We start from the raw sequence: 72,089 nt of genomic DNA, 5'->3' as shown, positions 1-72,089 counted from the left end.
ATATGGTCAAGGTGACAAACATCACAGTAACTGACAAAATTGAAACTCAATTGGTTTGAAGGAGAAAAACGGTTGCACTCATTAATTTATTTCTGGCATTTATACAGCCGTCGAATTATGAACTTTATTCTAATAATTCCCTTTCCTTGAGGGATTTGAAGTCATTGAAATTCGCACACCATTCCAAGCTACAATGAAAGAATACACAAGATGCAGCCCTTGAAGAAAGTGGACTTCATACCTAATATGGACCCAACATCAAGATCTCAGCCATAGCCATAGCTTGTCCCATTGGACTAATTCAATGGGTACTACGTGCCAAATTTCTTCAATAACACAGCATAGAGGCGTAGCTCATTTAAGGCAAGGAACAGAGTTTGGAAGAAACAAAGTTTTCATTGAGTGGAAGTTTCGCAAGTGAGTGGGCCTTAGTTTTCCCAGGGCCAACTTGGAAGACTTTGAGCCTTCTATTATTGCCTTTTCTCCTACACTTCTGGGAAAGGATCCAAAACCTGGCTTTTTTATTTATCATCATTTATCTTATGTCAATGTTACACGTAGACACAGAACAAGTGGGTGGGGGCATGTACTATGTACTACTTCAATGAAATTCAACCCAGCTCATGTTTCCGAATTCTGATTTGCTACAACACATTAAAAACAACCAAGGTTCAATTCAAGAGAAACCATTTGGTTTCATTTCTCATCATCATCATCATCATCAGAGTTAGAATCAACAGGTGACAAAATGAACATATAAAAAGGTAGCAAAGTCATACCGTACTGAATAATGAGTAAATACATTATTACTATATGCATATATCTTCTGTACAGTAAAATTTAGAATCAAAGCCAAAAATAAAATCAGACCCTCTAAGATCTGATATCAGACTGTAAACGTTGCATCTATCCTCCTATCCTATCAATTCAAAACCCAAAATTTAAAGAAGAAAACAAAAAATGGAGAAACTTGTGCAAAAAGGACATTCTTGTTGAGCTCAATTCTGAGGTGTGGAATCCAGCACCGAGTTATGCCTCTTTGAAGGGCCTGAAGGTGGTATCGGCACCCCTTTGGGGAAGAAGTTGAAAACAAGGCCTCTGTATTGAAAACGCGGTTGTTGCTTTGGCCGGAGAAGTTCTGAGCTTTTATTCAGCCTCATAGTTGCCCCGGTCCTTATTGCAGTGCAGGAACCAACAAGAAGCAAGTAAACAAGGAGGGAAGCCAGAAAAAAGGCTTTGCATGGAAGATGAAAGGTTTTAGAATGATGAGAAGTGGCCATGGAAGTGGAAGGATCGGAATAAGGGAGTTTTGCTTCAGCAGGATTTTAGGTTGTTATGAAGGAAGAGGTTTAAGGAATGTGTCGAATTTATTGCAGAGAATTTTTGACTGTGGAGAAACTAAGGAAGTGGTTTTATATATGGTGGCTTGCATGGGGAGCAATGAAAAATGGGGGTTTGTGATGAAGGGTAGGAAATATGAACAAGTAAAGTGAGATGCACGCAATAGAGACTATTGAAATTTTGAGGTCAACGTTTGTTAAAAAATATTGAATATTTGGGTACAAGTATTTGGCGCCGGCTATGCTTGGACTTGGGGCACCAAGTTTATCACTTTAAAGTGTATGAAAATGTCTTATTTCTAGGTCAATAACAACGATCGATTTCCCAGGAAAACATACCAAAACGTGTGATCGTGAAAAATTGAAAACATGAGCACATGTTTGAAACCCCGACAATTAAAAAACGATTAATTGTCACCGTCAAGTTTCCCCTCATTTCTACGAAGTTTGGGCAAATTAATCGTACAAAAATACAGAATTAGAATTACAACTCTGATATGGCATGTAATGCAGACAGAAAATCCTAGATCTTGAATTCTTCCACCTTTCTAATTTCTTAAGGAATCTTAAATCATGTTTCACGCGCACGAAGTTTTGATTCAAACACGTATGTATGGCAAACGTGGCATTGTAAAAATGTAATGGTCTCAGCTTTTGTAATGTCTTTGAATGAATGATGATTTCACATAAATCACCACTATAAGTCATGAATGAAGTAAATATAATAATATATTGATTATACGATGCTTATAAATTCAACGCTACAAACAATTTGAAATGAAGTTAGTAAGATTTTATTTTTGGCATGACACAGTTTTGATGGGTATGTATGCAGGATTGATTTATAGAGAAACAAAAATTGCTGGAGCGCGTGGACCTCAACATTATGTTTGGCAAACCTTACATTTTTGGCAACAAAGAAGAGAGACTCTTTGGTGAAAACTGAATAGCATTAATTATTGGCATCTTTGTTGAGAAGCCATTTAATAATTCTTACTAAGTGCTAGCTGTCCATGAGATGCTAATTTTTTAGTTCTTATGACATCATTAATTGGGGTGTTTATTTGGAAAATAAAAATATGCCTGGGGTTTCTTCCTTCCACTGAAAAACAAATCTTTTGCGTGCAATGATTTTGTAAGAAAACAACCATTTTTTGGGTCCACTTATCCTTCTGGTACCTTCAACGTATCGACACTAACACTAAAGTAAATTAACTTTTTCTCTTCTTCATCTTTTTTAGCCTTATCTAAAGAAATTATCCAATGGTTATTACTAATAGCAAGCATCCTCAATCTCTAAACAATACTTTAAACTTTTCTGATTGTTTACTGCCAGAACAATAATACGAGCAGAATGTTTTCACTGAAAAGTAATTACATATTCATAGGTCATTTATTGGATTATCATTATCCATAGCTTATAACAAACAATGTGGTCGATTTGAAACATGATTAAACGTGTTAAGATGAAACATGAAAATAAGGACAATGGACAAAAGTGACAGTGTGTATAGATAACGCATTTTAAAATACGTGTGGCAGCGGCTTGATGGCATGTGCAATTTGTAGAGAAAAATTTATGTTGTTGAACGTGCTCGTTTACTGATTAAACTATGAACATGGTGCATATAAATGAGATATAGTCTCACTGAATAAGTTAATTTAGGAAGGTTTTAATGTTTGGATTATAACAGAATGAATTAATCGGATATAAAAACATATTTGAACTGGCGAATAAACTGAAATGATATAATTATAAATACATGTAAATGAAAAGATAAAGATAGTGAATGTGGAATGATGATGATGACGTGAAATTGTGAAATGAAGGATGGATTGAAAGTGGGAAAGGGGTTAAAGAGAGGAAGTAACGGAAAGGGAAAAATATTAGAAGAAGAAAGTGTGAGCGACAAAGAGCAATGGGCAAAAGAAAAGAAAAAGCGGAGATTATGGAAATGTGTTTGGTTGAATATTGGATTGTTGTCTCTGAGAGAGAAGTCTTGGTTAGAAATGGGGAGTAGCTATCTGCTCAGACTTTACGGCTTCAAAACAATTTTGTTCGTGTCATAACGTCACAGATTCCCTTTTACAAAAACTATACATAACATCAAAAACACATCTGTATTTTTATTATATTCAAATAATATAATTTTTAAAAAATAAATAATTGAGAATAGTTTCAGAAAACTATCTGATGATTATTTTTAAGAAGATAAGTTTTGTAATTGATTTTAATTAAGTTTGTGTTTGGATTGAAAAATGAATTTGACGAGCATCAATGAGTGAATTTAAGAAAAAAATAGGTGAGAACGAAACTGTTTAGATTAAAGAATTTAAAAAAAAAAGTTAATATAAGTTGGTGAATGATGTAATAAGTTTAATAAATAAAAAAATATTTTAATTGAAAGATTATTATTAATTATATTTATTATAAATATTTGTTATTTTATAATAAAAAACAAATTTTATTAAGCATAAATTAATCATATTTATTAAAATAAGTTCGTGCTCAATGTAAATTCGTTGGTTTCAAATACTATATAAAAGCGGTTATGAAAATTTTAAATAAAATTTATTTTAATTTATTAAATAATACATTTATTAAAATAAGTTCGTGCTCAATGTAAATTCGTTGGTTTCAAACACTACATAAGAGAGGTTATGAAAATTTTAAATAAAATTTATTTTAATTTATTAAATAATATATTTATTTAGTGTAAAATAACCCTAACATGAATGAGGATAATTCATTTATATATATATATATATATATATATATATATATATATATATATATATATATATATATTCTGACTTCGATCCAAGTTTGTTTGGATACATCGTTAGAAATAATGATTGCGTTCTTGAGGTATTGTCCGTTTTGTAGTGTTGGGGTTTCATCATAGTTTTGTCCTTAAAAAGCACCTCAAATGGTGGGAAGAGGAAGAAGTATTTAAATTACGTTTGATCTCGACTCTTAAGTGATGTGTGGTTATTGGGTGTACTGGAACAATATATATAGCTAATTTTTTGTGTAATTCAAGTTATTTGTTTCACAAGAAAAAGTTATGTTTATAATTTTTAAATTTATATTTAGGATAGATGAACAATCTTATTGATCTTATTGAATTGTTTAAGTATGAGTTTAAATTTTATATCGAATAAAAATAAAAAAATTAAATACTATATAAAAAAGAAAATCATCTAAAATGAAAAGATCCATAAAATCTTTTCAGCTCAATATTTCAAGAGAACTTACCATTTCATCATATTGTATTAATAAAAATACCAATAAACTATAAATACTATAAGAAAATATTAAATTAATAATGAAATTTTATTGAGATGAAATTTTTTTTTAATAAAACAAAATGTATCAACGAATTTTAAAATGTTAATTACTCATGAAAATATTTGTAAATAAAATTGATCAGTAAAATATAACTTTTATTATCAACAGAAATATTTGTTGATAATGAACCTATTTTTAAAATTTATTGATAAAATTAAATTTTTATTATTGACAAATATTTATCAATAAATTTCGTCAATAAAATAAACATTATAATTTTTCGCTTTAAACTTTGATAATTTTATGATAAAATTTATCAATAATTTAATTTTTTTTCTAATGTATGTTTCTTTTTAATTCACCGATAAAGAAAAAGAATATGAACATTAACAAGAAAAAGAATAAAATCTCAAATTATGATATTTACTTATAAATTTTACAAACAACTAAAATTCATCGATAATATTTATATATAAATAATTGCTAACAATTAATTTTTATCCATCGGTAGATTTTTTCGACAAACATTTTACATGGATTTTTTTGGCTATTGATAATTTATCAATCAAGTTTTTATATCTGTCAGCAAACATTTTGCAAACGAAATTTTTATTGTAAATAATTTTTATTTATTAATGTATTTTTGTTTGCAGGGCAATATCTTTAAAGAAAATGTGATAAAATGAATAAAATTCATTATATGTTTATGAAAAACACATAGAAAATATGATTAAATTTATAGAAAATGCTGAGTGTCGTAAGAACACGGTTTAAGCTATAATTAATGATAATTGCTTTCAGTTTATGTTAAAATATTTGTTTAAGGTACTATTAATATTCATGATTTCACTACATTTATATTAAAATATGGAATAATCAACTCCACTAAAACTAATATAAATTCATATAACATATTTTCTAAAGAAAAAGTACCATTTTAAATTCATAAAATCTAAATTTCATATTTTAATTGTTTTTCTTTTTGTAAAATTTTTATATGTTTAACATTTCATTACTTGACAATTGATATACTTTGCTTAACTTTTTTTTATGTTTGCTTGTTACTTTATATTTTAAGTTTTTTATGTTTAATTATATTTTAATTTTTAACAACATTAAAATGAAAGACAAACAATTAAAAAAAATAGAAACAATACAAAAATATTAAAATTATTTAATTATTTAATTATTTTTGAACCTTTACTTGTATGTACATTAAATAAAAGATTAATTAAAGTTATATAATACTTATAGACATTTTTGTTATCTAAATAAAATAAAACTGAAATTAGAATTCATTTAAGATTTTTAGAATACATGTTAGTAAAACCCTAAATTTATCTATGCTCTTATATGAGTTAACTCAAGATTGATTCATCCTTTAATAAATAGTAATTATTATTATTATTATTTAATATGTCTAAATAAAGGACCGGAAATGTACATATAAAATGCACTTAGACATTTAATTAGTTTAAAAGGAAACATTTCAGCTGGATTTGAAGGTTATTTAGAGCCATGAAGTATTGTAACTATAGAGAAACAAAATGTACTCTAAGTGAGAAGTAAATGTGGCTTTCAAGATTCAAGTTGTAACTTCTAAGATATTTTTAAATTGAGCTGAGATACTTTAAACCTAATTTATAGTGTAACTTAACTAATACTGAAATTAACATACTTAATACACTTCAAATTCTTGACCAGTTGGTTGTGTTCAAACAACATCATGTATATTCATGTTTCAAACATACTTAATACACTTCAAATTCTTGGCCAGTTGATTGTGTTCAAAGAATACTTAAGTCAACTTGTTTTTGCAAAGCTTTCCTTCTTCAATTATATATTAATAACAAGCAATCTAAAAAGATAGGAGTTAAGAAAGATTTATACAAATGAAGTTTTCATGAACTCTTCTATCTGAGATTAGCTTCCCCTGTACTTTCAGGTGTTTCTCATGCACTGAACACATGTTTCTATTAACATCAGTAAGTTATAAAGGCAAAAACATGTTTACTAACTCTGTCTTGAATAAATTAAAATCAAACAATATAGGTGAGAGAGATTTTTATGAAGAAATTAGTTAGTTGACGGAAAGAAGAAACTTGAAGTAAATGCATCAAATCGACTTGATATTTTTTTTTTAAACAAGATTACAATGAGTATCTAAATGATGTGTGTATTTCTGAGAAATAAGTATGTATTAAAATTAAAAAATGAATTATAATTATAAGACTAATAATAAAGAAATATATTAATTAACATATTGCTTAATAAGTCTCAATACTTAGTGGATTTTGTTTAGAAATGTTAGAAACTTATACTCTTAATTGTGTTATGAGATAGCAATTTCTCATAATTTAATCTCATATTTTTTGTGCAAATTTCAAGTAATAAAATTGAGAAAAATTTGCTCATGTGAGAATTATACATGAAGGAGATGTTATTTAAGTGATATAACATATTATAACATTAACATTTATAATATTTTAATAAATCTAATTAGTAATTTGATTCATATTTTTAAGTTTATATTTTTTTGGTTTTTATATTTCTTTATTAATTGAGTCTAGATATTACAATAAAATAAATTTCATTCATTTTTATTAAATTATTATTAACACCGTTTAAAATGTTACGCTTTTACTTAAAACGTCTCTATTTTTTTTTCTATCTCTATCTTCTTCCACCTCCTACCACTTCCTTCAATATTCCTAAATGAAATAATTGTTTTATGATTCGATTTATATTTTTTATTGACTTTTTTTAAATATAAAACTGTAAGAAATCATATAATGTGATTATAAAAATCATTCTATGCATAATCTTGCCTTTATTATAAATTATAATATTATACTTGATAAACATTAATATAATTAAACCCTAATTATTTTTTAAAATCTAGATTTATTTACTTATTTAATAAGTTACTGATTAATTTCAAATATATATTATTATATTTAAATGCAGAAAGCTTTTTGTTTATATCTTGATTTTCATGCGAACTCTCAAGTAAACTGGTTAATGGATGAAAATGTAAATTAAAAGAAATTAAAGTAAAATTAGATTTTAATGAATTAGGGATTCTTTGTACCATATTTAAAATTTTCTTATTGGATTTATTTGTTTCTGAATAGCATGTCTAAAGTGATAAGAAAGACAAAGGGGAAATAAACAACCCATGGCACCATGACTTCTTAGTTATCACTTTACATCTTCAAACCTCTACAAACGTTGAAATTTTAAAATTAAGGATAGACATACAAAAACAGGTAATGATTTTTTTTTTATGCTACATATAATTTTAATATATTAGAACTATTAATTATAAAACTAATACATAAAGTAAATTACAAGATATAACAAATATAATTTATTATTTACAATAAATATGAAATACATGTCTGAACAATATAAATCATAATTAAATTTTTTATTTGAATAAATTAAAAGTACCACTATGAATGTCCCTCTACCTTTGTACGTCATCAGACACATTACTCTCACATCTAAACTAAATGTCCAATGGCCACCCACATTGAAAATAGACTGGGGGCCCAATTGTGGCCCATTCATATATGCAATTACGAGTTCGAGTACAATTAGTAAACTCAAACTCAAATTTATAATATTATATATATATATATATATATATATATATATATATATATATATATATATATATATATATATTATAATTATATATATATATATTATAATTTTAAGTAGTGAACACAGAAATAGAAATTTAAAATGGAATTAGGTTTAAATTTATTAAGGATATAACTTTTATCTTAAGTATTTCAGTAAAGATTATATCATCAAAATAATTGTCAAGTTTATAAACACACGGGACAACATTATTAAACATAATTATTTTGTTCAATGAAATAGAAAATATTATTATTTTTTCTTTTACAAGTATTTCTTAAATAGACATTAATCTCACTCTACCCATGATAATATTTTTATAGTTTACCCGTAGAACTTTTCATTCCACGATTATTATTATTATTTATTTCTAAAATGTAAATTCTTGTTTTTTTTTAATAATTTTAAATGATAAAGAAAAGAAAAAACATATCTCACTTTTATTCATAATCCAAAAATAGAACATATATTTATTTTGATACACAAACATGTCCTTCAAGGATGTATTGTTTTTTAAAAACATGAATCTTAGGTAGTATTCCATTTTCTTTTTGTTTTTATTAAATAAAATAGATAAAAATTATTATCTGAAAATATTTAAAGTTAAGCAATCTACTTTTTATAAAATAAAAAGGAGAAAATTTAGTTTCCGAAAAAAAAAAGGAGCATTTAGAAATATTTTACGTAAAAAATACAAGTTGATTTTTGAAGGAAAACTATTCCCCAAAAATAATTTACGAAATTTCCTGTGTAAAAATAAGAAATCGTTGTCAATGTCTACATAATTTATTGCACTCGCAGTCATAATATTTATGTGATTTATTTTGTAAATAAAATTTCTCAATGAAAGCTCTTAGCATTTGTGAATTATTTTTTGAAATCTTTCTTATGATTATAGATTTGCATATAATAATATTTGAATAAATGGCAAAAAAATAATTAAATAATGTATCTTGTGAATTTTCTTACAAATTATTTTTTCATAGGAGAACAAAATAAAATATTGGTTTAATTTATTATATTTAAAAATGCTTACTAAACTCTAACATGATTTAAGAATTTATGCAAACAAAACTATTAATCATTATTTTTATTCACCTGATTATGAATGATTAATAATTAATTTAGAAGTTCTTAATATTAGCTAAAATTTTAAAACGATAAATGAAAATAACTCTAAACACTCATTTTCTATATTTTGTATCAACGTAAAGTGTTTTATTCATTTAATTTCTAATGATTTTATAAGGTTATTGATTAATATTTGAAATTTGGTACCAATATTATTACAACTAACAAATACTTACTACAAATAACATCCCTAAAATATTTTGTTGTATCTAAATAAACCAAAACAAAATACGGGTGAATTCGTTTTTAATAAATAATATTAATTAATATAAACATTATAATTTAACGGACATGGAAAAAAACGTGATGCAAGTTTAAAGAATATGAAAAAAAGACGTAATGGATGAAAAAAATTATATTTCATTGAATTTAGTTGTTTGTTTATGTGAGGTAAGTCACAGAATGAAGTTTGGGTGGATGAAAGAAATAGCTTTTGAAGGAGAAGGGATGCAAAATCACAATCTGTATCATAGCGAATTGATTCATGCACAGGCCGAATCCATTCATGAATACAAAAAGTTGTTACAAATTGATTCATTCAGCAATGCCGAATCGATTGGCTACAACTTTCATTCTTTGTTTATATTATGCTTGGGTACAATCCATACAACCTGCATCTTTTTTATATTATGCGAACGTAATTTTACAAAAATACTAAAAACAAAACTTAATAATACTTCCCATTATAATAATGACAACTTTCTCCAGTGAATAATAATAATAATAATAATAATAATAATAATAATAATAATATAATATAATATAATATTAATAAAAATATAATAATAGTAAAAACAGTGACATTAATAATAAATTATAATTTTCTAAATTTCAAATAACAATTTTAATTTTATTTTAACATTATTTCTCTTATTTACATTTAAATTTATATTACATTTATCATTTATCATGAAGAATAAAATTAGAATCATATAATTTAATCTATTAAAAATAAAAATTAAATAAATTTTACTAATCACATCATACATAAATTTTTTACTAACATCTACTCAAATCAAAATATTTTTCTTTTAATTCAAACAACTTAATCTTTACTTATAAATCAATTATAATTTATTCTTCAAATTCACATCTGAATTCAAACATAACATAAGTGATAAAATAGGCTCCACTTTATAAATTGGTGCCAATAATTTATAAAATAGATAAAATAAAATAATAATAATGTAAATTAAATTGGATTAGTTTTTACCTATTTACGTGTGATTTAAACATGTTTAAGTTGAATAAATTCATTTAAGAAATAATAATTATAATTTTAAAAAGTTTATAAATATAGTTTATAAAACAAATTAATATATTTAAAAATTGAAATTAATGTTATTAATGTGATTTATCTTAAGATAATAAAAACTTGTTTAATTTATAATTATTTTAAAAAAAATATTTTTAACTCATACTAAAATGATTAGTTTGGACTATAATTGAGATGTATGTGGTTTATTTATTTATATATATATATATATATATATATATATATATATATATATATATATATATATATATATGCGGAGCCACATAGGAGCGGACGGTCTCCAACTTTTTTAAATTTTTTTTAAGTTTTATGTATTTAAAATTTTTTAAATTATATATTTTTAATTTTTTAAAATTATGTGTATATTTTAAATTAGATAATAATATACTGAAAATTAATAAAAAACAAATTAGGTATTTTTTTTATAAAGTAAATCATTTAATTTTAATAAATAGTACAATATAAAATTAAATATAATAAAGAAAAAAATTGTTAAGATCATTTTCATTTTTTTTGACATTATTTTTTATGTTTTTTCACGTGTTGTATTCATTTCTTATTTTTACCTAATTTCTTTTGTTACTAAAAAAAAGTTAAATAGAAACTCATTATTTTTGTCATCATCTTTTTCATATCTTCTCTTATTCTTAAAGGATAAAAATTTTCTCTTGTCTCACTAGTACAATACTTGTTTAATATTTAGCCCTATTTTTTTTTTTATCTCATTACCCTGTATATTCATTTTTTTATGAAAAGAGAAGAACAAATAATGTATTATGTGATTTTTTATAGATGATTTTTAAGTGTAACTTGATTATTATAATTATTTTTAGTAATTATGTCTTTCAATTTTTGATTAAATTATAATAAATTATTTTTTTAGTCTTAAACTTGTTTTATAGACAGGTATATTGATAAAGAGAATTAAAGAATAAATTTATTTTTTTAAAATTGATAAAAAAGAAGTGAAGATGAGAACAAAATCTTGTGATGACTTTTGAATTGATGTATGCATATTAGTAAAATGGAATATCAATATTTTGCAGATAATATAGTTATTTACATTGAAAAAGAAATAGTTAAAAAATGTAGTTATAATTCAATTATTTGATAAGTTCAAAAATATGAAAAAACGAACGATGACAATATTATTTAGATATATGTATTTTCTGTTATAATTATTACTATATTAAATTATGTATTAATTTTTCTTGAGTTAGTGACAAAAATCTTAAATATATAAATTGAGTATATTATTTTGACTTCTCAAAAATTTTGGCCAAGATCCACCAATATATATATATATATATATATATATATATATATATATATATATATATATATATTAATATTATGCAGTTACGTGTTTATAGTAACTTTTTAAATTCAATAAAAAGTATTTTATATAACATATGAATCCATTCAAACATCATGGTTGGAACTCTAATAATAATTAAGAATTAAAGTTTAAGTTACCAATGCACTAAATAATGATGATAGAATATGTTGGTGGTCTTGAACCAAATAAAAGACGGAAAAAATCATGCGAAACTGGTTGGAAATGAACTTGGTTTTTGAATTAAAATGTATTTAATAATTATTAGTAAGAGAGTACAGCTGTATCATCGTTAAAATGGAACTTTAAATTTAGTTAAACTTAACAAAATTAATTTATAAGATAAATTTTACACCCATTTATATATTATAAAATTATTTTACATTTATATTTTCAATAATCGTGCGATCCTTTTCAATAAAATTAGTCAATATTATATATCTAAAATATTATTAAGGAAAATTTCGATCCATAAAAAAATTGTTTGAGAGGTTGCATATAGAGTTGTGCCTGTGGTGTTGAATAGAGAAGAAGAACAGAGGCTGTTGGTTACATAGTGACTTAGAAGATGAGAAAGTGAGAATGATGGGAATAAATTAATGGGGCTGCGCCATGGCATGGGTGTGTTGTGTCGTGGCATGGTGAACATGGTGAACATGGTGACTATTGAAGTGGGAGCATTACTTAACCTATGTACCCTGCACATGCCTTTTCATACTTATCTACCTAACATTGCTCAAAACAAAGAAAAGGATTTCCAATATGAACTAGATTTATTAATAATACTGCAAAAGTCAATCTGCAATCACTGTTCCATTGATAAAAGCTCATCATTCTTGTTTTTTGAATTTCCTTTTCTCAAAGTACAACTTTGTACAGTGTGATTGGGGTGTGGGGACTCATACAAGATTTAGTTACTCTTGTAAGAAGAAAAAAGTTAACAAGAATGTATTTTGATCTTTGGGGTGTGTTTAGTTGGAAAAATTTTATAGGTAATTGTTTTCATAAAATTTTGTAATATTTTTATGAAAAAATATTATTTAAACAAATGATTCTAAAAGAAATTAAAAGTAAATTGGAACCCTTATATTTAATATAAATTACTAAATAAATAATATATTAAAAAACTTGTAAATTCATTAATGTAAAATTTTAAATTGAAAATCATCTCATTCATCTTTTAACTAAAAAAGTTTATAACATAAATTTATAAGGTTTTATCGGTTAAATTGAATAAAATATATTAAGATATATTTTATTATAGGCCTCATGGTGAGTTAATTTGTCTCATACAAAATGAAATAAAAATGTTAATCCAATTCGATTTACTTTTGATGAGTTATAAATTTTATAATCAATTTTAGTGAGTTGATTTATTTAAATATGTTTTTACTTTCATTTTATTTTTTAGTTTATTTTACAGGATAATTAGAATGCATTAACTATGGTTATTATAAAAATAAATAGTATTTGAAAATTAAATAAATAATTTAAACATTCAAATATTACTGAATAATATTTCGGTGTTTAGAAAGATAAATTTGTTATCCTACACAAAAAATTTAGTTTTGCTGTGCTCTAAACCAAACGCTTAGTGTCTTCCTTTACTGAATAACTAATTGTACTATAAAATCCTTGATACTACTTGTCTTAATGAAATTGTAAGGTAAGGTTTGAATAATTTAATTTTCATATACTATTTTTTCTTAGTTTATTTTGCAACCAGAATGCATTACCTTTGGTTATTATAAAAATAGTATTTGAAAATTAAATAAATAATTTAAACATTCAAATACTACCGAATAATATTTCGATGTTTAGAAAGATAAATTTGTTATTCTACATAAAAAATAATTATAATAAAATATAAAAAATTAGTAAGTTGAGTTTAATCTAACTTAGACTATTATTGTATCAAAACAAACAACACAAGAAAAAAAAAGCTAATATATTCAAAAGAAGATGAAAAATGTAATTGGATGAAATAAAATAACATACAAGAATATTAAATAAATATTTTACTACAAAAACAAATTTAGACAAAGAGGACATAAAACAATTCAAACAAAAATTTAAAGTTTTCTTAAGTTCTAGACCAGTTGCTCAATGCCTCCCCTTATGAATAATTGATTGTATGGTAAAATCCTTGATACTACTTGTTTTTATGAATTTGTATGGTAAGGTTTGCATCCCACTTATATATTATGAAATTGTCTTATCTTTAATCGATGTGGGGCTTCCAACACACCCCGTCACGCCCCAAGGTATATACATCTCGTGCGTAGGACTAGAAACTAATGGATGGTCTGTTAGCGGTTCAATAACGGGTAAAACATAATGTCCAAAAAATCTCATTTGGGTAGGTTTTTTAAAAAATTGGCTCTGATATCATGTTAAATATACATAAGCCATGAGAAGAAGAAATATGCAGAAGAGGTGTTTGATGAAAAACATGAAAGCTCTCTTTGAGTTATTTTTCATCAAACACATATTGTGCATATTTCTCCTTCTAATAACTTATGCATATCTAACACAGCTAAAGAAAACTGCATGCACTAAAAAAGATAGAGTTGTTCTACCAAACAAGGAAAATTTGAACTTACTATGACACGAGACTAATTGTATGATAGAATTCTTGAAACTAATTACTTTTATTATTTTGGATGTTTGGAAAAAAAAAGAAGGAAGGAAATCATTTTATTAAGAAGGAAGGTGATTGAGAATTGAAAATTAAATAAATTTCTGTAAGATTTTTGTAAAAAACCTCTGTTTTTTAAGAATAAGACTCCTTTTGAAACCTTTTAATTTTTTTTATAATATAAAATATGTTGTTAATAAAAAAGGTTCTCACATAAACTTAACAATTTCATATATAAATTGTGAAAAATAAAAAATGTTGGTTTGATTTGCGATATTTTTGTTATCAACCTTCTTCATGTCTCGTTGTCATTTCACTCGGCTGATATTTGTACGAAAGCATTATCTCCATCAGTTTTTCAAAGTTTTTGTACCAATGTGGAATAAAAAATATACATTCCCACTTTGAAGGGACTCATAACTAATATTCTGCTTTGCTTTTACTACTAGATTAGTTTTTATTGTTACTTTCATAACCTTTTATTTACCACTTAGTTCCTCAGTCCATTATACCACTTATATATATTTCTTTTCTTAGTAATAATAATAATAATAAGAATTGGCACGAGCATAATGGAACAGGCTTTCTGTTATTTTTGCGTTTATAACATATATAAAACGTTATTGATGATGGGAAGGAAGAAAAGAAGGGTGAAAAGAATGGTAACTGTAGGGAACAGGATTTTGGGATGGGAAGAAGAAAGATTAGGAACATTCAATTCTCTTGGTCACTGACAGATACACATGGTGTAATGCCCTTAGAACAATTTGCAAAACAATTTCGAAGAACAATAACATAACCAATTTTCTCTTTTCTTTTGTATAGAGACACAACAGAGGGGTCCATTAAAAGCAGTGTACGAACATTGCATAGATTGTTTGTTACACACACATCCCTACAGACTACAACCTAGTACGGCCCTATTAACCTAACTACTACTGCCTAACCTCTCATCCTTTCACACCTCACTTTCAAAACTATTCAACTCATAACTCCCCTCTCCTCTTCTCTGTTTCCTGCACCAATCCACTACCTTCAATATTAACACCCTAAAATAAAATCACATTCAAATTCTCCTCTCTCTCTCTCTCTCTCTCTCTCTTTTTTTTCTCTTTCTAAACACCAGCATATCCTCTTCCGGCAAAAGTACAACATCCGACAAAATATTGTAAAAATATCAAAAGTTTAGTTTCTTAAATAAAATATTAAATATATTTAGAATTCATTTTGATATAAACTTAAATTAAATAAATTAAATAAATATAATTTTTTTGAAATTATTTTTTTTGGATTTATTAAAATTGTTCCAAACATTTAACTATAAGATGTGAAATTAACGTAAACAATTCAAATATTATTCAAAAATATATTTGATACGATAACAAAATTTAACAAGTTTTAAAAAGATTATATCTATTTATTTATAAAATTTGGGACCAAACTAACTATTTAAAAAATTATAATAAAATAAATTGTAACTTGTGTATAAATTTCAGAAAATGGAAACATGTTTTACCGAAAAAATATCAAAAATACTCTCATTTTCATTTTACCTAAGATTTGTTTTATAAAAAGAATGATAATTCGAGTCCATAATTCTTTTCGTATAATTTTATTTTTTTAATATATATACTATCCTTAAATTGTTTTCACGCAAATTTGATCGGTTGATTTTTAATTACATATAGTTTTGTTTAATATGTATTTTAGTTAACTATAATTTTCGACGTGATATAATGAAGTTTAGAAAATGATGTAACGAAATAGAGAAAACTAGATGATATGTTTGACTTTTGTTTTTAGAAGAGGGCAGACGACAACGGTTGCTGTGAGAACCAATAAATATATAAAGATTATCTTTTAAAAAAGTTTACTAAAAAGTAAAAATCTATTAAAAGGACTTCTTTAAAAAAGTCAAACATCTTTCTATTTATTTCCTTCATAATCTTTTTTTTTTCTTTTATGTTCCGCTTGAATCCAACATTTCTCCATCTTTTGAAGATTGGAGCAGTAAAAACAAGATTTTTGTAACAAATCGTACAATATATTCATAGTAATCTATACATATTTTGTCTCTTTTGCTAGAAATTAATTTTGATTTTCAATGCATACAAAATTTCAGGGTTTGCATGTGATTGTGATTTTTCTGTGTTCTAGATAAATTGTCATCTCTTGGTTGTCATGAAATTACAATATAATTTTAGTAGGATTTTGTTATATATAGAACAAGCTTAAGTAGATATAATCTCTTTTTATTTGAGTTTGTTTATTTTAAAAATTAACTTACCTTTACAATTTTGTGTCTTTCTGTTTTTTTTTTCTTATGTGATGATCTTATATATTTTATATACTCGAGCAGAAATAGAAGTTGATGGAGATAATAACTTTTGAGCCAAGATAAGGAAATAGAGAATTAGTATAAAAGTATTTTGGATAAAGGGTTTATCATGTTGAAAATTTATACTTAATTCCATAGTTAGAAATTGAAATACTTATGATTTTATTTTGAATTTTGAATGTATTTTAAAAGAAAACTCTATCTAGTTATGAACTATAATGTGAATCGGATTACTTTCAATTACTATTAATAACCTTTTTATAACAATTACTTGTTAACTTATAAATGTTTATGAAAAAATGGGATGTTACGGTTGCAATATTAAATACAAAAAGTTTCTAAAATTGAATAAATTTGCAGGAAATATAAATTAAGGGGTCGGAAAAAAAATTAACACTAAAATGATAGACATTTAAAAATTAAGAGACAAAATTTGTTAAAATTATAAAATATAAGCACCAAAATCTCAATAAAAAAAGTAGATAATGTATATATAACATTACAAAAGTGTATTTGTTGTGAAAAAAATTATTCTTTATTTGTTAACCGTTAATTTAAAAAATATATTTTGTAACTAGTCACAAAACCAAATACACGTTTAAAATGAAAGAGAAGTGATATTTTTTACATCTTAATGTTAATTTCTTAAAATATCAATATCGTGTATGTGGATAGGACATGGTAATATTTAATTTTAATTGAATAGACAATAAAATATTTTGTTATATATAAATTATTCTATAATTAAATTCATAATGAATCTTCTATTCGTTTCAAGATAATAGCTGTTTATGATTTTAACTTACCCATTGAGAAATATTTAATTAATACATATTTATTACAAATATTCTCACATTTCTACTGTTTTTATTTCTTTTTAATATAAGTAATACTTATTAATTTAATTGCTAGAAATATTCCTGAAATTTGAAGTGCGAAATTGCAAATTGAAAATGTTCCTAAAATTTTAAGTGAAAAAAAAAATTAGCTACTGTCCAAGAAAAGTCCTTAAAACTGAGCAGGAGGGAAAATGAGTAACATTGCAAATGATTCTTCTTGTCTCCGTGAAGTTGAAAGCCAAACTTCTCCATTTGGTACTAGAGATGACGACAATCCTCTGCTGAAAGCTACCCCATTTTTGGAGCACAGTGAATTTGTTATGCAGCTATAGTTTAGCGTGCACAAATGGATTCAAATTTAGATAAAATGAATGACCAGGCAACAAAACACTCTACAGTTAAAGTGATTTCAGATTATTGCCTAGTACTTAATTAGTGAGGTCCATATTATGTATAAAAGTTTCCAATGGTACAATTGTACAGAATTCTCGGTGAAAAGTTGTGCTGAAAATTGAGAAAGAGAATTCTTGGTACCTCGAAACATTAAAGAAAAAAAAAACCTTTGCATTGCAAGGACAAAAGGAAACTAGGAAGTGCATGTAACAAGTAAGCTGAGGTATCATGTTTCAATAACTAACTTGTTGGCCAAAATATAATAAGTTGACAAGACCATGTTAGAACAAAACATAAAAAACATACAAGTTGTTGTTGTAACACCTAAAAGGTTGGTGAATTGTTGTAGACTAGAGAGCTATATAAGAATTAGAACTAAACCCATCATGAATATTTCTTCCATCAAAGTCCACCAGAGGCCATTACTAGCACAGCTAGAAAACCCCTTAGAGGCTATGAAATGGAAAGTCTGGTTGCTATCCCCATTCGTAAGCTGAGTTTTTGAATTAGATTCTAACAAATTGACCTCTCTCTGGCATGGCTTTACCCCATATGGAACATGGTTTGTTGAAGTTACTCCAACTTGGTAGCAAAGGTTGGGGTTTCTCCACGCCCCAAAACGTCTTCCCATTTTTTCCAAAAACTCTTTAGAGAACTTAATCTCTCCTGTCATATTGTTTCCACTTAGGTAAAGTGCATTCAGACAAGGAAGAGTTTCCAGCTTTGGTGACAGATTGCCACTCAACTTGTTCTCACTAAGTCCCAAAAATCTTAGCCTCTTCAATTCTGAGATAGACTCAGGAATTTCCCCTGTCAACCCCGTGTTAGAGAGTTCCAAAATTGCCAAGTTCTTCAGCTTTTCCCACTCTAGGGCCCTCATGTCTCCACCTAATGGATTATTGGACACAACCAATTCCTCCAATGACTGCATCTCTTGCAAAGACAAGCTCAATCCACCGCTCAATTTGTTATTCCTAAGGTCCATAAGGGTCACATTCTTAAGATTACCAAACTCCTTTAGAAGACTCCCTTCAAGCTGATTGTGGCTCACATCAAGCTTCAATGCTGAAGTTAAGCTTCCCAGTGTGGAAGGCAAAGACCCCGTTAACGAATTACTACTTAAATCAAAGATTAATAACTCATTCATCCCATCAAAAACATCTGGGATCCTCCCATTAAGGTGGTTTTCAGCAAGAACAAGTTTCTTCAACTTCACCAGATTGCCAATGCTTGATGGTATTTCACCTGTTACACCGTTTTCTAGTAGTACCAGTGATCGGAGGTTCTTGAGGACACCAAAACCTGAGGGAATGTTTCCAATGAGACCGGTATTTGATCTAAACTCTAGTGATTCTAAGCTGCTGGCAAGTTTTTCCCAGTTTCCCGCGGGAATGGTAGCTGGAAAGCTATTTTTTGATTGGAAGCAATTGAAGAAGGATAGAGATTTTAGGTGCTTGAGCTCAAACAACTGTGGCCTAAACTCCAAATCTTGAGCACAACTCAGGGAATTGTCATGGACGGGTCCAATGTTCAAGACAGTAACATACCAAAACCCATTAAACAGATCACAAGAGACCCCCTGCAGAAGAAAACAACACATACATCACAATTAAGCAAATGAATGGCTGAATGTACAATTGAACTTTTTCCTGAAAAAAAAGAGAGGGAGGAGAACTTCTGAAAAACAATTGATACACTAGGGATGAAACGGTAGAATTCACCAGAAAGTAAAAAGCTTCAGCGTTCATTAATGAAGCTGAGTGCAAAGTCATATTTATATGGACTCAAACAATTAACAAAAATCTTCAATGAGTGAAAAATAAGGGTGTTTGGTTTGTGTTAAGAGTTTCACTGTTGATTATGAAAAAGTCTGTGCAAGTCATTAACCAAACAGGAACCATACCCTTGTAGCTATACTATTCCTTCTGACACTAATCAAGAAACGGTGGCCTAACAAAAACAAATTTTCACTACCCAAAACTTATCTCGAGCACAGTACAAAGTAGTTGCTAGTTGCTAGACAACATGTATTGTAGTACTACCGACGATGGCACAGCTAGGTGTCTGGTTAAAGGTACCTGAATTGGAGTCCAACCACAAGGATCCGGATAGAGATCCGAGCCATTCCAGGAATCACCAACAAAGCCTTGAATGGTGGAGTATAGAGCTTCTTGCTCTGCTTTCTCCATTGGAGCAATATCAAGGTCTTCTTGTCCACGGCATCTTGCACTCAGAGAGAGGATGAAAGTGAGAAATATGGCACGGGCAACAACAGTCTTGATGCTCTTCATGATGTTGAGTCAAAATAGGATTACCAAGCACGAAAGAAATTCAAAATTCAAGAGCATGTTATGGTTGATGGGTTACATGTGCATTTATCATTTTAGAGATGGAGGAAGAGGAAGTTGAAGAAAGTGAGAAGAGAAGCAAAGAAGGGTGAAAGTTAAAACAGAATGAAGTGGGTATTTAGAGGAGTACCCGAACACGGGACCTTACAGAAAATTACTGTTGTTTTGGAAGAACACGGGTTGTAGTATGAAGAAAGAAAGAACAAGATCCTGAATTTATGCTCAGACTTGGTAGGATAGTGGGAATGGAGGAAACAGAAAAGCTGAGCAAGAAGCCTGACCTCTTCCTTCTTGTGGTGTTTATAGAAAAAACTAAGGAAGTATATATATAAATAATTTTTAAGAGAGAACACAATATCTTATCACAGTTTTCGAAGCTCAAAGTCATAATAACGATGGCATTAATATGATCAGAGCAGAAGCAACTGAGAAGCCTATAAAACGGAAGCAAAAAAAAAGTTAAAAAACAGTGTTTCCTTTTTATGCAGCTACGCTATGGAAATTGCACACCCTATATGATTGTCTTATTCATTACCATTATTAGACGAGAAATAAGTATGATGGAAATTATGTGTGTTAGTAGTGAGAACTTTGATAGGCTTTAAAAAGTGTAATTGGTGGTTGAAGGCAATAAAGGGATAGGGTTGAGGGATTAGTTGAAGAGTAGAAAGAGCGTTTGGTAGCAGGGGACCATGTCCATGCAAAAGGAAGAGGTGCATGTAAAAACATGCAATACAAATAAGGTTTTTATCCGCTGTTGCCTCGTTGTCTAGTGTTTTTTGCTGGTGTATTTTTGACACCTCCATGGAAACTAAAAGGACAACAGAGACCTCACTAGCTACCTTTTCATATTCCGATACACCACTTAATCACATTGCTACATGTAACAGTTGGACCATACTTGTACCTTCACTATTTTTTTTTTCTTTCCTCAAAATTTGTACCTACCTATATAAGTTTATTTTCAATTCCACACACTCAAATGTCCACAGTAAATACTTGCTAAACAAAACTAATAGTGGACATAGTTTTAAATGCTTGCTAATTAAAGCCAAAGAAAATCTCCTTTTCTGAACTTCTTCGATCAATCCTTCAATGAATCCATTCATTGCTTACACTTTAACAAAATAAACTTTATCTAGACTGGCTTCGTGTCTATTAATATTATTACTGCGGAATTTATGGTTTGCACAGTAATTATCATGAACTATAGTAGTAAGATGCCCGGCCGGAACTAATAATTTCTTCTTCCTTGTTCCCAATTTAATATTAACTTTGTCAAACATTTATGTCATTATTTCTCCCAATTTTCAATTCCTAATTTTGGAAAAAAGTTTATATAAAAATAGGCAATGTGGCCTTTCGTATTTTACTGTCTTTGTTTTTGCAATTTCTGAATGGAATAAATATATATTAAGAAAATAAGAGTTAGTAATATAAGTAGGGATGTAAAAAATATTCATACCCGCGGATATTCGTGGATAAAACCCGCAATGGGTAAAAAATGGATATTAAAAATGGATACCCGCTACCTGTGGATACCGGTATTTTTTATACCCGCATGTTAACGGGACTGGTACGGGTATCATAATATCCATACCCGCTAAACTTTAATTCACAAAAATATCCTCATATATCTTTAATCAATAAAAATCATTTTGACCTAATTTTTTCTAAGTTGCACATCTTGTCTTGTCTTCTGTCTTTATTCTTCCAGCTTCAAGTATTGGTACGTTGTCTTCTTCCAAGTACATCCCTTGACATTCTTCTCTTTCCCTTCTTTGAAATTAGACATATACATCAAACCCTATATAGACAGTGACATTTATGGTATGCTTGTTGTCAAATGATAGAATCAAAATAAGAATACTTGGCACGTGGCAGTTGAGGTCTATTATTTGATTATATTTCAGGAATCAAGGAGAAGGTGGACTTGTTGATCAAAGTACTAATTAAAGAATTTTCATTGTGTTGAACGTCATTTTATATTTATTTTTATAATTATTTAGACTTCTATGAACTTGAGTTTGTTTGAACTTTATTTAAAATTTATAACATTGATGTATTTTATTTTATTTTATTTAAATTTATGATTAAATATTTGTTTTTTAAATAATTTTGTAAATACCCGCGGGTACCCGTGAATATCCGTGGATATGAAAAAATAGGTGGATACCCACATAATGGATACCCGACGAATATAAATACGGATACGAAGCGAATATTTATTCAGCGGGTAGGGTAAGGAGGAGCTATTACCTGTACTCTACCCACGCGTTGACAACCTTAAATATAAGTGTTGATGAAGAACAGTTGGAGGCAACAATTATTTATAAGTAAAGAAATTTGCTACCAAATTAACCGGTTTATTATCTAAAGGTATATTTTTTAATATATTTGTTAGTGTGGCAAGAGTTTTATTATGATTGGAACATTTAGAAAATGGTTCCCACCAGAGTAGAAACATCTATGGACTTTAATATTACTGCTTTTGAGAATATTTATTTTAATTTTCAATTCAAAATTTTAAAATAATAGAATTGTGATTTTTTTTAACACATTGTTTACGTTTTTTACATTATGAACGTTTAAACTAGAAAATAGAAGAAAAAATGAGTCATCCAACTCTGATGAAAGTAAGATTGAGTACCCATCTATGTTCATCCATGAAGAGGGGAAGAAGAATGAAAATGTTTTGAAAAGTTAAATTAAAAATGAAGAGAGAGAGAGAGGAAATTGCCTCTTTTCCATGTTATTTAATTAATTAATTTATTCTTTAGTCAAAGAAAACACAAATGTAGTTATGATTTGAAGAGGAAGTTGTGATGATATTGCATTCAGAAATGAAATTTGATGAGAATGGAAAGAAGATGAAAGAGAAGATCGAAAAGAAAAGAAAAAAGAAAGTGTTGGGAATTTAGGAAGAAGGACCAGACTAAAGTAGGGGATGGGGATGATGAAATGATAAAAAGGTTAAAGCAAATGTAGCCAAAGGCAGCACAAGTTTGTTACCTTTCTTTGAGAAACTAATGTAGCTTCATAGGTCACTTTCTTCCCCACAATTCATGTCGCTGTCCTTTTATAACTAACCACTCTCTCTTCACAATAAATTACTATACAATTATCTTCACATACAATAACACCTCAACTTTCTTAATACCACTTCTAGTTTAATCTTTATTTTTTCTTTTACATATTATTGCATATTTCAATTTTATAAACACAGTTTTATTAGTATTAATGAGTTGATTTTAATTTTTTTATGCAGAACAACTTAAAAAAAATTAATATTATAAATTGAAATAAAATATACAACAAAAATAATTATAAAAAATAAATATTTACAATAAAGTTGAATTTGTAAAAGATAAATAAATATTTAATTTGATTAATACTCATTAGATTAACTTTTTAAATGAAATAATCTGTTCAAATCAGAGATTTAACACTGTTTAAAAATAAATAAAATCATTAAAAAATTAACAGAAGTTTAATTATTTAAAAAAATTTAATTTATAATTACAAAAATAATATACTTTTGTTCAGAAACATAAATTTTATTTATATGATAAAACTTATATAGTTATATGTTTTATAGTATACCAAAATTTTATACTCCCGGATTTCTTGTTGAAAATTTAGTAGTGTTTATTTGTTGTGTATTTAAAATATACTAATGAATTCTATGTTTAATGTATATTAAAAATTCTTTAAATGTATTAATATCAATATATTTTCAAAGTTCAGTAGATGACACTAAACGATTAGCACAAAAAATTAATAGATTATTTGCAATGTGTAAACCTTGGATCAGTTAAACCACTCAACTAATTTAAGCATTCATAATTAGTACATGATATATGTATTACAATATTCTTCATAAATTTATTTAAGAAAATTTCTAAAACATAAAACACCCAAAAAATAGAGGAAATATGTAAAATACAAAAAATTATATACATAAATGTCTATACAACCAACTAATGAGTCATTCATCACTAAAGACTCTCTCTTGCATTATCTCGTGCTCTTGTGCAAATATGTAGATACACGATTATAACATATAGAAACATAATTACATATCAGAGTAAGCTAGTATATTTAAAAGATTTAAGAATTCATAAATATTTCAAAGTATTAACATATACATTAAATCTTAATCAATACATATGTTGTTCGCAATTAACTAAACCAATTATAAATTTTTCTACTTTAGGAAGAGTTGTGCTTTGAATTAGACTCAGAGACTTTGTACCTATCAAATGAATCCTGATATATTTTAGTTTTTAATATTTAGGTTCTACCCAACTTCATAATAAGATCTATGTCCATTCCATATAATAGAGTTAGCTCATTATGACTTGTCAAAAATGTTTATTCCTGCTATAGGAACATCCATCAACTCTCATTACCTAAATATTTTCCTTTATGTAAGTTATAATACTTGATAAAATCTAAAATAATCTCTTAATTTAATTCTCATTCAATACACTCTAAGGCTTTGTTCACTTGGATGGATGGGTTCGAGGGAGAGGGAGAGGGAGTGGAAGGGTTTAAGTGGATTTTAGAGTGAAATGTGTATTGTTTTTTTTAAGGGATTTAGAGGTGATTGTGAGTAAAGGTTGAAGTAAAGTTTGAGAGAGTTTGTGAATGATTTTATTGATGTGAAAAATTAAGAAAAAAAATTAAATATATATAAAAGATAGATTACCATATTGTCCTTTGTGTAATAAGTAATATAAATTAGTATTTGTATGAATTATAATTTTTTTTACTACTACAATTGAAAGAAATAAATTATAAAAATTAATAAAATAATTTAATTTTTTCATAGTATTGTAAAAAATGTTACGTACACAAGAGATCGGATCCACGAGTAAGGGATAGAATCTCACTCTCCAAGTCGACCAGATCCATTACAAACAAGAGGGGATTAGATCTACCAAGTTGGGATTGGTTCTAACCATACATGGGATTGATCCACTCTACTATGAAATTTCCCAGATTTGTTCCAAACAATCATGGGATTGGATCCAACGAACCATGGATCGATTCTTGAATGAAATAGCACAGTACCGTGAAAGTCATGAACAACACACGGATAAATTGTGACTCAAAATAAAATTGTCTTTGTTGTACTGATCCCTTCAAATCTGTTATACTCCTATGAAATTTTAAAATGCACGCATCCTACAAATCGTTGCAATCCCTCACCTTTAAGTCATTTGAAATGAACGTCACAATAATCTACTGATCCATCTTTTGATTTCTTTTCAAACAGAAAATCTGTTCAAACGAACAACCCTCAGTTCAAAATGAGAGAAATACTTTTTCTCTAAAAAAAAAACATTCTACTCAATCAAATCACATCACATCCCATTACATCATATATCTAATCAAAATACCACCATCACATTAATTATATACGAAGCATTTCATCTCATTCATTCATATATCACACATCCCTTCCTCGTATAAACACATTTTAAAGCATTTCACCATTCACCACTAGCAATAATAGGCACAACCAGAAACATAAACACACAATTCAACTTCTCATATTCAGTATTGCATCACCACTCTTCCATTTAACGATCACACCAATTTAAAATATCTAGTTTCTCTTACTTGACTATAAGCAAGTACATTCAAATTCCTCCACCTCTAGATACCCATATTATTTGGAAAAAAAAAGAGGGAAAACTCAAATCCAGATCTAATCACACCGTAATAATTTTAATTGAACAGAAATTTATCAATAGTTCTTAAATAACGCATATAAACACTAAACATCACTCATGTAGCAAAATTAACAGCACTCATATAACAAAATTACCGAAAGACCATCAAGAGAGAAAAAGATAGGTTTACGTCGTCAAACAAGTTGATTAGATAGAAAGGTAGATAGAAAGGTAGACTTTATCGTTAAGTGTCTTACACTCCAATCTTTAAATAAGTATACAAATGTGTAAAAAAATTTACAAGAAAATTAGAGGAGGAAAAAAGGTTCACTTTCTAAAGATATAATATTTTTATAAAATAAAACTTAATTTAATTGATATTTATTTATACTTAAACTTTTTAATTAATCAAATATTTGGATGTCTCTTATAAAAACTATTTCTTATATAGAGAATTTTCTATGGCAAACTTATCTGCTAGTTCTCTTAAATAAACTTAGTGCTTTATTTTTCCATTCTAATTTGATTTAATTATGTGAATTATATTATATTCTATTTAATATATCAAATTAAAATAAGAATTAAGTTTATTAATAAAAAATATATAAATCTTAAGTTATGGGAATCCAATCTAACTCAAATTAACTAAACTTTACAATAACTATATATTATAACGTACATACATTTGTAAAATAATTTTATTAAAATGACAGTTTTATATTTTATCATGAGACTATTATTTATGCATCTATGCATTATTAAGATTGTTAAAATAAATTAAAATTTATGGGTCCATCTAACCTACCACAGGTTGAGTTAGGAGCGTCTAGACCAAACAACAAATGAATTTGATAATAAGTCAATATCTCAGACTTCACCTCTTTACTACTCAACTCACTCAAGTTGAACTCAAATGAACCTTTCTACTAAAATTACACTACAAACCTTGTAGTCTATAGGGTCCAAGAGAAAACTGCTAAGCACACCCCACCAGTAGCCCTATAACATAGCAAGAAATTACCTTGTTTAACCTAAGTTACCCCACCTACAAAAGTTGCACATTAATCGAGTAATTATTAGCATAAACGTGCTTCAATAGACAATGGCTTTATTGAAGCGAAAGCAACATGCATCGTTTTAGTAGGCAAGTTTTTTGGTCCAAATCTGCTATAATAATTAAAATTAGACTCCAATGCTACACTGCTACACGCTCCTTTTTTTCAACTTAGAAAGTGTACGTTTCTTATGAACTAACTATTATGATAGTCTTTTTAGGCAGCATTTAAATTTCTTTACTTTTATAAGAAATTCCTAAACTTATTGACAGAAATATTATCATAACATTAAATGCGTTTTGAAAAAAAAGTTGAGCCTTTGCATACTTTTAAACTTTTTCCACATTAATAACGTGTTTCACTCTATGTCTCTGTTATCACCTGCGCCAAAAATGTGTGATACAGACACCCAATTTTACTGGATAGGTATGCTGAAAAATTAAAAATTATTAAGAATCTCATTGGGATGTTATTTAAAATTATTAATGTAAACTTATAGTCCAAATAATTCCATCAAATTAATCATGATCTAAATAACTTGTATCCAATTAATCTAATAAATTAAATAGTTATATACTAATTTATACATAGAAAAAAAATTGGGAGACCAGATCCGCCTATGCATATAAGAGAATCGAAATCCCATGGTTGAATATTGATCAAACTCTGGTGACAAGAAAAGCAGCTTAATCTAAATTTTATTAGATATATGAATGTATTTTTTAATAAAACATAGAACTCTTATAAACATGTATTATTTTTCCATCTCTTTAATTATATAAAGTATAGTACATGTGATTTAACATTTTGAAATATGTTGTATTATTTTGGTTGTTGAATATAAGAAGTAAAATAAAGGTGATTGGACCTCTACCAACTCCACTTCCACCAAGCATATGCTTTTGCAACCATGGAGCTTGTGGATATTCCATCGTACTGTGTAGAAAGTAAAACAAATATATATATAATTTTTAGTTTTTCAATTCATACACACACCCCACACACCTAGTCATTGTATTTGTTAGAGTGAGTTTGAATTTCAGTTGAAATATATAAATTATTTTTTTTCATTTTTTATTAAATACTACATTAGTATGTGTCTCCTTCGTCAACACATACATCTCCATTATAGAAACATCTCTGTCATAACAGTAATGCTCATCTAACTCTGTTAATGTCCAAAGAAATGTTAATGTGACTATTAAAAGGATTTAAGATGAATTAACAAAATCTTATACGTTTCTCTTAATTATCAAATATATTTATATTTTTTAAAATATTAACATTAATTATATTTAAAGTTTTATTTAATCTTTTACAACAATAAATTTCAATTTTGACTTATGTGTCAAATATTAAATGTTTTAATTTTTTACTTTCTCTCACTTTCGATTTTTAAAAAATTAGAAAATTGAGTTGGAATTTGATTTGCAAAGAATCAAATTTGAATAGAATGGACCAAAATATATATAGTTGAGAATTAAGATTTCTCGAATAGATAATGTTCAACCAATAAAAACTTAGTTTTGATAGGTTGTTTTATCCCTATTATTGTTTCAAGTTTTGTTTTTCTCATTTTCTTGAAATGGATAGTCAAACGTAGATTTTTCCATTGTAAGGATGAGTTTTGAAAGCATACTTAGATTGATGGGGTGATTTAGGTAAGTTGATAGTTTTTTCTGTGAAATATGATGGTTATTTTGAAAGTATAGATTTTATGAAAGGTGATGATTTGGTCATTAATTCAAAAAATAATTAGTCACTCTAGTGACTAATTTAGATACTAATTTACAAATTAAAAATCATTGATAACCAAAATAATATCAAAAAATTATAATTGGTTCTAAATTGGTAACTAAAATAGTTTTTATTATGAATTTGTCACTAAAATTACACATGTCAAAGTGAGTCAACCCCGGGTTGGCTCACCACGAGCTGAGTTGAAAATGAGTGAACCCAATCTGGCTCACTTTGTGGTGAGTCAAAAATTTTGTAACCTGGCTTAACTCATCACGGGTTGGTGAGTTAAGTGGATTAACTCATCAACCCACATAAAAAATATATTTATGTATTTATTTTTAAGTATTCATATATTTAAATAATGTTTTAACCAATCCATGAGATGACAATTACAGTAAAACCAAGAACCAATGTCTTCATCATATTCACCACCAATATATGATGAATTATTTCCAAGAAAGTGTCCATATAGTACAAGAAAACATGGCTAATATTACATATCTTTTGTCATGCTATTCAACAAAATATAAATAAAAAAACTACACACTTTTGTCATGTTAACTTAGAAAAATTTGTTTATAAGACAATTTGATTGAGTAGTTTACTATAAAGATTATAGTTAAAGATTAAAGTATCAGCGTATATAATTTAGACAATCAAATTAATTAAACATTCAAACTATTCAAATATTATTGAGCAACATTTTAGCATTTAAAGATATGAGATTGTGAACCTATATAATTAGGGACAGTAAAAAATTATTAAAAAGAATTGTAAAAAATTGTTGGTGGGTTAAGTGGGTCAACCCACCCTCAACCTGACTCGAACCCGTTTAACCCGTGGGTTGAGTGAGTCGGGTTGAGTTCAACCCACTTTTAAAAAATAACTTAATTTTTCTCAACTCAACCCGGTTCGAACCCGTGATGAGCTGAATTGGCTCACGAGTTGAAACTCATATCGACATCTCTAACTAACATTAATTACCTAAGTTTTGGCTACCAAAAAAAAATTAGTCTCTAAATTAGTTTTTAATTAGAAATTTAATTTCTAAATTGATTTATAAACATATTATAGGTCATAAAATTGGTCATTTGATAGTTTTTTTTTTTTTTGGAATCTTTTGTGACATTTTGACACCATAATGAAAATATTAGTCTTATAATGAAAATGTTTATCATTATTTTTGTTAGTCTTATAAGAAAATGGCTCATATTTAGCTATAATTATGTGTGGTTGAATATGAGTTTATTTATATTTATATGCATGATTCCAATATGTATATAATGAAGGAAACATGGTGATGGTGATGTTTATATATATATATATATATATATATATATATATATATATATACTTTAAAATGATCATTATTGTATAATTGCATATTACTTTTATTATCATATTTCGTACGAGAGAATGATCTTTTAGAAGATGGTCAATTTAAAAATATTTACATTTTATTAATATATTTTTTATAGAGTATTTTTATGATATATTTTTCCAACTAGTATGATAGAACAATGTTGACGGAACATTACAAATCTAACTTCGTTTAACTTAATGAACTGAACTGATCCAAACTAGTGAAAATAACAACAAAAGTTTCCATTAAACACTTTTTATTTCTTACTATAAAAAATTTAGAAATCTAAGGGATGATATATATATATATATATATATATATATATATATATATATATATATATATATATATATATATATATATATATATATATATATATATATATATATATATATATATATATATATATATATATATATAATTACAGAGTTTTTTTACTGTGTTATCCTATTAGAAAAACATTTATCTATTGTAGAGATCATACAACCAAAATTTAACAAAATTCAGCTGACTTCCCATTTAATAATTAAAGTACTTTTATATAGTGTCCATAAAGCTATATTAGGTCCAAAGTTTTTGTTTATAATCAAACATCATATTATAATGGATTTGCATTATGTTATTTAGTCCTCCATATCCATTTACTACTATACCTTTGTGCTGCATCTGATCTTATTGATATTTCTAGGTTGCCTCTAAATATGTTAAGAGTTGTATGAGACAAAAATTTTCACTAATTTCTTGCACAGACAGAACAAGCACCAGACTAAAAGCCTGACATGGTTAAGTTGTCTTGAGAGGGGACAAAACACCTAACTCACATTTCTTGCTTCCTGATAGGCATTCTTGGTCCCTACCCAATCCCTTATTTGTGATTGTGGTTATATTTATAAGTAACAGAATGAATGCACTTAATTGGACAATAAATCTAGTGTGAATAAAAAAATTAAAGTTACCAACTTTATACTTCGTCAAAGCTCAAACATTTAATTGTGTCAAAGTAAATATTTCTTCTACATCTACTTTTCCTTGTCTAAACACAATTTTGGTCCTATGATCCCATATGTTCCTTATAATTGAAACTCATACACCCTTCCATAACTTATTTCCTTTACTATTAAGGGTGAGGATCAATAAATCAAATTGTTATAAATGAGCTTTAAGTTAATTATGATACACCGTTCTTACTTCCACATACCTGTTACACATATTTCAAATCTTTTTTGTTATATTGTAAGTGAAAATAAATGTATATTAGTCTCTTCTTCTAACCCAGAGAGTATACCGAAAACATCATTTAATTGTACTATTACGAGAAGAAGAGGTTGGTCGCTATTAAAGGTCCTATATTCCATTTGTTTTTGGTATTTGAAAGTGGTACACTAGTGCTTTCTCACCTTAGGAGATTCTTTAGCCTACATTTTTAAACTAGATGGGTACGTAACAATAGAAAAACTAAACTAAATGAAATAACCTTTTTTTTTAAAGTTTGATAAGATAACGTGAATGACAATAAGTAAGAAATGAAATAAAAGTTTAAATTATTTCATCAAGGAAAGATAACTAAAGATAAAGAAGTAAATAGAATAAATAAAAATATTATAAACTAATTAGACATTTTTTAATTGGTTTTTGACGTTTATTGTTTAGATTTAAATAAATTAAGTGAAAATTTGTTTATAAATATTTGTCCCTTACAAAGAATTGTTTGATCAAATGGTGTAAATGTATTGTGATTTTGAAATGACAAGGAAGCAACTGTCCCTCATCTAGCTAAAAATATTCAATAATATTAATGGAAGAAAGAGGATAAACCCCACAACCTACTTCTTTTTAGCCTTTTCTATTACAAAAATTTAAAAAGAGCCTAATCTGATTAATTCATGTTTTTGTTAAAGTAGTGTTTGTTTTGGGCTAAAGTTCTATGTTCCTGTTTTATTTCCCTATTGTTCCAAAAAAAAAAAAAAAAAAACTTGGGCATTGTTACATTGGTGTGCCAATCCTAATACAGATCGCCCTAGAATAGACCCACCTTGCCACAAATAAGACAAATTGAAAGTCCTTGATCTAAATATACCGTGGGTCCTCCCAACAAATATAAAAATGTTTTTGTTTTTATATAATTCTGTCAAACACCTTTTACTCTTAAGCCTAATCATGCACTTAGAAAGAGGTTCCATCTTTAAATTACTTACAATTATTGATGACTGTATTTGAGTTTGATTACGACCATTTTGGTGCTTCAGAGTCTCCACTATAGTTAATTTAAATTACTCAAAAATCTATTTATTTATATCTCGTCTTTATTATCTGTGTATACTCTTTTAATTTATTCTTGAAATATTTTAAAATCTATTCTCTTAACTTTTCTTTTACCAATAATAATGTATTTTTTTCTTTCTTTCATAATTATTTTTAGTAAGATAATGAAAAAAATTAATGGTATAATTTCTTAACATTTTATATTCTGTAATGTATATTTCAATTGAAGGATATAATATAAATGTGGCTACTTAGTTATCCAATTTAAAATAAAATCGTGTATATATATATATATATATATATATATATATATATATTAAAGATTGGAATCTTGTTCAGTGAATAAGTAACATTAATCCACTAAAGTCAGCTTCGACGGTGAAGTATAACAAAGATTTTAGAATCTTATGTTATTTTTAAGTTTATAAAGTGAAAGTCTGTGGTATGAGTCGTAGTTAAGTTTCTTGCTGTGTTGTATTCTTGTTGGTAGTTGAACAAATGTCAAACGGAATCAGATGTACAGTTGAATATTACAACATTATATTCAAGTCATACAAATGACTTTTATAACATTATGATATAATATAATTTTATTTAGTTCCAGTTTATAAAACTATTTTTATTAATTTCATTTTCTAAATTATTATTATTATTATTATTATCACCTAGTTTGTAATCAGTTGCAGATATATTTTACTTAAATGTTAGAAACGGAATAAAGCTTAAAAGGAACAAAATAAAAAGAATGATTCTTTGAAAACAAGAAGTTAAAAAGGAACAAGACTGGTAGAGGCAAATGTGAAAAATTTAAAGGGGGAAACTGGAACGAGCAACAACGGGCGAAAACGGCTACAGCAAATGAAAGTGAAGAGGGGCAAGAGTCAAACCAATTTCTCGTATTTTCCTTTTTCATCTCATTCATATATAAATTACCAGAGCCATGTAATAGGATTAGGAATAACCTTAAAACGAGGAGGGAAAAAACCTTAGGAGAAGCTTGTTCATGTTATAGTTTTACGCTGACAACTTCTTTTCAGCAAATCTTGTTTCTCTGCTTGCGTTTAAGTGTAACTTCATAACGTTCTTGTGACCGGATCTTGGTTACTTATTAGACCCACCCATTGTGTGCCCGGATTGCCCACTAGCTATTGTTCGTTGCGTGTCTCTTTGTATCAAAATAGTGCAAGGAATTCTATTTGGTAAGCTTGTGCCAAGGTGAAAGATTGGAAATTGCGTTTCTAAATCTGGTTTTTGCTTTTCTTTTGTTCCGGGATTTCTCTTTGCTATATTCTGTTCTGCCCCAGTTGTGGATTCTGAGTCATTGGTTTTCACTTTCAAAGCTCCAATGATTTGAACTTTTTGTTATGAAAATTGGGGGAAATGGGTATAGTTAGGACATTGATGCCGCCTCTAGATTCATGATAGTCAGGTTAGGGGTGATAGTTGCTGCTTCCATTGCAGCCCTCACAGTTAAGCAGCTGAATGTCAATAACTCAAGATCAGGTACTTGTGCTTATTCACCACTTATTATTGTTATTATTTTTTCATAGATTTTGATCAATTCACTTCTCAACATGCAAAATGATCTCATCTAGCTTCATGTTGATGACTGTTCCGGTAAATAAAGCTGACCCTCTTTGTTGAACTTAATTCTCTCATTGTGGAGCAGAACATGGTGAAGCGAGATTTAGAAAAAGTCAAGATGAGGGTACAGAACAGGAGCAGGTTACTCATTCTACTGATGGTCTCACCACGAAGATTGTGAGTATATTGGACTGAAGTTATTGAATTCAATTTTGTTTATGGTGGTCGTGAGGATTTCTTTTGTTTGCTTTCTTGTCTTCATGTGAATGGAAAAGAATTGGAATGTTTAATTACTTTTGTGACATTATTTGACGTTGTTGCAGAGGCAAGAAGAAGATCAAAAGGAGGTTATGTTAATTAGCAGCGTAACCAATCGAACCGATGACTTTGAAGATGATATTTCTCCTGAACTTGAAAGCCTTCTATCTGGAGAGATTGATTTTCCATTACTTGCTGATAGGACTGATGAGGAGAGGAAAGACAAAGTTTATGAAACTGACATGGCTAACAATGCCAGTGAATTAGAACGGTTGAGGAATCTAGTGAGGGAATTGGAAGAGAGGGAAGTGAAACTTGAAGGTGAATTGCTGGAGTACTATGGTTTGAAGGAGCAGGAAGCGGACTTTGTGGAGTTGCAAAGGCAGTTGAATATTAAGACTGTAGAAATAGATATGCTTAAAATGACCATTAATTCCTTGCAAGAAGAGAGGAAGAAGCTTCAAGAAGAGCTCACACATGGAGCTTCTGCCAAGAGAGAACTTGAGGCAGCAAGAAGCAAAATCAAGGAACTGCGAAGGCAGATACAGCTTGAGGCTAACCAGGCAAAAACCCAGTTGTTATTGCTTAAACAAAAAGTTTCCAGTCTAGTGATGAAGGAAGAAGAGGTTGTCAAGAAAGATGCTGAAATTGGAAAGAAATTGAAAGCTCTGAATGACTTGGAGGTTGAAGTTGTGGAGCTTAAGAGAGAAAATAAAGAACTTCAACACGAGAAGCGAGAAGTGACAGTTAAACTCAATGCTGCTGAATCTAGAATTACAGAACTCTCCAATGAGGTCAGATTCATACAGTAAACTTTGTCCTTCTGTGACTTAAACAGATGCATGAAACCAATATTTAAGAATTACTCATAGTTGGACAAGTGTATGATAAGTTTTCAGCTACCTAATATTATATTTTTTAATCAATAATTTAACATCAATAAGTCCTCGTTGTTTACCTTGTCAGCCAACTGAATACTTGCCACACAAGTAAGAAATGATGGTTGAAAGTAATGAGAACCTCAATGATTGAGAGTAATCAAGCATTAACTAAATGAAGTTTATATAAATATAAAAGAAACTGAATCTGAAGTTTTTTTCTTTATTTTTAGTTGACACCCGTATGTTCTTTCTGGTGTGATCTATTGTATGTTTATTGATTAATGGGGGAATGTAACATTTAGAAGCAATTTCTTTTGAAGATGTATATGGATATCAATTATTTGAGAAAAAATGTTGAAAATGATTGCGTAGTTCCTTCATGATAGTGGTAAATTAGTATTAGATTTATAAACTTTACTCGCAATGAGTATAATTTCATTTTGAGATGCTTTGCCCTGAACTGCAGAATGAAATGCTTTCCAAGGTAAAAGAGGAGGTAAGTAGCCTGAGGCATATGAATGAAGACTTGCTAAAGCAAGTAGAAGGACTCCAAATTAATAGGTTCAGTGAAGTTGAAGAGCTTGTATATCTTCGTTGGGTAAATGCATGCTTAAGGTATGAGCTGAAGAATTACCAGGCACCTCCTGGAAAATTATCAACCCGTGATCTAAACACAAGTCTCAGCCCAAAATCACAGGAGAAGGCTAAGCAGTTAATGTTAGAATATGCAGGATCAGAGCATGGACAAGGGGATACAGATATTGATAGCTACTTCTCTCATACCTCTTCACCAGGCAGTGAAGATTTTGACAATGCTTCTTCCATTGACAGCTTTATGAGTAAACATAGTAGTGTTAGCAAGAAAACTAGTTTAATCCAAAAGTTGAAGAAATGGGGCAAAAGCAAAGATGATTCAAGTGCTCTTTCATCACCAGCCAGATATCTTTCTGGTGGCTCTCTAAGCAGGATGAATATGAGTAATAGACCTAGGAATTCCCTGGAATCCTTGATGCAAAGGAATGCTGGTGATTCTGTAGCCATCACTACCTTTGGGCAGAATGATCAGGAACCTTCTAATTCTCCTGAAACTCTGGCTCTTCCTAGCATAAGAAGAGTTTCATCCTGTGAATCCTTAAATTCTGTTGCATCTTCATTCCAATTGATGTCTAAGACAGTTGCTGGGTATCTGGATGGAAAATATCCTGCATATAAAGACCGCCATAAATTGGCCTTAGAAAGGGAAAAACAAATTAAGGAAAAGGCTGAGAAAGTGAGAGTGCAAAAGTTTGGTGGCAATTCAAATTTGAATATGTCCAAGGCTGAAAGAGAGAGGACAATGTCTTTTCCATCAAAACTCGCTCAATTAAAGGAGAAGACACATGTTTGTGGTAGTTCAAACGATCATCCTGACTATGCTAAGAATGTTGATAGTCAAACCATTAGCAAGATGAACCTTGTCCACATTGAGAAAAGGGCACCTAGGGTGCCTCAGCCACCTCCTAAACCATCTGATGGTGCACCAATTTGTACAAATTCAAATTCTTCAAATGCAGTATCATGCCCTCCGTCTGAATCTCTTCCTCCTCCACCACCACCAGCACCACCAGGTGGACCACTTCCCACTCCACTAGGAAACCTATCAAGAGGAGCATTAGCTTCTGATAATGTTCACCGTTTTCCTGAGCTAGTTGAATTTTATCAGACACTGATGAAACGAGAGGAAAAGAATGAAACTTCATCATTATTTTCTTCTACAACTTATGCATCTGATGCTAGGAGCAACATGATTGGGGAGATTGAGAACAGATCATCATTCCTCTTAGCTGTACATTACAAATTCACCCCGGCTTTGTTATTTTTTCATATTGTCATTTCTATAATTAAAAATTTTAGAACCTTATTTTTAATGGATATGGACCTAGGTGAAAGCCGATGTGGAAACACAGGGTGACTTTGTCTTGTCCTTGGCAAATGAAGTTCGTGCAGCATCCTTCAATAAGATTGAAGATCTAGTGGCTTTTGTGAACTGGTTAGATGGAGAGCTTTCCTTCTTGGTAAGTGCTTGTGTCATTTCTAGCTATCATTAACAAGCTTCCAGAAACTAATTCATATAAACTGCAGACTGTGAGAAAGTATGGAAGTTGATTCTTTTTGCTGTTTTCCCCCATAAATTGCATTCGTCCTTTGCAATTTCACATCCAATGTGCATTTTATTCATCTCAATATATTCCTTTTTACAAGGTCGATGAACGAGCTGTTCTCAAGCATTTTGATTGGCCCGAAGGGAAAACTGATGTGCTGAGGGAGGCAGCTTTTGAATATATGGATCTGATGAAATTGGAAAAGCAAGTCTCCACCTTCACTGATGATCCCAAACACCCATGTGAAGTTGCTTTGCAGAAAATGTACTCGTTGCTTGAAAAGTAAGCGTCATCGTTCATGTTATAGTTAGAATGACTCTTATCCGAGTAGAATGTAAACTATTTTCTTATGTCTGATTAAATGCTGGAGATTCAGACATTTCAAGTCACAAATGTAGAATGTGATAAACATGTTTGTTATAATGTTTCTTGGTGTACATGTTCCTTGCTATTCTCTATAGATATAGAATGAAGCTTATTTATTAATTGATCTATTTCCATCTTTCTCTATTTTTGCTTCTAGAGTGGAGCAAAGCGTATATGCACTCTTACGAACAAGAGATATGGCTATTTCGCGGTTCAAAGAGTTTGGAATACCAGTAACTTGGCTATTAGATACGGGAGTTATGGGAAAGGTATGCTTCTAAATTACAGAATCAGTTTGCGTTCCTGTTAAAAATAAAGAACTTGTTCCCGAAGGTAAAATGATCTAGTTACTAGTAGTAAGAATATTTCAACTAACCAAAATAGAGATAAATACAAACTTAAAAATATAATAACAAATGCATGGCCTTTGTTTGCTGTTGATGCCTGCTTCTGTTTGAAGCTATTAAAAGGTCACTTAGTAGTTGCTACTGGTAATTCTCTCACTGCAGATCAAGCTTTCCTCTGTGCAACTGGCAAACAAGTATATGAAACGTGTTGCATCTGAACTTGATATATTATCTGGACCCGACAAGGAACCAAACAGAGAGTTTTTAATTGTGCAAGGAGTACGTTTTGCGTTTCGTGTTCATCAGGTAATTTTAAGGCTCTTGGTTTTGTTTTCACTTCTACATCTCTCATGAACATAAACTGATTTTGCATAGATAAACTAGGAAGCTGAAGTGTAACAAAGTTTACTTACCTGCTTCCAACTCCATTATTTTGGCTGCTAGAGCTTTTCCTTTAAAACCTGAGAAAAAAGTCTATATATATATTGCATCAGCTAATGAAATATGGAACTGTCAAAATTTGTAATGGGACAAGTTGGGCCCTTAAACAGTTGGCCCAAGAAATAGGCTATGCATTTTTTTCCTTTTACAAACAAAAAACAAATGGACTAAAATTTGGTAACTCGATAGGTCAAGATTTTTCTTGCTGCAACCTCAAATAAATAAAGTGCAACTCTTTTTAGTTTGCAGGAGGTTTCGATACAGAGAGCATGAAGGCTTTTGAAGAACTAAGAAGCCGCATCCATGCTCCAGCAGGTGAAGATAGTAGTAACCAGAAACATAAATAGATGATCAACAAAAGATTTTTTTGTTTTTTTCACAGATGTAGTTGGTTCTGTAATGTATGTTACCTCGTCAGCTGTATATGTCATTCTTCTGCCTCAATTTTCATTCAATGTAGTAAATGCTAATTTCACTCGGCAAAAAGCTAACTAAATCAACTAGTAAATATTTGTGTAATAATTTTAATTTAAATAAACAAAATTCAATTTATAAGTATAAATAAATTACATGTGATTAAATTGATATATTTTGAGATATACTAATTGAAAAATATACCCATTCTGCCCTTGTTCAACAGTAATATTTGTATCTAAATTTGGTCAGCTAGATGATTTTGTCAGAGTTTGCGACGAGTTCGAATTAGAAATTATGGTTTAAAATAATTTATTCTACTTAAACAAGGAAAAAATAAATAAATAAACAAATTATATATTTTTAGTTCAAAAATTTAAATGTCAAATTGAAATTCTTCTTTATTTCAAATTTTGATATATTTTAGTTCTTAAATTTTTTTAAAAATATATGGATACAATCTTACAATCAATGATATTAATTCTTTCTTTTTATTTTACCTGTTAAATGGTGTTTTAAGTTGACATTTGAATTGAAATGTGTCAAAAATCTTTAATCGGTTCGCATGTCATTATAGAACATCATTTAACAAGTAGAAAAATTAAAAGAATTATATTAATTTAATTTTAAATTTGGGACCAAAATATTAAAGTTAAGAAACAAACATATTTTAATTTCGAGTCCAAATTTAAAAAAAAAGAAATATATATATATATATATATATATATATATATATATATATATTTTGTAAGAAACATAAATTGAACGTAAAATTTGAGAAAAATCTGATAATAAATTATACAATTAACTCAAATTTTGACTAAATAAACTTTTTTATAATATTGATACCATTTGTTTTAATAATAAAGGTTACTAATTAATGGTATTGTTACTAAAGGTTACTAATTAATGGTATTATTAATTACTTTTTGAAAAAAATTAATACATTAATGAATTTTAACATAAATTTATTACATTATGTGTGTCATGTAAATACGTTAGTGAATGACAACTCAGATTCAAATTTTCCGTTTAATATTTTTCATTCATGAAATTAAATAGGTGTGGTTATTCAATATATATATATATATATATATATATATATATATATATATATATATATAGAAAAAGTATTTTAAGTATAATTGTATCATGATTAATATTGATATAAATTTGTGTTGTCCTAGCTTCCATTTTAGTGTTGTTACATTAACTATGAAGTAAATTATATGAAATTGTATAAGTTCAAAGTTAATGTTAGCTTGAACAATAAATAATCCATGTTAATAAAGATATTAAGCCTTGTTCTAGATGAAAAAACCTAAAGGAGAGAATTCTACTAAAAATATACGTCTATCTTTTTATAAAAATTAATAAATTCAATATATACTTTGTAATTATAATAGAATAAAAGATTTATTTATTTATTTATTGCAAATTTGACTCCTTTAAAATAAAGAAACTTATAAAATGAAGAAGTAATATATTTTTCATTTTTTTCACCAACAAAAGGCCTATAAATCCAAGTTGAATGCAAGTTTATTTACGTTTAACATTATCACTCCCATTTACTTGAGAAAGATGAACAATCTGAGTTGCTTCAACAATCATATGAACTCACCCACAAGATTTTTCACCCATCTCTGTGTTGTACCTTTCTGTGCAAAAGATACTGAGGGATTATCAGAGAAAACCCAACTTGCCCCTAATCAATCACATTTTCCCAATTTTTTACCTCAAAAAATAATACAGAAAATCCTGAAAGCAATCAATCAAAATTGGTGCTTGAAAAGGAAGCAGCAAGAAGAGTCATTACCCATCTCAAACAAGATGACAAAGAAAACCAACAAGTCAATGCGACAAGGCTGGAAGAAAATAAAGGAAGAAGAAGATGGTGAATGCTTGTGGAAGAAGACCATACTGATGGGTGAGAAATGCAAACCATTGCAATTTTCAGGTGCAATTTTTTATGATAATGAAGGAAATCAGATTTCTAAGCCACTAAAGTTACCAACATTCACTTTTTCTTCCCTTCGCCGACCCTTTTCCAGAAAGGGATGAAAACGAAATGTAGATGAAGTGTTTAGCTAAAATTTTGAAGTGGATTATAATTTCCATTTGGCTGTTTCGATAATGAAAACTCATCAAGAAATGTGATCTATTGTTACAAAAATAACTTTTTATTACACTTTTTTTTCTTTAATTATTCAGCAACAATATATTTAAAGTATTACTGACAATTAAGTATGAAAAATTTTCTAAATAAAAATTTTAATCTTGATTTCTTATGCTGTGCACGACGAAAAGCTTTCATTAGACCTAAATTCACAACCGGTAATTCCGCTAAATAAATTGAATTTTATAAATTGTGAACTATAAGTGACGTCTATTCACATATATATTTACATATAAAGAGTTAAATATATTTTTTTATCTTTAATTTTAAATAAAAATAAAAATTATTTTTATTTTTAAATTCTAGACAAATTCAATCTTTGGTCTTATTTAAAAAAACATGGATTTATTCTTTTTAAAACAAAATTTATTAAATTTATTAAACATTTCAAACACATTTCATTATAATATTTAAGTTTTCATAATAACATTTGAGTAGTTTACGCAGTTTAATACATGTTCACCTTAATTTGATCTAATACTCATTAATTAAATTTTTCAAAAGTTCATAGTTAATTATGATTAAAATTAAATCTAACCTAATAGCCACTAATGCAGTTTATTTTATTAAAAAGATAAAAATGTCCATAAGTGTTGTATAGTTGTGTTTAATATTTTATTTAATTCTCATCAATAAAAGTTAAAAAATAATTAAATAACTATGTTTTAATATTACTAAAAAATAAAATATAATTAAACATAAGAAGGTTTAAATTAAGAAAAAAACCAACAAAAAATAGTGTTAAACATCTAAAAAGTTTTAAAAAAATAATAATTAAAGTATCAAATTGATATTTCATTGAATTTCTTTTCTCTGATTTCTTGATGAACTTTTGTAACATTCTTCTTAGCTTAACAAAATTTTATATATTAAAAAAACAAACAATATTTCAATATTTAAAATTATTAATTACAAATGTATAAAACTAACAATATGTCAAAAAAAATATTTTTTTTTCTTATTTTTAGTAAAAATTTTAGAAATTTCAAAATATTTATTTGTATCATAAAGTTATTGTTTAGAAATTTTAAACGATATTTTTATATTTATAAAATCTTTTATATACATTTATAATATTTTAATTAATGAATTTAATTATTCTCACTTTCAATATAAAAAGATGGAACCAATGCACATTAATACACCGGTTAACATACTCTAAAAGAAATAAAAAAATTAAGTTTACCATTTTTTTCACAATTAGTTCATACATAAATTTAAAATATTTTTTTAAAAATATTTATATGACAGAATTAACTATGTGTAACTTAATTTTAGTTTATAAAAATAACATAATTTTAATTCTTTGTTCGTTACGGTCAAACTTGTCCAATTAAGTTAAATCTATGTTAACTTTTCAATTAGAAATTGTTTTTTATTGTAAATGTTTTTAGTTAAAACGCTAGTTTAATCTCAAATATTAATAATTTAACTATTGTTGTTGGATAACATATTATAAAAGAAAGATTAATTTAATGTTAAACGGTCAGTAAATGATAATACTTTGTTTTTTAGTAAGATGTGATTACGCTTGGGACTGATTGCAATTAGGTTATTGATTTATATTATAATCTACCGGATGGTTCCACCTTAACCAAGTGGATGATTAATTGTTAACATTGGAGATTAATTAGATGGTAATTAATTAATAATCAAATGGTGCACATACAATTATATTGTTGGACAGGAAAGGAAAAAAAGACGTGAAAGCTAATTAATCAGAGTGTCAATCACCTAATAGTGTTGATTACAATAATAAGCAGAAATTAACAGTGAACACTTCATCACCTTTGATATTTGCACAAGCAAATTTTAATTAACAGATCTCTCTCTACCCCTTGTGATCATAAAGTGAGTTCCAAAGTAAGCATCGAATCTGTTTGTAATCATTAACGAATTAAATCGATCTGATTGATGGTTTATGATATGATAATACATGTATCTTTTATTCAAAATAAATGATAATTTGTTTTCGCCAACCCAATTACCTATCAAAAAATTCACTAATTAACTATAGCGATTAATTCCGGTAGAACCTAAAAATAATTTAAATAATATATATATATATATATATTAATTAGCGTGAACACGTGTAATATATATTTTTTTAATTATACATAACATTATATTAATAGGTAATAATATTATAATGTTATTAAATTAATATATAAAATAAATTTAAATTTATATTGATTAGAAGTAAAATAAAACAATGAAAAAATAATTTTTTTAACAAAAAAGAAAAAAGAAAAGAATATAGATAATTTTACAGAAAAATATGTAAAAATAATGATTTATTTTTTAAAATTTAATAAATAATTATATTATAAAGAAAAATTAAAATTATGAGATATAAACATAAAAGAAATAAATCTTCTTCATATATATATATATATATATATATATATATATATTAATTTAAATTTATTTATAGTTTTTATATGTTTTTAACATACTAGTGCATAATGACAATTAGATATTTTAAACATAAAATTAAATAGGTAAGTTTAAATGTTCTAGTTTATATTATATCATAGAGTTCATTTGTTTCACAAAATCAACTTGCCCTTATTTATATATTTTTAATTTAAGATAATTTATAACTAATATAAAATATTTAGTATTAATCATAATAATATTAAAAGATAACTAAATATTATCAATGCTTAAAATTTATTGATTAATCACAAAAACTCATTAACAAAACAACATTACTAATATTGATGTTCGTCAATAAATAAATATATATATATATATATATATATATTAATTTAAATTTATTTCTAGTTCTTATATTAACATACTAATTCATAATGACAATTAGATATCTTAAACATAAAATTACATAGGTAAGTGTAAATGTTCTAGTTTATATTATATCATAGAGTTAATTTGAAATCTAAATTAATTTCATAAAATCAACTTACCCTTATTTATATATTTTTAGTTTAAGATAATTTATAACTAATATAAATTATTTAGTATTAATCATAACAATATTAAAAGATAACTAAATATTATCAACGGTTAAAATTTATTAATAATCATAAAAACTCATTAACAAAACAACATTACTAATATTGATGATCAAAATTTCGTCAATAAAATGTTAATTAATAATTTTTTTTTGATGAGTCAAAAAATTCATCACTAATTGTTGATGATAAAAAATTTGTCTGTAATTAGTAATTGTTGATGATCTAAATTGATCGCATTTATTCGTCAATGAATATCTATTGATAATTATTTGATGAAATGTTTGTCTGTCAGTAAAATTTATTGATAAATATTGTAATTTGTTCTTCTCCTCCCTTATTATCTCCATTTTTCCTTCTCTTTTCTCTCCCACCTCTTTCTATTTTATCATTATCATCATTGTCATTTCTACTATTGTGTCCATTATCAATGTCGTCGTTGCCTTCTCCTCCTCCTCTTTCTTCTTTTTTCTCTTCCATTTTCTCTTCTTTCAACCCTTATTTTCCTTCCTTCGTTGCGATTATTTCCTTATCCTTGTCCTATTTCTCTTTCTCCTTTTCTTATTTTCTTCTCATCCATTTTTATTTAATTTATAATAATTTTTTTGTCAGATTGACATAAAAATTGGCTACTATTTTACCAATGGAACTATTGTTGATTTAAAAAAAATAAAATTACTAACGAATTTATCAACAAAATTTTAAAATATAATTATCAATAAATTTAAAAGAAAAATATTACTAACTGATTTAGTGTTGAATTTTATTATGACATAACAAAAACTAAAGTTAAAATTTGGGTGTTCATTTTATTGACAAAATTTAATGGTAAAAATATTCATTGGTACTAAATATTATCGATTACTAATAAATTTTACCGATGTAATTATTTATAAATATTTTTTTTGATAATTAAAACTTTAAAATTTGACAGTAAAATATTTAATAAATTTTACTTTTACCGACACATATTTTTTTACAATAAAATATATCAAAAATATATTTTTAACAATTATTCTTTTTCTATTTAAAATAATATAATATTTTTTAATAGTGATTAAAGTATTTGAAATATAATACGAATATTTTTGTTTTATGATAAAATTTATTCCATATAAAACTAGGAACAGATAATTGATTTGACAATATATGAGATCGCAGGAATGGGGGCAGAGTGGAACTTAGAAGTTGAAGTAAGGTTTTTGATTAGGTAAGGTTCCACATTCACTGTGTGTGTCTGGGTAGTTATTGTGTACGAATTGCATTCATAGTCACTGTCTTTGCCTCCATCAATTGCAACAACAGTGACAATGCCACTGGATCCATTACTTTACATTACAACTGTTAATTAATACCTAAACTTGAAGATGCAGTTATGACAACGACATGCCCGGTTGAATAAGTGCATGAACCCATTATTCTCTACGCCAACCCGGACAGTCGGCAAACCCTTTTTATTTTTTACATTTTTAAAAACATTAACAAAACACAACACCACTCTTCTTTCTACCATTTTCACGATAAGAATTCAAGACGATAAGAATTCAAGTGTAAGTATACATTTTATATTAATTAGAAATGAAAAAGTAGAGTATTATATAAAGATAAAATTCATAAATTTATTGTTTGAAAATTTTGAGTTGAAAATAATGTTAATATCTTATGTGGTTAAACTTAAGTCTCATTGATATTTATTCTCTCCAATGATACTCCTCCTTAAAACCCTAACATTCCAAACTATTGGTGTTTGGGCTCACGTTATTAATTTTTTTAAAATGTAATGGTTGTGACATATGGGTTATCTTAATTTTTAGGTTTTAAGAAAATAAGTAATATGGATGAGAAATTACTTTTTTTTTTATTCAATGTTGTTTGAAACAATTTGAGCTTCTGTTGTAATTGTGAAGTTTATATTTACTCTTTTCATTTTTATATACAAATATTTTTCAAACACTTCTTTAAATATATGTAAATTTATAGAGTATGATGTTATCATATTCTAGAAATTTTTCTGTAAATATTGAAGTTGAGATGATTTTGACATGTGTGGGAAACAGCTTTAGTCATTATAGAAGAAATGTAGTTATCAGTGAAGCTTTGTCTGTGTAGATACATATATAATATCATTGTTAATATTATTTGTTTTCTTTGAGTAAGCATTTCAGAATTGGTAACATGAATAGTATCTTGCCATGATTTAACACGTGAAAACCAGCATGACGGTCACTCTTTTCTACTATAACATGATGGACACCAAGTAAACATATAAAACCCTTGATTTAATTTGTGATAAGAATTGGATTTTTGAATTTAATGAACATAACTGCTGACTTTATTTTTCAAAATAAATGAAAAAGATATAATATTATAAAAATATAAATCTCATTTTAATAATTAACAAGTTTAGGTAAGTCAAAAATGGAAACTATTTTTTATACATAATTTGAATATTTTATAATAAACTGTATTGATTGGATAAAAAAAGTAAAATAATTAAACTTTTAAAAACATTTAATAAGAGAAAGTCAATATAACAATCCCATTTGATACCTTTTTATCCAATAGATCTACACAAGTAAGTTTTAGCATGTTTTTATAAACATTATTAATCATAAAATCAGAATTAACCAAACTCTTTTAAGCGAAAGTCAATGTACAATCACTCAATTTCATGTCTAATGGTTACCTTGATATCTAAAAACACTGAATTCATTATTTCCAAAAACAGAGCTTACCTTTGTACAAATGTTTTTCTCCTTTCAAAATTTATCACTTCTCTCTTTTTCATTTATTTTCTTGAGTCGACATCATTTATTTATTTATTTATTCACCCTTCTTCTTCTACTTCTCTCTTTCCTTTTATTTGTATTTTCACCTTTTTCCATTCGTCACACATGCCACCCGCATCCCGCGGTTCCGCTGCTTCTTCTTCTTCTTTTCATCAAGTAAATAAAGGAGCAATGCCATGTCATCTTTCACTTAAAAACATTGAATATTTTACACTATGCTAGTGTAGCGCAAAATGGTGGTGTACGTCAAGCATTTTCTCTTTGCATTGTTGATATTTTGGTCCTCATTAATGCTATTGAACAAGCAAATTAAAGTACTGACATAAGCTTTGATTATAATATGATTCATAATTGATCATTACATTGTTTAATAATGTATCTGTGGTCTGTGGTACTATGGCGCATTTAGGGAGAGGATATATATATATATATATATTATATATATATATATATATATATATATATAACATGTTAATGAATTAACTAACTTTAGTTTGACCGATAAAAATAATTTTTTTATTTGATGTTACGCGCGATGTATTTATAAGAATAGATATGAGTTACCGTTTTCGTATTTTTCTATTTCGCTTTTGATCTCATTATCTTTTATGTTTTTTTTTTACATTCACTTAAATATTATTCAATGGAATTATGAGATGAAAACTTAATTCAGGTGTAAAATCTAATTAAGATATTATTATTCTATAATAATATTTGTCATATTTATCTTTTATTGTTGTAGTTAGGGTTGATTTGATTTTTAGTTCTAAAAAGCCAATTTATTAATATCAGTGAAATTTATAAGACAAAAGTATAAAGAGTAAATAAAGAGTCTAATGATGATAATTTAAGTAATTGTCTAAATTATGGCAAGAGATATGGATTAAATAAAAAATTTTGATAAACATTGAATTGGAGGAGAATACAAAGGATCAGAAAGATCGACGTGAAAGAGGATCTCAAGAAAAAAAAAGAAAAGACAGTTTGAGTGCCCTAATCGATCGAATTATAAATTTTTTGGCTAGAATAATTTTAAATAAACAAAAGTTAACATATGATAAAGCATTATCTTAGTTTGCTTTTAGATTTTGTATTAAAAAAAATATAAATGTCTAAAATTTTTGAACCGTATGTATATAATTTGTGAAAAGCGTGAGGCATACGCTTAGAATATGCTGGCATTATGCACATCAAGTATCACTACCTTTTTCTTGTCCCTCATCATATCAATGAATTACGCACATCAACATCGAAAGCACCACTTTAAAAAGATCATGATAAGGAAATCTTCTCGCCCTGCTAAATCTAATTCTAATTATGCCTTTATATATATGTATTAAATTTTATTTCTGAAAATATATGTATTATATTTAATTAGGTAATGTATATATAATTGTAAAATACATAATGAAATGTAAGATTAATGTATAATTAGGAACTTCTCACTCGAAAGCTTGTCCCATTGCACCAGGACTCGGGACATGTGAACAGTTGAAACATGTCGGAGTAGAGAAGGTGCACAATTATGTTGAGTTTCTTCCTTGCATCAACAATTTCTGTGTCCTTTGTGATGATCGCTGGTGATAGAATGACATGTGTTATGGTGAGAGACAAATAAAAGAAGATGTGAAAGCATCATCCAAGGTAGTTAAAATTCATGGAGACATAATTAAAAATGTAAAAGGTGTATAATAATATTTTTAATTTGAATGATCCTAAACAATGGTTCGTGTCTTGTTCGTTTTTAACTATGTATAATCGCGTTTATTATCATGAGAAATAAAAAATAAAATTACCGATTTGCAAAGTTTTGAAGTTGTTATTTATATTATTGGGAAACGAAGTGATAATGAAGATATATTGATATGATTATCCCCTAATATGGAGATATGGTTTTTGGCCCACAATATCTACGTTCATTGACATCCACCCACCTCCATCTGAAGAAACCAAAGAGGTTACTTGTCTCATTGACAAAAACACACACATATATAGTACTTTTAAATGTTAATTCAGGAACATAACCCATCATTGCTTGTACATGCTCCTTGCTTTTCTATATGCAGCAGTATCAATCACAAATTTATAAATCCCCAAACTCATAGTTAGGTATGTATTTTTTTTTTTTTCCATTTACAATCTAGTAAACATATGTTGAACTAACAATACACAAAATTCTTTTCTTACTTCCATGTTTTAGAAAGCCTAATTTTTCATTTGTGCTGATGTAAACGTATCCCAAACGCACCTAAGATAATTCCACGTTTATTCTGTGAATATATTTTTTTTCATAAATATTCGCTCGCTCTAATTATTTTGTATTTTTCAAAATATTACTTAATTCAATTGTCTATCCACATTTTTCAACCACAAAAGATTATTTAAAATCTGTTGCAAGAAAAATATTTCTATATATATTATGATCAGTAATTAATTTCTAAATATTAATTATTATTTTTTAGTTTTAGCCTCCTCTCCTGAAGAAGTATTATAGTAAAGAAAATTGTTTTTTTTATGAATTACGTAAAAGGAAATATATAAATTATAAAAAAAATAACCACTCCTGCAAATTAGTACAAACATTCGTGATGACTCAATTTGAGTTTTTCTTTTTTGTATATTAATATAAGAAGTAACCAATCTTAATTAGATTTAGGTAAATTTGAATAGATATTTAATATTTTTACCAAAAAAAAAGGAAAAATGAGAAGAATGGAAAAAAGTAGAAAAAATCTAATAAAAAAAATTACAAGACGAACGTATGTAAATTTTTTTTTTCTCTATAACTATATTCCTAATAAAAAAAAACCAGTGAATAAATTAATAAAAAAAATGAAATCGGCCATATCAGTTCTTGAGTTGACATACTGTTTATACAGAGAGAGAAAATATCAAGAAAAATGCGGCTGATGAGAAATTTGAATCCAATGTTGGATCGATAAATCCTTTCACATTCTCGACCACAACCACTTACGATGACTTGCAACGAGAAAGTGTGTTTATTAATCTTCACTCCCAGAGAGAAAATCATGCTTTGACGCTAACCAAACGCGTCATATTATTATATATCATTATTCTGCTCCAACTAAAAATTTTCAGTATGTGTTGTGCCGTCTCAGCTACTCATGTTTCAACACTAGTTTCCCTTTTTTATAACTTTCATGAATCTTTACGTTCAAGAAATCAGCAAATCATGGTAACCACAGAAAAAAAAAATCAAAATGCACTGAAAACTCCAAAATCGATAGTATTCACTTTCGGTAACTCAAATCAAACAAATGAACTTAAATATACAAGTACAATCTCATGGTGCCAGTATGATGATGATCATAGATATATTATACACAATATAAGTTGGTCAATTTTGATCAAATTCTGGTTCCAATATAGACCACGAAAGGAAAATGGGAAGAAAAGAAAGTTAATCAACAAAACAAAAAAAAAAATTTAGTGGTAATGAGGTTATATCATTATGAAGCTTCCACTACTAACCACTTTTTTTTTTCTTTTGCAAAACATGTCCGGTTGAACTGAGAATGAACCCATGATCAATGGTGTAATGGGTTTGGACCAGTTGGCACGCGACGCTTCTCAACCCCATAACGTGGATCAATCTCTGTGTCTGAAGGATCGTGGTGTGCTGCAACACCCGGTTGGTGGTGTTTGAAGAAAGGAGAGAAGTCAAATTTTGTTGCAAGAAATTTTCTGCCTGTTAAAAGGTGATGAGATGATGGTATTGAGTGAGTTGGTTGTGTGGTGTGGTTCTTGTTGATGTTGGAGTTGAGATTGTAAAACTCATGAAAAACTAGCAATAGAAGGGACAACAATAAAAGAATGTGAAGTGGTCGAGAGATTTTTAAGGCCATGATGGAAGAGAAGGAGGTGGCAAAGGGTGAGAAGGGGACGCATGGAAAGATATGGAGGAAAGTGTTAAGACAGAAAGGAATTTGGAAGATGGAGTTTTGAGAAGGGTTTAAGATGAGAAATTGTAGGAAGAGTGTTGAAACTGTGTGAATTGGTCTTTTCATTGAAACCTCAGTTTTTAGTACCTTTTATCATGGTTTATTTTCAATGAGAGGAGGGAGGAATATGGGAGTAGAGGTAGACACTTTTCCCAATGGAAGTTCCTTAGAAATAAAGGGAAAAAAAAATACTCAACTTTTAGAATCATAATGTCAATTGTCAAATCTGGAATTATGCATGATTATATATTCTCTTGTATAACCTAGATGCATCGGGAAAATGAGTATAATTAAGATTACCTTCTATCTTGAAAAAAAAAAAAAGAAGAATGAAATAAAATAAGAGATGATTGGTACAAGGAAAGATCCGTGCTGGTTTTGAGTGTATTGCAACTTAATAAAAGGGTGGGGAATGTGCAATCCATATTTTCTATCGTCAAAGCAATCTAAGAACTATTTCACAAAGGTAGGGGACAATACAATTTTAACTGTTGCATAAAAGTGAACCACAAAGTAATAGATGAAATTATCTGAAAAGGTGAATTTAGAGAGAGGGACTGTAATTATTATAAGTTTTCTTTTGTTCTTGTTCTTATTATTCAGTATTATATTCAATTTTTTTCTACATTATGGATAACTAGGAGGTTTTTTCCTGTTATTGATTTAATTAAAAATAAATGTTTTAACTGTTGAGAACAATTTGATGAATATATATCTTAAAATTATCAATGAAATTTTATCAAGAGATGTATTTTCGTCCATAAATTTGAGTTATTGACAAATTTTACAGACAAATTTTGAAATTTTAATTATGGATAAAAGAATTCGTTGATAATGTAAAATTTTGTTTAATAATAAAAAATTTCATCAGTAAAATCCATTGATAATAATGACTTTATTTAGGAACAGAAAAATCTATCGATAAAATTTGTCGAAAATTTAAAATTTTCTTTTCCAAAAATTTACTGACAGATTTAGCTGTCGATAAAAGGAGTGGGCAATTTCTCGCCCAAATCTATATTACCAACAAAAATGTCAGTCAGTAAATTCTGTCACTACTTACATAAAATTCGTCGGTAAAATTCGTCGATATAAGAAACTGAAAATTTCCCGCCCAATCTCACTTATGGAGTTGCGTCATAAACATATAAGAAAGAAATAGAAGAGAACAGAAGAAAAAGAAAATAAGAAAGAGAAGAAGAAAAAGATGAAGGAAGAGGAACTAGAAAAGAAGGAGCACGAGGAGGAGATGTCGTGGTGGTGCATCGATGACAAGGTAGTGGCACAACGACGACGCGGTGGTTGTGGGACTGTGGTGCAGTGGAGGCAGTGGTGGCACAATAGGGTGGTTAAGGAGAAAGAGAAAAAAAAGAAAGAAAGAAGAGTGTGGGAAACCAGCGAAGGCAACAACAATGGTGGCGGCGACGGTGACGATAATGGTGACAATGGATTTACCGAGATGGAGTGTAGGAGGTTATGGAAGAAATAAAAAACTAAAAGAGAAACCGTAAAACGAAAAAAGAAGAAAAAGGGAGGAGGAAGAAGATGAATCAATGCGTGTTATTTACCGACAAATTTTTTTGTAATTACCGATGAATTTTTCCGTTAGTAATAACCGACAAATTTGACGAATTTACCTACAAAAAAATTTGTAGGTAATTACAGACAGATTTTTTTGATAGATATTTCTGTCGCTAAAATTTTACCGACAAGAGTTTTAGTGACGAATTTTTAACCTCATTAATCGGTCAGTAATTTTGGTTTACCGACGGGTTTTGACTGTCGATAATATCGATTTTTCTTGTAGTGATATTATCTATAAGAAATGCATTTTCCATTTTATTTCGTAATCTTATTTAGATGATGATCATTAAAAAAATCATTCAATTAAAAGTAAAATGTAGCTTTTATTATTGTAAAAAATTGACATATTTCAAAGATGGTTGAAATTTTTTTTAAATTTGAATAACTAAGAGCATTAAGAATCAAATATTGAAGTTCAAATTTTAAACTAATTTACTATTAAATGTGATATTGGCAACTTACTTACTAAATTATTAATAAATAGTATGTGAGCAAGCAAAAAAGTGATTATCTTTCATGTTATTAAATTCAATAGTTATTTAAGTTTTATCTATAGCAAAACCAATTATTTGAACAATATTTAAAATATATATATATATATATATAATATAATATAATATAATATAATATAATATAATATAATATAATATAATATAATATGAACATAAAAGAAATTGGAATAGGGTTACAACCCTCTTATGTCCTAACCGAGGTTCGTCATAGTTTGTGAGTGATTTAATTAATATAATAGATAAAAAAATATAATAGATAAAAATTAAAGATTACCCAATTTTCCTTGTATGTAAATATAATATAAAAGAATTTTTGGATTAGTTACAATTTTTTTAGAGGTGAGGTTTATAAATAGTTTTGAAGAAAAAAATTAGTATTGTAATAAATAAAGAAAATAATGTTATTTGGTATAAAAGTAGATGATAAATATTAGTGTGTTTATTATTTTATTGACATGTTGAAATAATTTTCATTTTATAATAAATTTTAAAACCTATATATTTGATTATTGTTAAGATCAAGCCCTTACCACTTGGTCTCGACGAGACAATTGTAACCCACAACTCTGATACCAATTATTAGGATCAAGCACTTACCACTTAACCAAAAACTATAGCTATTAGTTAGGACACAACTCTTTTTACTTAAGAGTGTAACACAAGTCCAAGCGTCACGATTAGATTGTGACCCGACCACTTGACCTTTGTCACGAGACAATTAATGTTACCTGCAACAATTATTATTAACTGACAGTGATTATTGTTGTGATCAAGATTGCTTAAACAAAATACCCTTTATAAATTTTGGAAATCTTAGTTGAAATATATTAAAAAATTACCACATTACACATTTTGATAACAATGATAAAATTTAATATTTCAAAATACTTTAAAAATATATAATTCATAATTATTTTCTAATATTTAATGACATTCTATATTAAAAAGTTTCTATTTAACAATTCTCGATCATTTTCTTCCTATATGAGTTTAAAAATTAGAAAATAGAACGTTTATGGAATTAATTTTTTGGATGGATGAACTTTGATTAGAAAAAAATGAAAAACATTTATGATTTTTATCATCGTATCAAAAGCATGACAAACAATATTGCATGCAAATTAAATAGGTATCATGGTAAAAAAGGGTATATTATTCTCAAATTTCTACAACTTAATTCAAATGAAAACTGAACACACGTGGATATGTGTTTAGGATAGTAAAAATACACAAATTTAATATTATTACTATTATTATAATTATAAAATTATTATTACTATTATTATAATTATAAAATTAAATATAAATAATTTTTATAATTTTAACGTGAGTAACTTTTATTTATTTTGTAGATAATTTTTAGTTAAAAAGAGTTAAGTTTAAGAAAACATCAAATCAAATAATAGTTAAATTTAAACAAATGATCACCTAAAAGATAATATTGATAAAATAATTATTTTAATATAAAAAATAATTTAAAGATAAAATTTGAAAATAAATATGTACACTAAAGAAAACCTTTGTCTTTTCTTTGTAGAGTTATCTTTGAACAACTATTTAGCGATGTTCTTAGAGAGTGGGTACTTGGAGGCATTCTGATGTTCAAGTTAGTAATATTTTCTAGGGGTGAGTAAAATATGAATGTAAAGATAGTTCCCTTACCTTGGACACTTAAATACTTTTCCCATGCATGTCTTATCGTAACCGTAACTATCGTTACATTTCCTTGTGCTACCAGTATTCTTAAATGCACTTTTAAATAGTCTTATATTCTTAAATACATATGTCTAAGTCCATATGTATTGTATTGGGATGTACCTTTGTATGTCTCTTGCCTAAGTTAATATATACTGAAATGCACATCTATATGCATGTACGTCTATATGACCGAGCTCAGATGTATTAGAATGTACATATGTACATACTTGGGTTGGCTCGGAACAACTCTTAACAATACTGAGTAATATATAAAGAAAATATAAGAAAACTTATTGTAAGATTTTGGCTTAAAAATAATATCATAATCTATTATATAAATTTGTTGATGAATTATGGGGTTGATAAACCAAAATAATAATAACACAAAAAGCCTTGAAAACAGATGTCATTAAATCTAATTCATTTTTAACCTCTTATTAAGTGATATTCAACATTTGTTCATAATATTTCAGTCTAAAGTGTGCCATTTGAAAGAAAGTCTTTATCTTCGAACAATTTAATAATTAACTTTGATTGCACATTATTTTTTGAAAGAAAATACAAGAAAATTCGATACTAACAAATTATGAATAACTTTATATAAAGAATTAGAAAATAACTCTCAATCTAAAATAATAAAATAATAAATTTATGGATCTTTTATTTATTTATGAATGAATTTTTAAACAATTTTATTTATTTTTGAAACATCAACTCACTCGAATTCATGATAATATTAACTAAATTAAGGTCAGAACCAAATTAACTACTACCATTACACGGTTAAGGGTAGGGATGGCAAAAATAGTTGTGTCCGTAAATATCTGCGAATAAAATTTGTGACGAATAGTTGATATATGTGGGTATTTGTTACCTGCGAGTAATAGATAACGGTTATTTTAATACCTATTTATAAACAAGTCGGGTGAGGTTAGCATACTATTTGTGTCTGTGGGTATCCGTTATCTGCAAAAAAATAAAAATTAAATTAAATTTATGTTTTAGTAAGTTAAATTTAATTAAAATTAAATTTTAATTCATATTTTATTAGATATAATTAAATTTATATTAATTTAATTTATATTTTATTAAAAAAATAATAATTTTATTTAAATTTAATTTAATTTTTTTTTAAATATCTATTTTTATATATTTTTACGGGTACCGCAAATATTAAAATATTCGCAGATATTTTTTAAACGAATACCTACGTATAAAACAAAGCATGTATTGTGTAAATTTTTTTATTATAAATCAAGTTGCGAATAGATACTATCTGCCGACCGATCTTATCCTAATTAAAGGTTCTATATGTCATAAGTTTTACCGAATACGCTAACATTCATCGGCATTCACCAAGATTTAGCTGTAAGAAATAATTATATCTTTACCAAGCAGTATAAATTTACGTGTAGTCAAACATTTCATTATAATGCATGCAACTCGTAATGCATTTTATCTTAACAAATACTCCATTATCATGCAAAATCAACAATCATTTACATCTTAATTAAATAATTAACCCCTTTTCAATTACATGTCAAGTAGTAGTAATTGCTTAATTTCACGAACAGAGATAAAAGAGATAATTCGAGAGAGGAAGGTAAACGAAGAATAGTTAGAGAAGAGGTAGAGTATAGTTATATTTTTTTAATACAAGGAAAGAGTCTATTGATCTTAATTTTTTTCTTTTAGAAGTTTATCACTCTACTTCTTTTCACGTAGGTTTTCCTATGTTAGTTTTACCTTTTTATAATAAAAAAACAATAAATTATAGAGTGTATTATCCTTGTAAATTTCTTATTTAGAGTTGTTCATAATACAAGCCATTATTCTACCAAAAATACATCATATACTTATTTGCTAAATTAAATCCACAAATTCTAAAGAGTTTTTTTCCCCTTTAAATAAAGAGTAAAATGGTACATGAAATATATTTTTTTTAAAACTAAAATTGTAAGAATGTACAATTTCACTTATTTATTGTCCACTGATGTTGGTAATTTTGTTTGCAATCTCTTAAATTCAAACTTTACTATAATTTTGACTCAGGGTTTAAATATGTATTTATGTCTTAAATTTTTAAATATTTGTCTTAATTAATATTATATAAAAATAGTAAACACAAGCACCGTCATCTTTGTATCTGTATTTTTTAAATATTTATATTATATTATAAATAAATAATATATGTGAATTGATTAATTTAGTATATAAAAAAATAATGAGAAAATAGTAAGAAGCTGTTAGTAGTAGAAAATCATAAATATAAAAAAAAATAACATGGACCATTCTATACAAAATATTTCAAAATAACAGTTACTTTAAAAAATCAATTAACAATTGTAATTTTTAAAAAATCACTTAATAATTATAAAATAAAAGGTAAAATGGGAATAAAAATTATGTATATAAAAAGAAGTATCATAGATGCACAGATATGATATGATACGTGTATATCGGATATGACCGGTATCCGATGAATCGATACATTTCTTTTGAAAATAATAAGATATACAATATATGATATATATATTGAAAAATATACGATAATTCTTAAAAATATGACAAATATATGATTGTTATCTATGAATCCAAATTCAAATAATGTGTATTAAAGTGATCAACATAAAAATTAATGAATTATTATCATCATAAAAAGTAGTATTGTTTTGTAAATTAGATTCTTTGTTGATAAATATTAATAAAGTATCATAAAGTATATCTAAATCAAAATATTGGTGCTTATAAATTAAATTATTGTTTATGATATACTATAAAATAAATGATTTACCATCATTCAAAATTATAATATAAAATTAATATAGAAAATAAATTATAAACATATAAGTAAATTACGATTATTTTTAATAAGTAATCACTGATTAGAAAAAACAAAAATATTCCTATGAAATATGAAATACATTTCGTTATAAAATTAGGTGTTGAAAAGTCTAATTTTATTAATCTGACATATTCTTTCTTATCCGAGTTCTATTAATTAATATTTTTAATTTTTATTATTAAACTAACATAATTAAGAATATACACTGAAAACAGAACTAGAAAATGTTAGGATTTGAAGCTAACAAATATTTTGCCTAACATGCCCTTTAAGAAATATTTTTGCCAAACATGACCTTTAACAAATATTTAAAAAATTTGTATTTAAACCTATCGTTTAACTTTTAAAATCTTATTACTTGACAATTTTAATAATTTATTCAAAAAATTTCAATATTTTTTGAAACAAACTACCCTATGTCGTCGTTAAAAAGGTTGGAAAAGAAAAATCTGGACAACGGATCCGGCTACCGCATTGCTGGGCTGTTTAGCTTGTTTCTGCAAAGCCCAACTCTTGGCTCGTATATTCAAACATAATTAGCTTCTCAATTTTCAAAGCATTATCTCTCATCTTAATTATAAGAAAAATTAATTATTTTCATATTAATTAAGAATATTAGTTGAGTTTATTTAATGTTCTTGCTTTCATGAAAGTAATTTTCTTAAATCACTCGATTATTTATTCGTAATTATGTTTAAGTTTATTTTTGAAATAATAATATTAATCAAAATTTCGAGAATTGAAATTTGCTTATATTTAATTAAATTATAATATTTTTTCATATATTTGTATCTAGAGGGATTTTTCCTGGAGTACCTTTTTTCTTTATTTTAAGCACTTTTGATATATTAATTTAAATAGTAGGAGTCAACACATTAATGCTAATAATTGGAAAAAAAAAACAAGGTGGGAGTGGGCAGTTAACAAAATATTAACAATTATATGATTAAAAAAAATACATTAATGAAATGGGTTTGGAGAATATTTAAGTGTCAAAAAGATTAGAGTGTTTCTTTCTACCCATCAAATTTCTTCTCACACCCTGACTTTTGCTTTCCGGAATATCCAAAGAATAATAGCCCAGAGCCCAAAATAAGTATATCTGAGTAGTGAGCCTTAAACGGGTTTTCTTATTCTCATATTTATGTGTTTGGGTTTCTACTCGCACCTTCAAACATTTTTGTGCATCTACAAAATTCTTTTAAATTTTCACTCAATCCTTCGATTAAAATAACTATTTTTTTTTTCTCTAACCGATCCACTTTTAAGTTTTTTTTTTCTAAACAGATGTCGACATTCTGATACTTTTTTTTTTTTTTTAATTTTTGGTCGTTATAAATGTCTAACATCTAGTATTATATATTTATTTTATATTTATGATATTTATGAATATTAACATTCGAGATATATATATATATATATATATATATAATTTTTTAATATATGCTAATCAAACATTGACATCTGTAAATAAAAAAATATTATATTGAATATTGACATCGATAGAACAAAACAAGACATCATATATTGACATTCATTAAGAAAAAAAAATTGTAATAGATAAACTAGAGAGAGAAAAAATATAGTTAGTTTTAACTAAAGGATAAAATGAAAATTTAAAAAAAAAAGATTTGGGTACAAAAGAAGTGTTTAGAGGGCATGGAGAAGCCCTTGTTTTATCTTTTTCTTTTACACTTCATCTCTTGCTATCCTTTATTTCTTATTTTCTCCTGCCACACCCCTCACTCTTCCACTCTTAGCTCTTCACTCTCGTCTCTCCTGCACACATACACACATTACAGTCTTGGAGGGATAATCCAACAAAAGTTGTCACCATGTTGCAATGCTTTTTCTATTCCTGATGTTCAGATTTATTTTATCTAAAAAAAACATGTTGATAAAAAAATAATTATTGTTTATAGACTGATCAACATATTTATGTTTTTCTGTGAATCTACGATGTCACTCCTACTTATACAATTAGATGTGAGTAATATATGTACATACATACACATAAGATATCAGCATTGGACCAACCGAAAACAAAAGCAAACGATATAGTTGTAAGCATGTGGTTTAAGGTAAACAGAGTGGTGGCTAAACCAAGTAAGTAGCATATATATTACCAGATCTATCAGTAACTGTCGCTAAACCTCCAATTTATTTATTTGTTTAATATGTTTTAACATAAACACATTATATTACATTAAATTATTCTGAAAAAAATAATGACAATTTAAATTAATATATGCACTTTTATGTTGATTTTTATTATTTATTATTTATTATTTAATTATTTTTTTATTATTATAATTCTAATTCAAATACGGTATTTAACTATTTTTTTATACGTTATAATATTGTTTTAATTAACAAATATTAAATTATGCTCTAAAAAAATCCCGTAATTTCACAAGGATTAAAAGACTGGTGTTCAACAATTTTACGTTGTTCATGATAGAATATAATTTTACACATAATTAGTTGCAGTAATGTTGGAACCACAAGGAAGACAATTAACATATATAATGTGAAGCTAACCAACAAAATTGTGGTAAACAAAAATCCTAAGCTCCCAAAACTACTTCAGTCCATTCCTTGCTGTTTGTCTCCATCGAAACTAAACCATACAAGTAAAGGAAGATTCAACGAAGAAAAGAGATAAGGGTTTTGTCAAAGCTTGTGTATTGGGAATTTCTCTACAAAATTATTAATCGAAAAGCCAACAGATCTGGACAAAAAGTTGTCAAACAATTTTAATATATTTTTAGCATATATTTAAGATTTTTTAATAATAATACTTTTTAAGAGTTTTTTATATTAAAGAAGTAGATTAAGTTTAATTTAATTTTATAATAAAGCCTTATAAAGTGAAATTTGTATTTATTTATATATTGTAATTTTTTTTATCAACAAAAAATAAATAGAATTAAAAAGAGCACTTTTTTATGTCCTAACCCTTTTAAAATAATATAATCTGTACAAATAGATTAGGAACTTATATATCATAAATTAGTCTTATATCCGGTTAATGTAGTCTCTAACACACTGTTCATGCTCTCCAGTGTATGACTAGACATTAATAAGTGATCTATAAACCTAACAAACAACTAATCTTTCAGTAAAGGATGACACAATAGATCAAATAAACAACATGTCTCATTAGGATAAACAATAACTCACTACAATGATATTATATTAAGAAGTAAATTTAAGTCTAATTTAATCTTACAAGATCAGCTTGTAATGTAAGGTTTGTACTAACTTATATATTATAAATTAGTCTTATCTCTAATTGATATACTATCTCCACATTTTTAATATTTTAAAAATATAAGTTATCATATTAAATTAATGAAAAATTTTAATATTTTAGCCGAAATATAACTTTGACTTTTTCTTATAGTTTCAAAATTTTGTCAATTTGGAAATAAATTTTTTAGGTAGTATGTAGTTATTTCACTTTGAAATAACCAATTTTTTTTAGTTAAAATTGGTAGCTAAACTTGTAAATTTTTTATTAAGCACAAAACCTAAAATTAGTTCTTCAAATACTCTTTAGTGTTGTTCTTTGACTATAATTAATGTTCCACTCGGTGATTTGACTAATAAATATTTGCTATAAAAGTTTACTTAGATATTATAGAGATATAGTTTTTTCTTATTGCCTCTGTCCTTATATATAACTTTTTTAAAATCTGTTCTTTAAAAATTATATATATATTTTGCCAAAATATCTTTAATTATTTACCACAAGTGCTATAAATTAGTATGATTACTTGATTGTCAGATGAAATAAATATCTACAAATTCAATAAGAGATGATGAGTCTCAATAACTTTAAAGGTAATTTATATATATATATATATATATATATATATATATATATATATATATATATATATATAGTTGACAAACTATATTTTAGTAACTGGATTAACTAACTTTCTTAATATACATAAATAATTTAAATAAAATACTAAATAACATTTAAAAAGTATGTTTAGTATAAAGGAAGCATAAGGATGTAGTTTTCTCATAAGTCCAATTAACATTAAATTTCAACAATTTATGGTGTATTAGAATCTCTCACTTCAATTCATGTTTAAAAATTTTGAAAATAAAAAGTAAAAATGTTACTGCTGAACACTATCGATTGAATAAGTAGTTGCGCTTCTTTTTCTTCAATTTTAAACCAAGGATTTAACTTTAATCCATTGTCATAATTATTACAAAAGGGTTGACTTTGTAAATAATAATCATAGTCAAAGTCAAATTATTGTATCCTAAGTATAATTAGAAATGGGTAAAACTATTTGTTTAAGCTTAACATTAGACCATAATTGAATCTTTTGAGTTATGGGACATGAGGTCATGCTAATGCATCAAAGAATGAGGAAAACTTTCCCAAAATTATTTCAGATCGATTCTCTTTGCCAATATGCAGTATGCTTAAATTGCTAACAAAATATCACCAATAAATTGTTGCGACTCTGATGGGTTAGTTTTTCCATTTTCTTTTTCTTTTTAACATTCTAGCAAAAAATCAAGGCAACAACTTTCATAAGAAGTTGAGCTTTTTTTCTAAAAAAATAGACTCGAAAAAAAAATGCAATATGAATCAAATTCTTATAAGAGAGTATATATAACTTTTGATTCAAAGCTTTGTTTGTGAGTTCTTTTTTATATCTTAATTTTTTTTTTTCATTTTTTACTTAATGTAAAATTTTCAATTTAGATATAGATTTTTAATATTGTATACAAGTTATTTAAAGTTAAAATAATTTTGTTTTGAAAATACAATTTTCTTTTCCATTCCAAGATATTTTTGAATGACAGTTTTCCCACCAAAGTTATGCTGACTGAAGTTTGGAAAAACTTATTGAAACCCACCCAACTTTAACTAGTACTCTTAAATGATTAGTATTATTTTGGCATGATATTTCTAAGCATGGACATAAAGCATTTGATACCATCAAAATTATGATCTAATAAATATGGTAAATTCAAGAGTAATAAAACAAATAAATTTTTTTAACTTATATACCTTATTTTATAGAGAAAAATCAATAAAGGAAAACTTCTAAGAAAACTTAAAACGCATAAAACATAAATTAATTTTAATATACATTATTTTTTTTTGCTTATTTTAAATTCATTTTGGAGTAAAATAGGTTTTGTGTTCCTTAAAGTTTATTTTGAACATATATAATAAATATTTATTTTAACTTTCACAACTATTGCAAATTGACATGTTTTAAGTTAAATTAAAATCAGATCTTTAGACCGAGATATATTTATTTTTTATAAGACTTGTTATGAGTTAATGGTTGTCTACTGATTTGATATAATTATTCATATGATGGATGAATATAATTGATTGATTTAATATAATTACTCATATTACATAGAAGAATTACTTGGATATTAAATGTTGAAATACATCTAGATGTAATGGATGTTGGTGATGTCATTAAAGAAATAAATAAAACATTTGAGCTATTAATTTGCTCTTGTAATAATAATATTGTGAAAAAAGATTTTACAAATATTCTTAATTTAATTAAGGACAATGATGCTAAGAATCCATTTTTTGATCTTTTGACTTTCATCTTTTACCTCCTAACGTGATTTAGTGTGAGTCATTGATTAATGTACCACTATCTTATCCTTTGACAAAATCAATGACCCACACTAAGTCACGTTAGGAAGTAACAAATGAGAGTAAAAAAATGGGAGTTATAATATAATTTTCCTTTATTTCATGTCTTTTTATGGTTGAACAAAACAATGAAATTTTTGATGAAAAATCACGAGACCCGCTCAAATGATTCTACTCCATTCTCAAAAGTGAAAGCAATAATATTTCTGATTCATATCTTCATGGTCATAGTTGTGGTCTTGATTGTGGTTGTGGTCGTGGTTGGGCCGGTGAGTATGAAATTACATCATTAAAGGATTAAAAACATAGACTTGATTTTTTTTTAGTTGTTATCCTTAAAACTTTATATTTTTTAATTTTATAAAATTATTTACTTAGTGTGGTTTGAACTTATATAATAGTTGTGTATTACTAAACTTTTTAATTATTTTAAAATAATAAAATTAGTATCTACCGGTATTGAAATGTTAAGTCGATATGATATAATTAATTTCTTTTTTTCATGTGAAGGTTATTCTTTCGAATTTACTACTCAATTCTAGGAGTTGAGTCCATGGAGTTTCTACAAATTCAAGTAGATTCCCATACCATAATCTTTCTCACCGACATTCTATATAAGTATTTTGATTTGTTATGATCTACAACAATGCCATATATAGTTTGTATCTAAAACGAGAAGTATTCAGCTTGCAAATGTGGGAAATTCCCGAGGGGAAAGATTCAATGCATAAATTTTTAGATACATGGCTTTCATTCATATTGTGAACCATCTTCATGAAAACTTACTTGTGGGGGCAATAATACTCTCTACTATGAAATGATTGCGGCTACTTCACCCTATATAATATTATTTTCTTACACATTACTTAACTTATTAAGCAGTACTGTAACAAGATTTATTTACTGAAGTGTTGACTCAATATGGGTCCGATTGAGTCGAAGAAAAAGAGGAAAGAGAAAACAAGTTTCTGGTTTTTTAATTCATATATTAAAGATATATGCATGTATGAACAAATGGAAGCATCTTGATTCAAGGCGATACTACACCTTACGTAAAAAGAGAACAAAAGTTATATAGCATTTACATATATGTATATATATACACACAACTTTGAAGTGCTTGTTTGATAGTATAAAAGCTTAGGTCTTATGGCAGACACACACACACAAACACTAGGATATGTTGAATGTATAAGATGTGGACATTAGTTGTTTCATTGGGACCACGTGCATCTTCAATGGAATCCTCGATTGCTATATATTGAAACCAAACCAAACTGAACATCCAATAATGCCTAATATTTACTTTCTTGCTACGTGACGAGCAATGGTCAAGATTATATTCATCAGTTCAGGAATATATATAATATAGTACTATCTGGCTAGAGTTGGTGGGTTTGATTAACTTCTGCGTGTTAGAGTTATTTAATTTGTACGTTAAAGAGTCGATAAAATGTTTTGAGAGAAAATTCAAAGTCTGAACTCTTGAGAGAATGAGAATGGTGCAGGTCTGCTATTACAGTTCCAATTCTCTTACAAGAAGAAGCTAGTTGAGGATTCAAGGAAGCAAATTTGAATTGACCAGCACTAAGGTAACGAGTGTAACACATGCATCTGAGAAAAACAAGCATGGCTTAGAAGCTCCACTGATCATTACTATTTTGCTTAATTATTTCTTCAACATCAATTATATATATAATAATAATTAGTTGTAGCTCACAAGCAAAAGCAAAGAAACAAACATTGGACTAGACCAGTAATACTGGAGTGGATTGTGTTTTCATCAAATCAAATCAATTAATCGCAGCTACCTCATCTCAATGTCCCATTATTCAACGTAATCTTTATTAATTAAGAATCAATGTTAATTTTGTTTCAGTAAATCTCAATTTCAACTTCCCACATTTTATCAAATCTCTACATGACTATGAAACTAAATGTTATTTAAAGAAAGTGAAAAAGTACGTAGTAATAATAATAGTAAATTATAGAATGTTATTTATAAAAAATTCTATACAATCATTATTCTTAACACGCATTCCCCTTTTGTAATGTGAACGAGGAGTAGTGTTTTTTTATTTTTTTATTTCAGGGTTATAATCTGGCTCGTACATATTATTTAGTCATGTTAATGCTTTGTCATAAATATATCAAGTGGTACCTTTTATCCTTTTTTTCCTTTTGTGCGTGGTTGGTGGCAGATAATATTTAAACTACCCATTGAACATTTCTTTTCCACCACAAACCAGTATACTACTATTATAAGGTTACGTATATCTATTGATATGTACGAAACGCAAATGGAGACACATAACCGGATATCTATTGTTCAAGTGTTTTGTATTTATGAAACTCAAATACAAAACAGTTGAAGAATAGTAGGTAATTATGAGTGTAGGAATGATATAAGTGGCACTGCTCAAACTTGCCACATGGTCATGATCATACCAATATTTTTTGGGAAAGGAAGAAAAGTATCTTAGTAAAGTTTGTTTTAACATCATTACTGGTTTTGTGCTCAACGAAGATGGCTCACGCTGAATTAATTGATCTCGAGTGAGATTATATAAGAATGTACTTGATAAACTAAATAAACATCATACGATCACATAGAACAAGCAATCATCATAAATACACGCTTAGTGCTGCTTCAATTTTGGCTACCTACATTTCTTATTAATGACCAATTAAAATTGCTACCAACCAATAAAATAAAAAAGACATAAATCTAAAATCTTATATTTTTTTTTATCAGCAATAACAAATATATTAATAGGGGCAATAGGATTATCCCAACCCATATACAAAAATTAAATAAAGTAGGAAGAAAAAAAGAAAAAAATAACAACAACAACAAATCTAACACATACATCTTTGTCTTCCGTAATTGTTGTCCACCAAATTACAAGAAAAAAATATAATAATAAAGAAAACTAAAACATGAACTTAATTTATCACTCTTAATACCAGTATGGATCCTACATAGAATCATAAGCACAACACCACACATCATCTAAAATCTTATATGATATGGGTTTGTCAAAATGCTGCTCATACCCCAATTTTGTTGTTTTTCTTTTAATTGTAATCAAGCAACTCTAATCATCATTTGGTAAGATGGAGATTTTCACGTAACGAGAAATCAAAGAAATCTCCATCCAATGCTGCCTCTCAGAACGATGTACTTTGATTGAAACTTGAAACTTGAAACTAGTGCTCTCATTGCTCGAGTACCAACTATGCGTTATTAATTTGTTTGTAAAAAATTTTAAATTCATAAATAACTTTTTGACGAACATTTTATAACAAAGTTACTAAATAAAATAATATTTTATTTGTGTATTGAAGTTACAAGAATAAAATAATAAAGTTTAAAGATTTTTTTTACCACGGTTATTTGTCAAAGTTTATCAAATAAAACTTTGTTAAAGTATTATTTTTTTTAAATTATATAAAAAATCAAATCACAGCAAAATCAATCAAAGTTAAGAAATTAATTTTTTAAATCTAATTCAAACCAATAAAATAGAATTGTAAGATAAAATGTACATTCAACTATATATATATATATATATATATTATAAATTACTTTAGTTTAATTAATAAGGAATCTCTAATAAACAACCTGATAATTTATAAATATTACTACAATCCACCTGTCTACCGACCTAGATATTGCAAATAAAAATTCAAAACATATTTTTTTCACTCTGTGAAGAAACTTGATGATAAATCTGTCAAGAAAAAATGTAATAATAATAAGACATTAGTTTAGTTCACGGTATTACTTTGACTCAAAATCTTAAAATAATATGTTTAAGACTTTTTTTCTGTATATAATATTTGATTTTACATTTTTATTTAATATGAAACTTACACAATCAAATAAAAAATTTTCAAGTCTTAGAAATTTTTGTATTTTAATAAAAATGCATGAATGTTGTGTTGATAGGAAAGGGTGGGAAGAATGTTGAATGATGAGTGATTGGTGGAGTTGGTTGTGAATGCTGGAGAGCAGAATAAGTAAAGAAGGCATAGGCACTAAGATTGAAAGAGCACACGTCATGACAGGGTGGGACTGATGTCATCATAAACTCCACTCAGAGGAGCTTCTCGTGGGTTATGGAATTGGTAGTGGTGCTGCAGCTATCATCAAATGTTTGAATAGGCTTCTTCATTCTAAAATTAAATTCTTAACACTGTATTCAAAACTATCGAGGAATAAAAAACATGTACATATAAAAAGGTATATTTAATTATTATAAAAAGATGGAACATAAAAAGCTAAGAAGAATGGGACCGAAGCAGACATGCGTGTGATGACCACAAAAGTGCCCTAGAAAACAACTACCCTTTCTCTCTAAGCTTCCATTCCCTACAGCAAAAACATTATATAATTAAGTGAAATAATAATAATAATAATAAAAAAGAAAAGCTTAAAAGAGGGGTTCCATGCTGAAGCATATTAATAGTAACTTGCAGAAAGAAAAGAAAACAGTGCCTAGTGACTGACCTAATTTAGAAAAAAGATAAGCCTCTTTCCCTAAAGAAATAGTGAAAGGAGGCCTGAGAGGAGACATAGTAATGTGGTTGTGTGTACTTGCAATTAAAATCTCATGTTTCATCTACTTCTGTTACTCACCCAGTAATTTTGTTCTCAACAAGGGTTAATTATGTCATATGGGGGAAAAAAAGTTTAAAAGGGAGAAGAATAATGCTTAAATTAATGTTTGGCCGGTACTCTCTTATTTAAACAAAAAGTAAATAAAAAGTTTTACGAAGATAACTTCACTTCATTAATATTTTAATTTCAATAGAATTATAAACTATTACTCATTGATTTCAATACAAGAATTTAAATTATTGACAGAATTTTTTATCGATAAAATTTGTTAAATAAATTTATTAATAAATTAAAATACGTATTATTGACAAATAATTTCATCGATAACATATCCAATGACTATTATTTTGATTTCAGATAAATTCGTCGAGTGGTAAATTTTTTATTCATTTTGATGAATTTTTTATATAATAAAGAGAAATGGGTGAGAATAAATTCGTTCTTCTCACTTTTCTAATATTTCTTTCTATTAAGGATCAATAAGTTTGGGGAGGGTTTTGAAAAACTTATGATGTATATCCACACACTTTTTTTTCTTACATAATTCTATGAAGTATAAAACTTGAAGTCTCCTCACCGGATATGCACATGTTTTTTTTTTTTTTTAATTAGAGTAAGTAAGACAGTTTTAATTGTAGATTGAAACAAACATCCCAATTAAAAACAATTCAAACTTGACACGTTACACATTTACTTAAACTTCTCTTACAAACATTAGAACACATTACATACATAGTGGTTTCTTCAAAATGTCTACATCATATCATTGTCCTTTTAATATTAATGACTTTTTAAGGATGCACAATGTCCTGCATTCTTTGGATAGCATGAAAGAGAGTGCTAGTGTAACAACGTTAAGGTTACTATTACAAGAAAAAAATATGTATATGCATACGTTTCGAAGTAATCGCAAAAACATGTATTTTGTTTTAATGTAATGGTAAGTAGACGTTGAAAATAGAATAAACACCAAAAATTTTTTTTATTTAAAATATTATGACACGTGTAAATTTAATTTGACAATAATTTAAAGATTTAATCATGTATTAAGTTTCTAATAAATTTAAGTATTTAATTAAGATTTTCTTTTATTAAGTATTAAAAAATTGTATACTTTTTTTATTAAGTTTTTGCTATTTAATTATCTATGCATTCTCAAGCTTAAACAAATATTTACGGTAACTATTTAGTTTAGTTGAATACAACAATTGTGAAAAGTTAAAAATATATTAAATATCTCATCTACATGCCTTATTTTTCAGGTCCTTAATACACTTTTACCTTTACGAGGACCTGATAAGGGCTCAACAACCTTCTAATTTTATTTAGCATGGTAATCTTTGAATTAACCCCTAATGCTACTTCTTGTCACATCGGTTTGGTCACTAGAGTCGGTCTCAAGAATGACTGTCACATATACTAATCCGTAACATTAATAAACGATATGTATAACAAAGAAGTTTTTATGTTGCTCAAACTAAAGCATGGGCTTGGATCACCAATAAGCATTCATAAGCAACATTCTCTTATCTTGACTGATGTTTAAGTCCAATTACATGCCTCTTCTCAATCTAAAAGTTTCGATTTTGGGATGGTTTATCACTTTTTAGCTCTCCATGATATAGCTTTTGTGCTTGATGTATGTTGTCACTGGTTAGAGGTAGTATTATTTGTACACTCTGGTATTCATGTTTTGGACTCCACCCACTATTTTTTATAGCCTTGGTTTGGTTTAAATCAAAAGTACTGTGGAATTAGCTCTTTGCATTGTATTTGCGACTTCATCTTTTGCAGGATAAATGATGCTATTGGGGGAGAATGTTTAAGCTTTGTATTCAAATCATAGCCATGAAGGGTTTGCTTCTTGCTTGGGTGTATATATCGTTATAATCTTTATTTTTATACTCAGTTTGTGATGATGATAAGATACTACTTTATGTGGGTAATGGTGAAGGAAAGTAAAACATTTTTTTTTTTTGTATATGGGTTGAGGTATTATAACAATGAATTTTTAAGATATAATAATGAATTTTTATCATTTTTCATTGAAAATAAAATGAATAAATTTCATTATTGATGATAGGATAGTTTCCTTGGTTACTTTGTTGGAAGTCCCACATCGACTAGAGATAAGGCCAATTCACAACATATAAGTGGGATGCAAACCTCACCTTATAAGTTGATTTTGTGGGATTGAATTAGGCATAAAGGTCACTTCTAACACTCTATCAAAGTTAGTGTAACAATAAGTTATCAACCATTTTTTTATTAATTATATTATCATTTTTATTTTAATTACAAAATTACATATTTTAAATAATTTTCTTAAAATAAGTTTTTATGCTCAAGATAATAGTAAAATGACAAATCAAACTTCATAGACCTACTTTAACATGAAAACTCTTCAACAAAATCATATACTAAACATGATAAAAAATAATTTTGTTGTTTTTCCAACATCAATCAATTCAATCGACCTCTACTCCAACAAAATTAATTAGTTTAAATATTCAACTAGTTGACATGAGATCTTTAAAGTACTAAATTTTATTTATCATTGTTAAATTCAAAATATGATATTTTTTTTATTTTAAATATATTTTTATTATATGCTATGAGTTATGATATTTTTAAGTATATTTTTAATTTTTTAATTTTATGTATATTATTAGCTTTTAATCAATAAAACTTCTATTATAAAAGTAAAAATAATAATACTACTATATATAAATATTAAAATATTTTTTTATAATTTATATATCAAAGTACTTTATCTAAATACTCAATTTTTTTACACTCGGGTGGAGTGATTTGATGTATAAATTTTTAAAAATTATTTTAACATATATATATAAGTTGTAATTAAACTTAATTACTAATTTGGTTTTAAATTGAAAAGAAAAAAATTTGATCGTGTTAAGGAGAATGAGGAGTAAATTAAATAAAAAATAATAAGGGAACTAAATTAAATTTTTTAAGAAAATGAAGAACTAACTTGAACTAAAAAAATAACAAAAAGATCAAAATAAAAACAAAATTGAAGAACTAAATCAATAATTAAACCTTAATTTTAAGAATTCTTATAATCATTTTTAATATTATGATTTTTTTCATTAGTATATTTAAGGCATCATAGTAAAAACAATCAAATAAGAATATGATTTATATATGGGGATATCTTTTTTTCTGATTTTTTATAATGAATATACTTATAAAAAATTTAATAAATTTTATATATATATATATATATATATATATATATATATATATATATATATATATATATATATATATATATATATATATTGGTGTGTGATTATGCGTGGGCAATTATAATGTTGAATAGGGAAATGAAATGTGTATAGACTTTAATGATTTTTGTTTAACTTTTGATGGCCAAACTGCTTATGGAATCGTGTATTTTACTTGCAGGCTTTGCAAGAGATCTAAGACTTGCCTTTTAAGCTAGGGCTACTAAATTACCCTACACCATGCACCACTACCAATCAATTTCAACTTCTTTTTTTGCAATGCAACAAAATATTGCTACTCTTTTCATATTATGGCACAAAAATTCATCCACCAAAAAATTCCATTAATATTTTTATCAACCTTAATGTACTATTTATTATGTGCGGAAAATTGAAAATGATATGTAGAAAGTGACAACCATACACTATTTTGCAAATGATTTAATTTGAAAAGTCAACACTCCTTCAAAACAATTTGTTTCTTAGGTAACTAATTAAATTAGTTTTTTTTTTTAAAAAAAGAAAGTAGAAAGATAAAGATGGAGAGCTTGATAAACTGTGCCACTTGTCAAAAGTAAACGGAAACATCTATTATTCCTCGGTGTTGTGTGGCCTTTTCGAGTTCTAACATTCTGGTGGACAATATCTTACCAACCCATTTCAAAGTGACATATATTTATGCATTCTTTTCATACACAAAAATTATTTCTTATTTATTTTAGCTAACAAACAAAATAATTTTGTCCTATAAAAACCACAGTTATTGGCTGCCCTTTGCTGTCTCCTAACTCTAAGTCAATTACGTCAACCAAATAGAATCAAAGTTGAATTAAAATACAAACAAGTAGAAGAAGTGGTTGGTTACCAAAGAAAAAGATCATACTCCTATATAAGGCTAT

General features: G+C 27.1%; 3 protein-coding genes across 4 annotated transcripts; 1 reads left to right on the top strand and 2 right to left on the bottom strand.

The window, feature by feature from the left end:
* Positions 1-781: 781 nt before the first annotated feature.
* LOC114190830 (protein IDA) lies at positions 782-1,524 on the bottom strand. The gene has a single exon (XM_028079879.1). It carries the CDS (start codon positions 1,278-1,280, stop codon positions 999-1,001), a length of 282 nt encoding a protein of 93 aa, XP_027935680.1. The 5' UTR covers positions 1,281-1,524; the 3' UTR covers positions 782-998.
* Positions 1,525-18,455: 16,931 nt separating this feature from the next.
* Positions 18,456-20,968, bottom strand: LOC114190893 (piriformospora indica-insensitive protein 2-like). The gene is made up of 2 exons (XM_028079963.1): positions 20,310-20,968; positions 18,456-19,810 (listed from the first exon to the last, which is right to left on the bottom strand). Exons 1-2 carry the CDS (start codon positions 20,520-20,522, stop codon positions 18,590-18,592), a joined length of 1,434 nt encoding a protein of 477 aa, XP_027935764.1. The 5' UTR covers positions 20,523-20,968; the 3' UTR covers positions 18,456-18,589.
* A 12,481-nt stretch (positions 20,969-33,449) lies between these two features.
* Positions 33,450-39,232, top strand: LOC114192112 (protein CHUP1, chloroplastic-like). 2 transcript variants are annotated; one of them, XM_028081704.1, is made up of 9 exons: positions 33,450-34,183; positions 34,350-34,441; positions 34,588-35,316; positions 35,870-37,228; positions 37,326-37,457; positions 37,645-37,826; positions 38,068-38,179; positions 38,420-38,563; positions 38,948-39,232. In XM_028081704.1, exons 1-9 carry the CDS (start codon positions 34,099-34,101, stop codon positions 38,969-38,971), a joined length of 2,859 nt encoding a protein of 952 aa, XP_027937505.1. In that variant the 5' UTR covers positions 33,450-34,098; the 3' UTR covers positions 38,972-39,232. The 2 variants fall into 2 exon arrangements, with proteins under 2 accessions (XP_027937505.1, XP_027937504.1); XM_028081703.1 differs by having other exon boundaries at positions 38,941-39,230.
* The last annotated feature ends 32,857 nt before the right edge of the window (positions 39,233-72,089 follow it).

This window comes from Vigna unguiculata, chromosome 7 (assembly GCF_004118075.2).
Source record: "Vigna unguiculata cultivar IT97K-499-35 chromosome 7, ASM411807v1, whole genome shotgun sequence".
Taxonomy (NCBI): Eukaryota; Viridiplantae; Streptophyta; class Magnoliopsida; order Fabales; family Fabaceae; genus Vigna; species Vigna unguiculata.
This window is presented reverse-complemented; position numbering and strand designations above follow the sequence as displayed.

What these genes read in the sequence shown, in the direction of transcription:
- LOC114192112 (XM_028081703.1), top strand. Translation starts at nt 34,099, where the DNA reads ATGATAGTCAGGTTAGGGGTGATAGTTGCTGCTTCCATTGCAGCCCTC. An exon ending in ATACGGGAGTTATGGGAAAG is followed by an intron (nt 38,180 to 38,419) that starts GTATGCTTCTAA and finishes CTCTCACTGCAG; the next exon opens with ATCAAGCTTTCCTCTGTGCA. An exon ending in TTGCGTTTCGTGTTCATCAG is followed by an intron (nt 38,564 to 38,940) that starts GTAATTTTAAGG and finishes AACTCTTTTTAG; the next exon opens with TTTGCAGGAGGTTTCGATAC.
- LOC114190893 (XM_028079963.1), bottom strand. Translation starts at nt 20,522, where the DNA reads ATGAAGAGCATCAAGACTGTTGTTGCCCGTGCCATATTTCTCACTTTC. An exon ending in GTGGTTGGACTCCAATTCAG is followed by an intron (nt 19,811 to 20,309) that starts GTACCTTTAACC and finishes TTTCTTCTGCAG; the next exon opens with GGGGTCTCTTGTGATCTGTT.
- LOC114190830 (XM_028079879.1), bottom strand. Translation starts at nt 1,280, where the DNA reads ATGGCCACTTCTCATCATTCTAAAACCTTTCATCTTCCATGCAAAGCC.